Here is a 70419-nt window from a genome sequence, read left to right on the forward strand (position 1 = left end):
TTTTGATTATAATTTGTCAGTACTCTTTTTTTATTTAATTTGGTCTTTCTAATGGAATCAATAATTGAAATTATAAAAAAATATATTTTTATTTTTTAAGTTAAAATTTAAATAGATATAATTTAAATTAAAAAATTAATTAAAATTTTTAATTTAAAATTTAAATAGATATAATTTAATTAAATTTAAAATTTAAATTATCTCTATCTAAATTTTAACTTAAAAAATAAAAATATACCTTTTTTATAATTTCAATTATTGATCCTATTAGGAAGACCTTTTTATTTCTATTATTTTTATTTATACAAATTTTTTATAAAAAAAATTTGTTATTTTTTATTTGACTTTGTATATTTTTACGGTATATTCTTGAATTATTTTTATTTAATTTGATATTCTTAATGCCCATTCTCCCACTGCTGTATGCCAGATGCGGTCACTCAATGCCTCTTTCTAATCGCTGCGGGCTCTCTTTCTCTCCAACCTTATCACTGAATGCTTAGATATGGTGAAAATGGAGGTTTTTGTATGTTTTTGTGTGTAATGTTAAGAGTTGTGGGTAACTCATGGTTAAGTCTTAGGTGTGATATTCAAACATAAATCATGGCAGGATGTTGGGGATTATAGCTGACAAATAAATCGTGGTAGGGTGCTGGAGTTATAACTTACACATAAATCGTGGCAGAGTCTTGTGTTTTTGCCTGAAACCACGTAAATCCTCCTAATCTGGAACGATTTACATACAATTAATAAAGTTGGCAACCTTAAGACGATTTATGTGTTATTGCTCAGAAATCATTCATGCATAAATCGTTCCAAGGTGTAATGGTTAACATATTATATAAATCACATTCCCCTAGCACGATTTATATAATATTAGGATTAGGGTATTTACGTATCAAAAATTGATTTAGGGGATTTGAGTAATTTTAGAACTTGGTTTAATTTATTTAAGTAAAAAAGCCATAAATAAATTACTCTTAATAAGACTTTTTTGTGTTATTCAATTATCTTTTTTTAAAAAATAATTAATTATTAAAATAATTAAATTTTTCACAACAAAAATAATAAAAAATTATGAATGAAAAAAATTAACCATCTTGATACTTTTTTGTATTTTTATTCATATTTTAATTATAAACATAAATATAATTTAATTATATTATTTATGAAATGTGACTATAGAAGTAGATAAAATTTAGTTATATTACTTATATATAGTTTCATTGTATTGTATTGCTTATAAAGTTAGATTATAATTATGATAATAGAATTGTTCTTGTATTTTTATATGTGTGACTAATTGGTGGTGTTAAAACATTACTATTAATTATAAATAAGGTTTATAATTTAAAAAATCAAAGACTCAATTAAAAAGATAAGAAAAAAATGATGTTAAAATATTCTAACTCTTTAAAATAAAAATATTTGAAATTTAATTAAAAATTATTTAAAATTTAAACTCAATAAAAATTTATATTCAATGTGTTTTGTATTAAATATATTTAATAACCTATTATATCATATTATATCATATTGGTTGAAATTAGTTTTTATAATGTTAATTTTTTAATAACACTTTATTAGAAAAAATCATCTTTTCAGAATTTTTTAAAAACTAATTAATATTATATATATTTTATTACAATATATCTTGTTATAAAAAAATTATTTATTTCTAATGCTTATATTAAAAATAAAAACAAAATTTAAATTAGTAAATTTTAATCTATAATATGATAATAGTATAGTAATTATTTTATATATTATACGAATAAAAATTAATTATTTTTTTATTTATAAAATTTTTTAAGAGCTTTTATATATATATATATATATATATATATATATATATATATATTGATGAATGTGATATATTTTTTTATGTAAATAATCTTTTAAAAAAAAATCTAATAGTTAATCTATTACCTTTTTTGTTTTAGTCCAAATTAAATGTTTTTTATTGTTTTTGGAAAGAAAATCTTTTGAGGAATTTAATAATATGTGATGAGGAACACCGAATAAATTATACCAAAACCAATTAAAACACAACATAAAGACATCTTTAAAAAAAGACGTTTTAGGCATGTTTATCTGAGTGGCCTCCTTCTTTTAAATACTACCTTATTGATCTTTTATTATTATTCCTTAATTAATTATTCGAGGTAGAAATAATTTATGTAGCTTCATATCTACACAAAAAGAAATAACAACATATAAGACGAAGAGTAGTATGTTGTAAACTTGTAATCATCTATGTATATTATTTCAAACTAAAATAACTATATTAATTAGCTAATATATTATTGATACTTTGGCACTTTATTATTATTTGATTTGGCCGAAAGGAAAATATATTACTTGAATATGTAGCATGTATAATTATTTTATTCTTCTTCTCCTTCTTCTACTATACTCCCCAATCAAAATCAATGATTGCTGCCTGCATATATATGTGACTCACATGCCTGCAACCAACATAACTTCCAAATATATATAGTTTTTTTGCATATATATGATTACGTAATATCTTATAGAGTTCATATTCAATGTATATATGGCGAATGGCGAATGTGAACGTTTTTATATATTGTTATTATCATTAAAATAAAATTCTCTTAACATTTCGGCAACATATATGATTGGACGATGTTATCATATAGTATTAAGCTACAAGCTAGGTAATAATAAGCTTTGCTACTAAGTAGAGTATATATATACATGTAGTAACATTTTTTTTCATTATTTAATTATTTTTTCACGATAATTTAATTATACATTTATTATTCGAGAAATAATTAATTTGATTGCTAACTCCTGTATGTGAAAATGCTGTGAAATAAAACCAAAAGAACCTATCAATATTTCCGGTTATATAATTGGAAGAGTTTCAAATGTACGGAAAACACCGGTATTCCAGTTGTTTTAACCGTTGATCTGAATTATAAACAATATATATAATATATATAAATTAAAAATCAACGGTTAAAACAACTGAAACACCGATATTTTCGGTACACTTAAAATTTTTCCTAAAGAAATGGTGTTCCATTTTTATGATCCACATCTTTAGCCGCTGCAGATAATTAATTGGATAAAAAAATATAACAAAATAATATATCAAATTTTTTTGGTGACTGAACATAACACAAAGAAAAAACACCTAAGAGAAAGAGTAGTACTCCTCTCTAATAATAATGTCTAAATTATTAGGAGGTTGTAACCACTCTAGGTACACCTGCTTGTTTAAAGCAGCAGTCTTAGCCATTAAATCAGCCGCTCTGTTTGCTGTACGCTGGATGAGCACTAAAGTAGCTGTCCAATTGCGCTGAAGCATCTCTTTGATTTTGCCAAGCAGATCAGAGTCATTCGTAATCATGCTGGTTGTGCCTCGCGAAACAAGAAGAAATGCATCAAGATTATCAGTTTCACATATGACCTCTTTATACTCGCAATCCCAAGCCATAACAAGCCCTCTCCAAATAGCATGAAGCTCACAAGAGAGAACACTAGAAAGAGGTATACTGGCAGAACAACCTTTCATCCAAATTCCCATGCTGTCTCTAATAATACATCCAAAGCCCGCTAATTGCCCATTTTCAAAAACGCTTGCATCGCAGTTCACTTTACAGACATTCATTGGAGGTGGTTCCCAGTTATATTGCAAAGAGGAAGGAATAATATGTTTTTGGTTAGTAACAACCTTAGAGAAATCGCGAGCAGCATGTTGAACTAAGTGAACAATTTTCTCCTTACTCCATGGATCATCTTGATGGAAGATGTCATTGTTCCTATCCCTCCAAATCCACCAAAAGGCCGCTGCAAAGAGAAACTCATTTTTGTTGAGGTTAGAACGAATCCAAGACACAAAATCCAAACTAGAGTCCTCAGCGGTCATTCCCAAATTTAAGCTAATCCAAATCTGACGAACTTTTTGGCAAGTCCTAAAGCAGTGGTTAATATCCTCTAGAGCAAGATAACATCGCTGACAAAAATCAGAAGTAGCAAGACCTCTTTGAAACCGGTAACTAGCTGTGGGAACTCCGTTGTTGAGACAAAGCCAGAGCAGACACTTTATCTTCTCCGGTATTCTCAAGCGCCAAAGCCAAAGCCAATTTTCATTATCGTTCCAGCCAAATTTCTTCTTCAATAGCCATTCATACCCGCTTTTAGTCGAGTAGGTGAGAGTATTTGAGTTTGTCCAAAACCAACCTGTTTTATCTCCTGCCTGCTTGATAGGATCAAAGAGCATCAAATCAAGTTTAACTTCTTCCGGAATCATTGTGCAAAGAATATCCCACCGCCAATGTCCATGGTACCAGACATCTTCTAGCTTCAAGTGAGAATCAGAGATGTGCACAAAAGGAACCAAAGGAGCTAGCGTTCCACATGGTCGCCAAGCATGATACCAAAAGGATTGAGACATCCTGCCTGTACACCAATCAAAACCATCACGAAGCTTTTCTATTGTCTTATAAATCGCTCGCCAAGTGCTTGAAACATTATTAGAAAAACTGGATGAAAAGCAAGACCTCCCAGATAAATATTTTGCCAACATAATTCTTACCCAAAGCTTATCATTATTATGCAGTAATTGCCAAACAAGCTTTCCTAATAAAGTGAAATTTACACACTGGGTATCTCTAATTCCCAAGCCTCCATATTTTCTTGGAGTGACAACTTTGCTCCACTTGACATAATTTAAGCATCGCTCCCCCACCTTTCCCTTCCACAAGAATTGTCTAAGCACAGAATCAATCTTTTGACAAATTGAAGTAGGAAAAAGAGTCACTTGCATCTGATAAATAGGAAGAGAAGAAGCAACAGATTTAATTAAGCAAAGCCTGCCTGCTCTGTTAAGGAGCCGACCTTTCCAACTAGCCATCCTATTCTTGATCTTCTCTAAAGAATCCGCAAAAATAGACCTAGCAGCTCGAGGATGATTAAGGTTCACCCCAAGTATTTGCCTAGGTCACTAGTAAAAGGAATATGAGAAACACCAGACAACATTTCCTTCCTTCTATTAGAGATATTTCTAGAACAAATAGCTTTAGATTTTTCAATGTTAACCTTCATACCTGAAGCTTTGCAGAACAACTCCAAGGTGTGCACAACATTCCGAACTTGATTTTTCTTTGCTTTACAAAAAAGGAGGAGGTCATCTGCAAACATCAAGTGAGAAACTCTAGGTCCTCCTCTAGAAACAGCCACACCATCCCAAATACCCTCGTCAACTTGTTTGGAAATGAAGCACGCCAATCTTTCCATGCACAAAACAAATAAATAAGGAGAAATTGGATCTCCTTGCCTGAGCCCTCTGCGAGGTTGGAAGCTGTCCAATCTATTCCCATTCCAAAGGATGGAAAGATTTGAAGCCTGAACACAATTCATTACAAGCCGAATAATTAGAGAAGGAAAGCCAAAAGATTCAAGAGTGTGCTCAAGAAAATTCCAATCAACTCTATCATAAGCCTTTTCTAAATCAATCTTAAAAGCCATAGCTCCTTTTCTAGACTTTGTCCGCTTAAGAAAGTGAAGAACTTCTTGGGCCACAATAATATTATCAGGCGCTCCTCTACCATGTATAAACCCTCCCTGAGTTGGGCTAACAATCTCATCCAAAAAAGGTCGTAATCTATTAACCAGCACTTTAGTCACTAGCTTATAAATTACATTACAAAGGCTTATTGGCCGAAAATCCTTCAATCTAGTTGGAGGGTCGCATTTAGGGATAAGAACAATCAAAGTTTCTAACAAAGAATGGCTTAAAGTCTCCCCTAAGAATGCTTTCTGAACAGTACGCCACACCTCATGACCCACCACATCCCAATATTCCTTGAAGAAAAAAACTTGAAAACCATCCGGCCTAGGAGCTTTGAACGAGCTCATATTATCCAGAGCTTCTTTAACCTCCAACATTGTTACTGGTTTAGACAAATTATCACAAGCATCCTGGCTAAGAGATGGCATAGGAATTTCTCCCATGCAATTAACCTCAACAGGCTCAGTAGAGCAAAAAATATTTTTGAAAAAATGAACGACCTCTCTTTGCAAAACTTCCGGATCATCAGACCAGGACCCATCACTGACCAGCAACCCATGAACCTTGTTAGATTTTCTTCTAATGATGGTTTGCATATGGAAAAAGCTAGTATTTCTATCACCATACCGAACCCATTGATCTCTTGACTTCTGGTACCAAAGCAATTCTTCCTGGGCCAAAACTAGATTATACTCAGCTCTCAATTCTTCTTCTTTGTGCTTCAAAATCGGATCATCGTCAGCCTCCATTTTTTGTTGAATACAATTCAAATAAGCCTCCAAAAACAATATATCAAATTATTAATGTTAATTTAATAATTTCTCTTTTACTCGTCAATAAATAAAATATTTCTGTTTTTGGTCTTTGGGTCAAATATTACTGCTATCCCAAAAAAAAATACACCCCACATATAATAGGACCATATATCAAATGTATATCAACTCTAATATAAGCCCATAGATTTAGCAAACCAGCCATATCCAACAAAAGATCCCAATTTTTGTAGGCAGACCAAATTTTTAAACAATAATAATCATCAATATGCAATTTGCATGGTTATATATTGCTTATATATTTAATTTTTTTTTTTTTTTGAAATAATCCAAGATACAATTTGCAATTTTGCATTGGTAATATAATTAAATTCTGTATGTGATGACTCTATATCTATTTATTGGAAGTTTGTCAGATTTAATATGGATCGGAAGATACATATAGACAAAAATCTTTACATGATAAATTATCAAATTGGTCCCCCATGCCTCTACTCTCACTATAGTAGTGTGTGAACTTCACCAACTAGATATGGTTTGATATATATTTAATTTAATTTCTTAGCTAACAACTTAAATTTTTGGAGGAAATACATTGTACCATGCAATAGTAGTGTGTAATATATTCAATTTCATTATTGTTAGCTTGACATTAGGATGAGACAGAAGCAATAATTTCAAAAAGAAAATGATATGATTGCAAACTTTGTTTGCTTCTCATTTGAATAAGGATGAAAAAAAACATAAAGATGTTGTTAGTTGTTATTAATTATATCTTCTCTTAATTTGTTTTCTTCCACTATAAAAAACATAGTGATTATAAAAAAAATATCTTTATTAGTATTTGTGTATATTTTAGGTAGGCCTGCATTTGGTTTAATTTGATTTCGTTTTGTATATCCACAAAAAAGAAAAGAAAAAAAAAATCTGGCCAAACCTGAAATTTTCAAGAAAGTGAATACCAAAAAAAAAAAAAATGATATATATAGTTGTATGCGTAGCTCAAATAATAATCGGTAATATTATGAAGACAAAAAAAAATAGTCAGAATTTGTCTTATTTAATATTTATTAATTGTCACAATAATTAATAAATATTAAATAAGATAAATTACGAGTATTTTTTGCTAACTTTTTTTCTTCCTAAATATTTCCGTTAAATTTAATACATCGATTCATATTATATATCTTTGGATTTATCTGAGATAATAGATACTCCATTTTTATTGCGTGGTCCTTAATTAATTAGCTTGATAATAAGATATGGAACTATATTGTTAATTTGTTTGTGGCATGTAAAAATGAATGATTAGATATCAAATTAAGGATAATACAGCTAAAGGACGATGTTAATTAATTAAATCAAACTCATGGTATAACTACTTTGAGAGGCATGCATGATTGTGTTGGTTCTCTCAAATTAAACCACGCTCCTAGTTACGTACGTATCCACATGACCACATGTGTTCCCTTCTTTTTGCTCCACATGCTCACATGCAGTGTCTTTTATTAATTCAATGAAAAAAAATAGAATCAACAATAAAATCCAATAAAAACCAGAGAAAGTTTAGTTCAGTATTCTATCTCTATCTAACTTTTGGAGAGATAAAAATAAAAAATAAAAAATAAATATTGTGACGGGAAAAGAGAGGAGTATATACTATAGACATCATCAGTTACTTTGGTTTCTTCAATTCCTTCCTTATATTAATAATAGAAAAAGTCTAAGAGTAGCAATTTTTGTATTTTTTGGTCAGCATTTAATTATTAAAATAAAAGTGAGTAATTTTTTACTATTAAATATAATCTCACACTATTAAAAATACTATTAATAGCCAATTGATAGTTACAAAATACCAAAATTACTGCCCCCTAACATTCCTCTTAATAATAACTTTCATTAATCATCATATTTGGCCGTCGGCAACCTGGATTATTATTATTGGAGTAACCGAAAAAAAATCTCCAAATATAAAGTTTAAATACTAATAAAAATAAAATCTATCTATTTTGTGTTTTAAAAATATATATTAAAATTATAAATTAAAAAAATTTATTGAAAATACAAAAAAAAAAAATTTTAATATATTTATTTTGTATTTATTAAATAACAAATTTAATAATAAATGTATCACCTATTTTTAAGATACATATTAATTAATTTACTAAACTCAATAAAAATATTCTTAAAAAATTAAAACGAAAAAAAAATTAAAAAATTTAAAGACAACAAAAATAAAGTATAAAATAAGTCTTTTCAAACAAAGTCTTTTCATATATTCCTTCTATATTTCACTTATAAATTTTAAAAAGTATAAAATAATAAGAGATCACTTGAAGATAAGCACTATTACCGATGGGAAAAAAAAATTTAAGAGAATCCACTTTGGGAAGGGGTACAGGACGCATTATGGTACATGCCGTATAATAATTACTTAAAATTAACATTGGTTCCTGTAAGAATAATAATGTCCCTCCTCAGCATCTTTTCAATCTCTTGCCATATCAAGTGACCACATGTCCACATGCATCATCTGTTTGATCTTTGGCTTTTTTCAGTGGACAAATTCAATTTTTATTAAAAGTGACACAAACAAGAAAAATGTTTCAAGATAATTTTAAAGAGGTTGAAATAATAAAAGCACTTCTCTATTATTATTATTTTACATTATTTAATAGATAATAATTTTAAAGTTAATTGTGCTGTGAGGTTTTTTTTTTTTTTTAAGTTTGAGTGTGTTATTAGAAATTTAAATAGTTGTTGAATTTTGAGTTGTTCTAGTACCTCTTTCTAACATATTGTGAGATATGAGATTTTTGTTTTTTTGGAAGAGACTCATTTTAGCTTAGAATTGTGGTTTTTTTTTTTATTGAACATAACATAAAAAAAAGATCCAAGAGAAAAAGTAGCACTTTTTTCTAATAATAATATCTAAATTATTAGGGGACAGTAACTATTATAGGTACACCTGTTTGTTTAAAGCAACAGTTTTAGTCATTAAATTAGCTGTTTTGTTTGCTGTGCGCTGGATGAGCACTAAAGTAGCTATCTAATTGCGCTGGAACATCTCTTTGATTTTGTCAAGCAGATCAGAGTAATTCCTAATCATGCTGGTTGTGCCTCACGAAATAAGAAGAAACGCATCAAGATTATCAGTTTCACATACCTTTTTGCACTCGTAATCCCAAGTCATAACAAGCCCTCTCCAAATAGCATAAAACTCACACCAAAGAACACTACTAAAAAGAGCTATACTGACAGAACAACTTTTTATTCAAATTTCCATGATATCTCTAATAATATATCCAAATCCAGCTAATTGCTCATTTTCAAAAACGCTTGTATCGCAGTTTACTTTACAGACATTTATAGAAGGTGGTTCCAGTTATATTGCAAAGAGGAAGGAGTAATATGTTTTTGGGTGGTAACAACATTAGAGAAATATCGAGCACCATGTTTAACTAAGTAAACAATTTTTTCCTTACTCTATAGATCATCTTGATGGAAGATGTCATTGTTCTTATCCCTCCAAATTCACCAAAAGACTGCTGCAAAGAGAAACTCATTTTTATTGAAGTTAGAACGAATCCAAAACATAAAATCTTAGAATTGTGGTTTAAGAACATTGTGTGTGAAGCAGATTATTCAAATATTTTACATTTTTTTTATGATTCTATTAGTGAATATAATTCTAAAATTATTGATATTCTTAATAAAATTTAGGAGCTTTTGTCAAGATTTTAGTTTGCATAATTTAAGTAAATAGTCTAAAAAATCAATAAAATCGCAGATTAGTGAACGAGATATGGAGTTAGGATCAACTCTATGCATGTTATTTAGTTTGCGCCTGGTAATAACCTCCGATAATTCATCCATTCTAATCTAGGATAGGTGTTTTACTTCTTTTTTTTTTTTTTTTCTTGCTTGTTTTGACACCAAAAAATATTTCACATTATCTAACACCAATCAAATTACCACATGGCTTTGTTGTGGGACAATAACAATGCGTTTTGATAGCCTCATGCATGTCGTGTGTTGTGCACAATATATAATTACTACAATTATTGTTGGAGTGTAACAGAGCTGGAAGAGGATAAACTAGGACGGTTTTCAAGTTGTAACAAAGCCCCATGTGATTGTGAATACTCTTGATGAGTGAAGTGGGACCCACCCTATGTACCTTAATTGGCATCATTATTGAACTTACACGGTCACAACACCAATGTGCTCAACCCTTATGTTCTGGATATCTCATATACTTATCCTATAAATATAACACCGCTCAACTTCCCTTCCCATCTCATCACATCTATAAACTACAATCACATAAACAAAATCTCTTACATTTATCTATTCTCAAGTTTGAAGTACAGGGTGAAGTGAATCATCATCATATAGAATCATGGGTATTCGTATGCCGTTTATGGTGCACCAAGCAAAGCAGGTATTCAAGTCAACATCACAGCATCTACAAGGTGGAAACCAGACAAGTGTTGTTCCAAAGGGACACATAGCAGTGTATGTTGGAGAGTTGCAGAAGAAGCGGTTTGTGGTTCCGATATCATACTTGAGTCATCCTTTGTTTGTTGACTTGCTTCACAGAGCAGAGGAAGAGTTTGGATTCAACCATCCAATGGGAGGACTCACAATTCCATGCAAAGAAGATGCATTTATCAACCTTACCTCTCAACTGGGTGCTTTGTGAATCAAACATATATTGATAACATCTCCTACTGACTTCATTTTTTTAGAACCTTACAAGATATATAGATCTCTTTTTCTTTCTCTAACTTCTGTCTTTTAGACAAATAATGTATTTTAATTTGTTGTATAAAATTTTGTTAAATCTGTCTCCTGTTTGGAGATGCAAAATCGTCAATTACGTCCTCTACTTGCCCCTCTGTATCAGCCTTTGAAACATTTGATTCGTACAATTTATAGCTTAAAAACCACAATTGCCGGCGGTATATTTAAGATATATTTTTTTAATTTTATCATTTTGCTATTTTTTTCAATACAAATTCATCCTCCCTAAAATGAACGGATTCATTCATAACCTGTCCCCTCGGTGCAAGAGTTTAAGGATGTTTTTAGATGGTTGAACAATTAATCAATTATTAGTTACTGCTCTACCATTTTGTTTTTTCCCTCTTTATTTTTTCAAATAAGTCAAAGACAAGAGGGAGGGGGTTCAAAAGTTCAAAACGGTAATAATAACAGTGAGGCATCTAAAGGGCCAATTGTCCTAATAATTTTCAATTTGAATGATAGAACACAAAAGGAAGAACTACTACCAAAAAATCATAGTGGTATTGTTTTTTCATGTTGTATATGCTTTTGTTACATATATAAAGTTCTGGTAAAACAAAATAAATACAAGTACCAGAATCATATAGATCAGATATTTCTGCATCTCTATCATCGTACATTAATTTAGATAATCCGCGTGGCAGAGGCCATGACATAGCTGCAGGTAAAGGACAAAAGAATTGGACCAGTGCCATCTTTGATTTTGATGGTGGCTTCATCAAAATGAATTTGCTGAGATGTCATTTCTCAGGCCAGCACTCAAGAAAGCATATGCTTTCTTAGGTCTAAATCACTCTTCTATTTATTCCATTTGGATGAAGGAGTGCTTTCAACTTTCTATTGAGAAAATACATTAAGATGGAAAGCTAATATTAGGCAAAATGCAGATGCTTGATTTCTGCTGGGAATCACAAATATACACTTAGTCCAAAGATAAATTGCCGGTTCGAATCCTTCGCTGCTGATGGCTAATGCGTTTGCCCAGTCTTGATGGGGATGAGCTCCAGTCACCTGGTTTCCCACTGAATGATGCAAGTTTCGGCTGAAACCATTTCTTCAGAGCTAGACCATTAATTCTAAGCTTCCCACTCGATTCGTGACCCTGGTAAGGAATCTTAAGTCTCCTGAATAAAGCTGCAACTGCCTGGCCAACTCTGAAGCCAAAGACAGTGCATTTCTGTCAGTAATATGTATTGAGCAATATCATCCAAGCGACAGAATAGAAGATAAATATTGGAGTAAAAAGAGAAAAAGAGGGGGGGGGGGTTGCATCAGAATGAAACTTAAGAAACTTACTAATGTCTTGGCCACTGAATCTTTCACAAGATATTCTTTGTATACATACACATTTGAACTAAGATGTGTACATTTCGAAAAACAAAAGTAAATTACTAAAATGATTATATATAATAGTGTCATAGATTTACATATTTGATTTACCATCCAAGATACACACTTCGTGCATTTAAAGTGTGGGTATTCTACTATTGCAGCTGAGAAAATTTTTCTACAAGCACAAAATGTATTTTTGAATGAAATGTAATGCTGCAAATACTTGAGGCAACAATATGGTTGAAAGAATGTTTGACAATGGTACCAGTTTTTATTTGGCTATTCTAACCTGTTAGCCAAGTTGATCATCTTTTCCCCCTTTTGAGTTGAAACTTTTGTTTTCTCTACCGGCAGTAAAATTATTATATTGGATAATCTTGCACCTGCAACGACGATTTTCACAAGGACAAAGAGCAAAGCAGTTAGTCAGTTGGGCTATAATGTCGACGATATAATCAGCTACTACACCCTACCCTTCTATTGTACTAGAAAACTCGCAAATAAATATTGGAAAAGTATACAATTAAGTTTATTTAAAGATTGGTAAAGGGAAAACAGAAAATGTCAAGGTATTATGTAAAGGAAAACTGCAACATGTAAAATTATCATCTAGGAGGAGAGAACAAATGATTACATGTACCCCTTTTCTCTGGAAATAATTTTCCAAAAAAGAAACGGCATTCAAGACCTTAAAAGGAGTAATTGGTACTAACAATTAAAGTAATCAGGAAATGAGTTCCATTTGGAAATATAGCCAGTTCCACCAATTAGGACATTACTAGGTTTTGTTAAAAAATTTATTGAAGGTTTACCAGTTAAAAGTCCAATATTGTTGGCATAATCACTGGAGAAAAGGAAAGAAAAAGCAGAAAGACAAATATACTTGGTAAACATCCTTATTAGCTGTTACTTTCAGTATATGATTAATCGAAAGGAATTATTATTCTCTTTATGGAAAAAATTAAATAAAAAGAGAGACTGCAACCTGCAACTCAACTTCACTCATTTGACCTTTCTTCATATAAATGTCATAATCAAGTAAAAAAAAATGAATGTATCATTGAAATTCTTCAATCTTCAAAAATATAAAATTTTCAACAATATATGTGGTGCAAAAATCATAAATTAAAATAGATAATGTTAAACTAAATCTTGCATGACAATACATTTCAAACGCAGCACTAATGTTAAAATAAATCATGTTACCTGCTGCCAGTCGATGCTTGAGACCTTTCAGAACAGTTAAGAGATAAACCTGGAAACATTTTGATGGATTTTATCAATTTAATATTTGCACTAGCATAAATATCTGTCCTCAATACGTGTTTGCATGAACAAATTTGTGAATGTCTTTGTGTTTGTGAATATGGTGTGAACTTATACATGATATATGAAAGTGGCAACAGTTGACAAAGAGAGAAACAAGAGGCTACTGCCTCCATAATCCAACTATGAAGCAATTTTGCACGTTGGCATCATACTAGGAAGCACAAGTGCATCAAAATAGCATGTGCATCTTCTTTCCTCACAAAAAATGGTAGAATAAAAATCTCTCAAAAATGAAGTGGTTAAGAAGTAGTTTGACGTGTGTAAATGTATTTTCCATTTGTGCATCTTCTTTCCTCATAATTCATAATAATTATATGTAGGTTTGACAGTCTTGGACATTTTAGACACACTAGACTTTACAGCAAAGTGTGAACCTTTCATGTAACAGAAGTCATGAGAGTGGAGGGGAGACTTAGACAAACACACCTCAGCAGTAGACGTATGCATGTCCTTAGCATCAACAACAATAGGACTCACTTTGAATGATACTGATGAAACAACTCCATATGAAGCAGCTTCCTACACAATTATTACAGCATCATTTGATGATCCAGATTCCTCAATAAGACCTAAGATCCAAATAAACTTGGTTTTGGCTCCATTCTCACCTCTAGTATTGAAAAAGCACGAACATCATATTCCCCAAAACCATCTACTAATGCGCGAAGGTTTGAGTTTCTTGAAGATTCAGTGCTTACTCCCAGGTTGTCAACTAGTCTATTCTTGACAGATGCATCATAAGGGAGTTGTAAGCATCCCAGAAGTCGTGACAGTATTTCACTTGTAGGTTTTTCACCAGCTCCAAGTGTTTCACGATACACTGCTAAAGCCAGTGATGTCCTAAGAGCAAAAAACAGTAAAAACTTTCACACACAAAATCATCAAGGAAAGAATTGTCCCCTTATTCATGATTACAAAGAATCATGTTCTAAGAATACTAGAAATATTAAAGAACAAATACCATTTATTATTGACTTGGGCCCGTCCTGAGTTGAAAGATAAAACAGGTTCACCAACAAAGCAATCCCTCTCATATCTTTGCAGGCACATTCCTTTCAAAGACACAAGTACCATCAGGAATTCTAATCATTGAACTCTCAAGGCTAAAATATATGAACATTTTGGGCCAATAAATAAGCAGAGTCCATGATATTTTTGCTTTAAATGCGCAGAAAATCAAGACAGAAACTCATGAGTAAAAAGATATGCCAATCATAAGTTGGTACTCACAAGAATACTTCCTCCTAATCCCTCCTCCCAAAGAAGAGAAAGAAAGCGTTGAGTAACAAAGCCAGATTCCAGATGTTGTTTTTGAAGAAGTGTGAAATTTTTAAGTGGAAGAAATACATGATCAGAATTAAAAACTACCAACTCGCAATGACTCACCAATTATGCATCGACACATGTTGACATTAAGGGCAACACCCTCCATTTTGGCTTGAGAAAGAAGCATTTGAGCTGCTTCCATATCATCGTTTCTAGAAGAGGTGAGCAACATAGAAAACCGATCAAGAAAGGGCCTAAACTAATCATTTATTGGGCCCAAAAGTCGTTTTAGATCACTTACTTCTCGCTTGCTGTTAACAGTACTGAGAATGTGATACTGTTTGGGCACAATCCCAATCCTTTCATTTCAGATAAAACTTCCAAAGCCCTCTGAAATTGATTTCCATCACCTGTCCAGAATTCTTACAACGTTTTAAAATCCATTTGTTTGAATTAAACAGCAAAATAATGCAACTGCAGAAATAAGAGGAAAGCAAAAACAACTGAGGCTTGTCAGCGCTAACTTTAACAGTATATGTTTTCAGAAACCCCTTAATAAATGTTAAATTATTTTTAGTACTTCCCTTAATTCAAATTTGTCCATCTTAATTTTTCAAAACTCATCTGTTGACATAATAACACTGCATTGGCTTATAGTTTATGTTAGCAAGTTGCAAGATTCAGTTATAATTTTGTTAATAGTGGATTTGGTCAATGTTCTAACCATCTTGTCTTAATATTTCTCAATTAAATGTTTAGTTAGTGTGCCAATTATTTAAAGTTACCATTTTGCAAATCATATTTTCAGTTAGTTTTCATAGGAACTACTCTTCAAATATCCTTAATCAATGCTGGATCAAAGAAGCTTAAACTTACAAAGCGCAGTGAGCAAAGCATTAACTGTTGAAACTGTTCGCACCAATTTATGTGCCTTGAGATATTCATATAGCTCCAATGCCTTTTCCCAATTTCTTGCCTGTAAGTATTTGCCGGTAGTTAATAACACAATAATAAGTACTCAAGCTCATCAAGGGGCTATTACTACACTAAGTCTGGCACAAAATCTACTCAACCAGACACAATCAGACATACATTGCTACAGGCACCCATTAGCGAGCTATATGACATCATTCCAATATGTATTCCTCCTTTACGAGCTTCTTTGAGGACATCAAAGGCAGCATCCAGCTTTTTCGCATGTCCAGCAACATCTATCAGTGCACTCAGAAACATCTGCATATTGAGTCAGTAACTTTTGTAGCTCTTAATAAATGAAAAAAACTACAGCCGGAAAACAAAACTAAAGAGGTAAAAAGTTTTTTAAAAAAAATAGGTACCTCATCAGGGAGAACCCCTTTCTGGGTCATGTCATTGTAAACACTACATGCAAATTCCCAATCTCCAGTTTGGCTGCAAGAATTAATGGCAATCGTGTAAACTTCTGGAGTTCCCTTTAAATTATATTTTTGTAACATCTTATACACTTCTAGTGCCCGTTCAACCTGTAGAAAGCACATAATTGTAAATAATAAACATATTTTAAGTAAAAACAACTAAAAGAGACAGAAAACATATAAGAAACAGATGAAGATTATGTTGTATTCTAAAGCGAAAATCCGAGAAGAAAGAGCTATACCTGACCAGCATTTGCACAAGCCTTCATCAATGCACCAATAGTTATGTGATCTGGGTCAATGGGTTGTATTTCAGCTGCCATTTCTGCTAAAACATCAAAAGCACGATCCACCGCTCCTGACTGAGCACATGCAGCTATAAGTGCATTGAATACAACACGATCTGGCTTCACATTCTACTGCATACAAACATCACATCAGCATGCACAAATAAGCATTTCGGGAGCAACTCAAGTAGTATCAGTTGTCGAGAGATAGAAGTTGCAACTTTTGTACCTTGGACCTCAATATTCCATAAGCACCAAATGCTTTTGCTATTTGCCCAGCTCTAGCACAACCATCAATGAGTGCCCCATAGGTATGAACATTGGGTTCCACTCCAGAATTAACCATCTTGTGAAACATCTTAAGGACACAGAGTAACAATGTTACCAGATATGGGATTCAGAGAAAGACATTTTACATAAAATGACATGATGCTATGCTAAATTGATTGAAATGAAAGAAGGAGGATGTTATACTTCAAACATTGTATCAACTTTTCCACTCTTAGCACAAGTGGAAATCAGAGTGGTATAAAGTTTGCAATCAGGTTCTAGTCGAGCCTCTTTCAGTAGCTTCAACACTTCGAAAGCCCCTGAATAAATAACACAAATGTCATGACCTGAAAAGGTTACAAAGAAAAATATAGAGGGGAGTAATCAGGTATTGAGTGGAGTGATGATTAAAAATCAACTTACTTTCTGAATCTTGGGAGCTTGTACACACTGACATAAGCATGTTAAATGTACTCAAAGTTGGATTTGGAATTAGCCTAATGTAATCAAAAGCTTCTTTAACTGCCCTTTTCCTCTTGCAGATGTTAAAAAACTTTGCATGATAAATCTATAGTCAATAAATACACCATGTTAGAGAAACCCCAAAATTGAAGAGCGGAATATCAAATAACAGCCAGAATGATGCATGTACCTTGGTCATATCTAATAAACCCTTTGTTTCCATATCTTTAAGCAATTCTAAACTTTCATGTAACCTAACAAAATCAATGCACTTCGGGGTAAGCTCATCAAGCTTAAAAGTAATAGCAAAATTAAGTCTGCAACAATCTTGGTCATGATATGGTTAACACTCAACAGAAATGAGGGGACGAGGAGTTTGACCACATTGCTATATTTAGAGAATCTGTCACTTGTATAGGACTCACAACAAGTACTGTGTTCTCAGAGACAACTTTATGTTCTCTATTGTTTGTTGGAGGTGGATAGAACAGAATATTACCTCGCAGCTTTTAACAGCTTATTATATCTGCTCAGATAATCTGAATGGTCATTCTTCTGATCATCCTCCACCCTTGTTTGATCACTTTTCTGATCAAATTGCATGTTGATTGAGTGGCCATTGTTGGGAAAAACTTTGGCAGGCAGAGCTCTGCCACCTTTCCTCGAGTGTTTACTTCCATTTTGTGGAGTGTAGCCTTCTGTGTGACTGGAAATTGGTACCACTCCTTCAATATATTCTGAATAAATAAACACGGCTTACTTACAAATTTCCTTGGAACTTTGAATTCCTCATCATGATACTTGTAAATATTGAACAATCATATCATATATGAAATTACATTACAGTGCATTTCTTTATAAAATTACCTGCACCTTGTGGAGAAATTTCTGTTGAGATATCTGATCCTTTTAGTGTGGTATTTCTCATTGTTGAGGGCAATCCTTTAACATTATTAGTTGAAGCATGAAGAGATAACGACTTTAGACTACTAAGTGGTGACATGGACCCAACTGTAGACTTGTTATCCTCATAAAACATGTACAGCTCTTGCCTCGCTGATTCACCGAAAAGGACATCAAAGCTGATGGCATCAATGTTTTCTTTAGTTTGTTCATCGATTGTTGTGAGTTCATTGTTTATACCAACAGAAGAAGTGGTATGCTCAGATTTAACTATAGTCAAAGGTGACTCAGGATCAGAGTCAACTTGATCTTGATTTTCTTCTACTTGTAAAGCCATTTCTTCAGCAAAAGCTAGAGGTTGCAACACAGTTGATTGGAAAGCATCTGGCAAAATAGACTCTTCTAAAACCCTCGAACTACTATTATTGAAACTGGAGTCAAGAACAGGAGTAGATGACTCTGATATGTTGGTCATGAAGGATGCTTCGTGAACCAATGAAGATTTCAATAACGGAAGCTGAGACTCTTTGTCCTCGAGAATATGGTTATCTTCTGCATTGTGATCTGTTAAATTTCCAATTTCACTCAACGGGTTATCCCTTTGAAATTCTGGAAAACCGAGAATCTGGCTTTCAATGACCTGGTTCCCCACATTACTTCCTTGTCGCGATAATGCAAATTTTGCATGTCCACGTGTCTACATGAGTGAAAGTGTTAGAAAGGCGACAATTATATAAACAGAACAGATTCAACAAACAAATAACTCAATAATTTCATACATTCTAACTTTCCTCCGACTATTTGGTACAGTTCCATCTGAACCAACTAATTATCACAAAAATTTAATGACACGAAAAATTTTGTAACAAACATTACATCATGATAGGTTAACAAATGACAGTTAGATAGTTAGTTAGTTATAACTGTTATTAACAGCTAGTAGGAAGTCAATTCGTTTGTAGTCAACACTACTAGTCTACTACTCTAACAACTCAGGTTTCTCATTTATCAACTAACGTTACATCTTTATATTGACACGCACACCACACACCGGAATATCCGAATTGTTAACATAGTCTCAATCCAAACACCGTTTACTGTTAGATAAACACGGAATGAACATTTAAGTATTGAAAAAAAATGAAGGTTAAACACAGAACATCACAATCTAAGAACTAAAAACCAACTTCAAGTTACAACTAAACAAGCTGAAATTCAATTGTCCGATCAGGAGAACACTAGACCAAAAATCAGAACAAGAACGCAGCAGGAAAAACACAAAACAAAAGAAATGCTGCAAGTCTGTAACTGTACAGTTTGGAATCGAGCTCAATTATGGAGGAATGAGTGGATGAAGCTTGAGAGTACCTGATTGCGAGACTTCTTTCGGTTATTGAGAGTGAATCGGAGGATAGAAACGGCGGATAAGGTGACGAGGACGACAACGACGATGAGAGAGTGAGATTGCAAAGAAGCCTTGAAGACGAAGCGCGGTGAGTGGAGGCGGAGAAGCCCCAACCTGTTGCATTTCTTGCGAGATTGAAGAGGCGGTAGTGGAGGACGGAGAGTGTGGGCGGAACCGAGGAAGTGAGTGCGGACGGAACGGAGAGTGGAGAGAGAGAAGGCGGAAGGAGAAGTGAATCTGAAAGCGTGACGGTTATGGTAGTTCACGCAGAGGTTGAGTTCCATGGATGAAGAGAGAGAAGGAGCATGAGATGAAGCGTTAGCAGGAAGGAGAGGAGGAGGGAGTAGCTCTTGCACCTGAACCAGAGGATGAAATATACGTCTTGCTAGCTCAATGCTAATCCGAATCCTTTGCTTACGTGGCGCATTTTTGTTTTTCCGTTGCTGGCTGGGACCCACTGCTACTTGCTACTGTTACTTAATTCCCTCCATATCAGAGTGAAGCTAAAAAGTAAAAAGTAACTAAAAACACGAAGAGGTTAAGGAAAATCAAGGATAAATTTGGAGTTAATTATCATTTCCTTACTCTCGAAATATTCAGACATGGATAATTTTTTTTTTAAAAAGATGTCATCAATAAAATAATTTTTAAATAAATTAAAAATACGATAAAAAATAATTAATAAATAATAAAAAAACTTACGTTTAGTAAATGATTTATTATTTGATCTGAATTTTTATAATAATATTTGAATAAATATTTTTAAAAATATAAAAATTCAAAACAAATTTTAAATTTTAAATTTTTACTTTTAAAAAAAAATATAATCATTCATAATAAAAAATAAAAAAATTATTTGACATAAAATTATTAAATTTTAAAAATAAAAAAATTTATTTTTCTAATAATAATTATAAAAATTTACATTAAAATTTTATCTTTAAATTTTCTTTTTAGAATATATATTTTAATATTTAATTTTTTTATTGCATTTTTAAGTTTTTTGCGAATTTATTTGTCATTAGCAATTTTTAGATTTTTTTTTTTAGCGAAGTAAACTTTTGAATATCATTTTAATAATTTACTCGATGAATTTATAATTTTTACTAGTTTAATTTTAGGATAATTAGATTTTAATTTTTTTTATTTTAGAAATATTTAATTTAAGTAAAACACGGTAAAATAGCTTCTTATTTTGTAACTTCACTCACTTGTGTTAAAACAAACAAAAATATGCTTAAAAAGATGAATTTTTAAATTGTTCAAGAAATATCACACGAAATTATATATTCTGTTTTTCAATATTCGAAATGGTTTTACACTTTTACTTGTATGACAAATTTTTTATTTATATTGTAGATAAAAATACCTTTTTTGGATAAATTTATTCTTCAAATTAATTTTTGAGTATATTGAGTAATTTTTTTATTTTTTTGTTTTTCATGGGTAACATTGTCAACACATCATTCCTTTAAACTCATTTAAAGTTTGGCATTTTTTTAGGCTTTTTTTGCTTTTTAAAAATCAGTTTATAGTGTTCTTTTTGTTCAATTTTTTTTCTTTCTAAAATTGCCTACAACTTAATCAATATCAAACCAATATTAGTTAATGTAAAAGTATTTGTGTTTAATAAATACTTCTCTTCAAAGTTAGGCCCATTATTCTTTTGTAGAATGGGTGAATTTAGTAATTCGCTTTAGTTGAATAACAATTTAGATGAAACCTTCAAAATAATTTCCTATAATTAATGTTCATTTTGATCAATTTTTTATGGTTTCTGGGTTCATTTTGATGAATATAAATACACATATAAGCTAGTTTAGCGAATTCGAATAAGATAAAACGATATATATAATAAGTGTAAAAATTTCCGAAGAAACTAAATGAATTCACATTATAAAAATAATTTGAACCACCTTATATAGGGCTAAATACATACTCACTTTTAAGAAACAATTGAGTATTATCTTATTTTTTATTAAATAATAAAAAATTGATTGGTCTATTTATCGATTTATAAAACTTACAAAATTATTTTCGATTGCTCAAAAATAGGGTGATAAATTAATTTTTAAAGAGAGAAGTAATTTCTCGTCATTAAAATTTAATCATATTTCACATAGATTCATCTATTAATAAAATAGATCATAATAAAAAATTTTTTAATATTTTGTATAATTAAGTGAATTATTTAGTACTGATCTGTCACCTTATAACTCGATTTTTATTGTGCATTATGAGTTTTAATAACCATTATTTTGACTTAATGACCAAAGATCATAACATCAACTCTACGCCTATAAAGATACCATATGATAAATTCTATTTTATGTTTACCATTCTATAATTGTAGAATTCTTATACCTCTTCAATACTTACTGACTTAAACATCAGAGTGTCTTTTGCAGGTATCCATTCACTTTGTTTTTTAACGTCTGAGTTATTTTCACTCCATTAAAGAAAATGCGTATTACAACAGCACAAGAGACGAGCTATACCACAGAAGTTCATCCACACAAGAACAATTAGCGCCGTCTGCGGGGACAAGTAAAACAATTCCTACTTCCTCAGGTTCATAAAACTTTATTTACATTCAAATTTTTGAACTAATTTTAACAATATTGTTTAAGATTTTATTTAATATCTTTTATTAAATTTTAATTTATCATAACTTTTTATAAAGTATGTACTTTATACATTTGAATTGCTTCACTTTTACGTATTATAATATTTCACATGTCATAATCGATTAATGAATCAATATGAGAACAAACTCGACTTTCAACCAATCCGAGAATAAATACAACTTTCAACCAATCCGAGAACAAATTCGACTTTCAATCAATCTGAGAAAAGTCTCAGGTTTCAAGCAATCCGAGAACAAACTCGGCTTTCAACCAATTCGAGAACAAACTCGACTTTTAACCAATACGAAACAAATTCGGCTTTTAATCAATTTGAGAAAAGACTCAATTTTTAACCAATCTGAGAACAAACTCAACTTTTAACTAATTCGAAAAACAAACTTGGCTTTCAATCAATTTGAGAACAAATTCATCTGTTAACTAATCCAAAATAAATTTGGCTTTCAATCAATTTGAGAAAAGATTCAGTTTTCAACACCAATCCGATAACAAACTAAGCTTTTAACCAATCTGAGAGCAAACTCGGGTATTCAATCAATCCGAGAACAAACTCGACTTTCAATCAATTCGAAAACAAACTCGACTTTTAACCAATCCAAAACAAATTCGGTTTTTAATCAATTCAAGAACAAACTCGGCTTTCAATTAATTCAATAACACTCAATGGACTTTTAACCAACCCAAAATAAATTTGGCTTTCAATCAATTCGAGAACAAACTCGGCTTTCAATCAATCCAATAACACTCGATTTTTAATCAATTCGATTTTCATTCAATCTGACAACAAACTCTACTTTCAACCAATCCGAAAACAACTTGACTTTTAACCAATCCGAAATAAATTCGGCTTTCAATCAATCTAAGAAAATACTCGATTTTCAATCAATCAAACAACAAGCTTAGCTACCTTATCAAGCACACTTGGCTATATTATCTAAAGGGTTAAGTACTGAAATCGTCCCTAAAGTCTGGAGCGAAAATCAAAATCGTCCCCAACCTTTTTTTCTTATTAAAATCATCCTCAACGTTACAAAACTTTATAAAATTGTCATTTTCTACTTCAATTTTATTTTTTTTTTACCAAATTACCCTTATTAAATAATAAAAATAATTAAAAAATTAAAACAAAACCTAACACCTTCCCCCCACTCCTTCACCGTAACCCCCACCCCTCACCCCACTCCCTCACCCCTCACCCCCTTCTTCATCACCATTAATCCAGTAACCCCCAATTCCCTTCTTCATCATCAAACCTCTTACCCCCTTCTTCATCACCAAGTCTCTTTCTCTCTCCCTCCCTCCCCAAGACTCTTACTCTCCCTCATCATTTACCCCTAACCACAAAATAAATAAAAAATTCAGCAATAACATCAATCACAAAATTAGCAACAATCCATCATCAATCATGTATATATTCTCCAAAAATTAAAAAAAGAAAAAAGAAAAATAGGAAGAACGAAGAACAGAGAAAGAGAAGGAAGCCTTGGCCAATCTTCTTCTACTCTTCACCATCACCTCTTTCCCTTCGCACCTCCTCACTCTCCCTTTCTTCACCACCATCACCACTGTCACCATAGCCAAATCATCATCATGCAATTACTAATAATAAGAAGCAATTACTAATTTACTATAATCAGAATCAGTATCACCAATAATAAATTAACAACAACAATTGTGAAGGGTGAATCAACAATGGTGAAGCAACAACACAAATAAAAATAGAAGCAGAAGTAGAAGCAGAAGGCAGAAAGCAAAAGCAGAAAAGCAGAATTGCAGGGGCAAGTGGCGGCTTCGGAAAGAGACAGGAAGAACTCGAACAGCGAACAGCGGAGGGTCGGGAGCTGGACGGCAGCGGCAGTGCCTCCATGCAAGCTTGCGACAGCTGGTGGCTGCGGGTTGGACGCAGGAGCGGCGGCGGGTGCACCTCCGAGGCAGCCTAAACGACAGCATGAGGGGGTGGGGTGACGGAGTGGGGTGAGGGGTGGGGGTTACGGTGAGGGAGTTGGGGGGTTAGGTTTTGTGTTAATTTTTTAATTATTTTTATTATTTAATAAGCACACGATTTTATAACGTTTTGTAACATTGAGGATGATTTTAATAACAAAAAAAGGTCGGGGACGATTTTAATTTTCACCCCAGACCTTAGAGACGATTTTAGTACTTAACCCTTATCTAAACAAGGACAAACTCTCTCACAATTACTATCTTATACATACTACATCTTAACATTTAAGTTCGGTTGAAAAATATTGATCTTGAGCTATATATGCTCTACCCATAATTCTTTTATGAGTAAAGTGTCGCTTTTGTCCCTAATGTTTGGAGTAAGTCCTACTTTGTGTCCATAACTTTTAAATCGTTCTGTTTGTATCTACAACATTTATAAAAATGATTCAGTGTTATCATGCCATCAATTAAACTAACAAATTAGATTGTATTTTTCAATTATTCACACTTAGATATATTCATTCTCAATTAGGTCTTACTTGGATGTATTTGATTTCAATATTGTATCCACTATTTGTGTTTATGTTTACTTATGTCTCTAGAAAAATGAATTATGTAAATATTGTAGGGATTAATTTCAACTTTTGATGAGCTATTTTTCGGAGTATATCATCGGTTCTGTCTCAGGCATTTATATTCTAATTTCAAGAAGAGATTTTCAAAACTCAAACTAAAGCTCATGATGTGTAATTGACAGCAGGATAACATTAAATCACTTTTACAAAAGTTAAGGATACAAATATGATGATTTAAACGTTAATGATACAAAAGGACTTACCTCAAACATTAGGGACAAAATGATATTTTACTCTTCTTTTTATGCATTTTCTATCCTCCATGATACCATGACTAACTATTTCTTTCTTCTTACTATATCAATTCCTAGAACCTACTATTCCTAGCAAAGCTCCTATTTGAGAAGAATAGGAGCAAAAGTCAATAAATATAGTAGCTTGTAACCACTATATTTCAATGCATTTTTATTCAATTAATGTCATTCTATTTCTCTGTCATAGTATTTGAAATTACATGCTAAAAAAGTAAGGTGTTGAATTTAAGTCATCCATCTACAATAACACTTGCATTTATTAAATATTGAATCTTATTATAACAATTTCATGAATTTACATGTAAAATTTTTAACATTGAAATCATAAATTCAAATTCAAATTTGCCAATACAAAATAGTTCTAACCTCAAATTAATCCTTTAAAATTTCATAATTCAAAATATCACTATTAAGCATATGAGTAACTAGTTTATTTATTTTATTCTATAATTTATGTATATTTATTATCATATTCATATAATTTATTTCACAACATCTTTTGGTCAAGTCAATACTCATAAATTAAAGATGAGCGAGAAATGATCATTAGTCTCTTATTATATGTTCATGAAATATCTATCTCACAGTTAATTCGAGCAGATAAAACTCATTACAGAATTATTTTTTTAATAAATGCCGATATAATATAATCCAACTAAATTTGGGACTCACTATATCATTATTCATTTGTCTTTTAACTGAATTATAACTTATTTTATTTTCTGAGTTTAGCATGGATCATATGATCGGCAGACAAAATTTAAAACTGTGATTCATCATCTTATGGCTCGGTTTTTATTGTGCACTATGAGTCATAACTCAACTTTATTTATCTTCATTCTAAGTTTATAACGGACGATCTTAATAATCATTATTATGACTTAATGACCAACAGTTATAACATCAACTCTATTTATCAACTTTATGCCTATAAAAATACCACATAATAAATTCTATTTGATATTTAATATTCTATAATCATAGAATTTTTATACCTCAACTTAAACGTTGAAGTATCTTTTGCATATACTTATTTTATTAAAAAAAATTCATTATAACCACACAAAAATTGAGTTATACTTCAAAAGTTCATCCACTAGAACATATACATATAAAAAATATTCTTTAAAAAAAAAGGGTAAGTGAGAAATTTATCGTCATTTTTTTACACATAATGTGCTTTTGTAAAAGGACAAGATTCGAGCAACAAGCAATTAAGTTAAGCATCACTCTTTTCTCCTTTTCTTTTTCTTTTTATTTATTTATAGAAATAATTACAACCTTTTTTAATTGAATATTAATAATTTTATTCGTATGACTTAAATAAAACTTAAATTAAATGTACATTTGCGCGCATATTAATCGGAAGAATAATCTGCGTTGCTCACTTCCCCCGTTTGCCAATCTAACCGTCGTTGCTCCGTACGGCTTCGCCTCGTTCTTCCGCCGTACACTCCCCGGTATACTATTTTTATCACTCTTCCTTTTCCATCTTCTATTCCTCTCAACTACTTGGTTCCTTTTGCTCTGTTTTCCATTCGCGTTTAGAAATAGAGTTTGAGTTCTCTTGAATCTCTTGCAGTTTTCAGTTTCGTGTATCGTAGAAAAGGAATCGTAGGGCACTTCACGTGTTTTGCATTTATTTCTGATTTTTCTGTCGCAAAATCTTCGACAACTGGCAAGTTTGAGCTAATAATTATTACTTTATTAGAAGCTTCGATTTGGTTTTTGAGATTTTTGGAGATAATAAACTGACAAAGTTCAATTGTTCTTTCTTTTTTTGAATAGGATTTGAGAAAGTTCATTATGTGATATATTTACGTGTTTGGTCTATGAAATGATTTTGTTTCCCTTTTTCAATATTTGTCTTGGATGAACAGCTATGTTCTGAGATGGTTGACATGTACATCATGTTCATGTATATATGCAGATAAATATCTGATTTTGCCAATCCTATACTCCATTCAATTTGCCAATACAAAGGAGCTTCAATGGCCAAGAAACCTGGCCCGAAACCTGGATCAAAACCTAGTAAATTGTCTGTGTACCTTTACATTCCTAATATCATAGGTTGGTATTTGATTATTCTATTGTTACCATTTTTTTATCTCTCTCATGCATTGAATGCTTATTGAGTTTATTAAAATTATGGGAGTCATTCAACTTCGATAAAGGACTCACCAGTAGAGTAGTGCGGAAAATCTACACCGACCAGGTTTGTCTCATTTGGTTTTGGAAAACATGAATCCATGAAAACCATCCTTGGGGGCTGAGGCTATTAGTTGGATTATACCATGTGTTTGCATCTGAATTTTCAAGCAAAAGGGTGTTACTCAAGGGCAATAGAGTTAAACACTGTCCATATTAGATTCCTATAGAAATATCTCTCATGTCTAGATTCTGCTTTTTGTAATTCATCATGGGTAATTGGGTACACTATATTTACCATGTGTGTGATGATGCAGGATATACCCGGGTTCTTTTAAACTGCTATGCTTTCCATGTATGTTTTACAAACAAAATATTGTTCTCTATTCTCTATTTTTTCAGGTGGGATACAATTTTTATGCACTTTTTTCTATTTTTGAACTTTCTCTTCTTTAATGATATGGGATCTGGAGCATAATCTAGCTATTTTCTGTTACCAGCTTCGTATGTGATGCTGTGGATGGTTGGGCCGCTCGCAAATTCAATCAAGGTATAAGCTTTTTTGTAGAGGTCATACCAATTTTATTCTATCTGTTTATATAATTTTTTGACGAGTGTTATGTACACATTATCTCTTTCTAGTAAAGTTTTGCTGAACTGGTATGATTAGACGTTGTTTTAAAAATATATTGGGTTCAGACTTAGGGGCTTTGTGGCATGTCTTGACCACAGAGTGGGACAGCATTTCCTCTATACTAACTTGTTTAGTTAAAAAGGTAACTAGTCTATTTGATAAATAAATATTAACCTGGTTTTCTTGATTCAGTGTCGACCTTCGGAGCTGTTCTGGACATGGTTACAGACAGGTTATCTCTATCTCTTTCTGTTTCTGCAAGCCAAAGAATGCGTTGTTAAACTTATAGTTCTTTACATTGTTTGATTTTTGTGTTCTTTGAATTAATGTGGCTTTCTTAATATCAGAATTAGCACTGCTTGTCTACTTGTTGTTCTTTCCCAAGTTTACAAGTAAGATTTTTTCTCCTTTTTAATTCATAATTTGCTGTCATTTAAGCATGGGCATGTAAACCTGACTTTTGTGCTGAATTTGTGTAAAGGCCTGGCTTAATCTTCTTGTCCTTGCTAGCATTAGATATTGCTAGCCACTGGCTGCAAATGTACAGGTAATTCATGTCAACTTTGTCTTTTTGTTCTTCCGTAACTCAAATTTTATGATTCTGCATTTGCTGGTTTGGGGATGATGTTCTTTAGCTGTGTTTTCACTTTAAATGCAGCACTTTCTTGATGGGCAAGACTAGTCATAAAGATGTAAAAGACAGTAGTAACTGGCTTTTCAAGTTATACTATGGCAATAGGATGTTTATGGCTTACTGTTGCGTCTCATGCGAGGTAACTGTAATATCATCTTGATTTAAAAAACTGTGAAAATGTCTTTAATATATAGTTTTTGTTCTTATCCTTTATATTCTGCAGGTTCTTTACTTAATCCTTTTTTATCTTTCGGAGAATCATACAGAGACATTGATGGACGTAAGTGCACTTAGTGACTTATAAATGCTATTAGACCATCTTAAGGTGACTGGAAGGTTTTGTTAGATCATCTGATCTTCTCAACTGTCTTTTATTTCAGGTTTTAGCAACAAATCTGCAAAAGATATCAATAGTCTCTTTTCTAATTGCAACAAGTTTTGTTGGATGCACAATCAAGCAGCTTACAAATGTGATTCAGGTTCGTATGTGGTACATTTATGCAAAGATACTCTCATAGGATGGATATTGTTTGATTTGGAATATTCTTTTAAGTATCACAATAACGGAAGATTTGGAGGTTTAAAAGGTTTTCAAAATTTCTTTCTACCATCACATCTTGTGGTTTGCTAGTACAAAACTTTCAAAATGGACTCCAATCAAGTATTAGTTATGTATCATGTAGCCAATATTGACATTGGTTCAGTTTGCAGTAGAACTGAAGTCATATCTAGTATTGACAATCAGTCTTACTGCAATTTGGATGCAGCATATATTTAGTTACTAGAAATTAATTAGAAGTTTGGATATATGAACATGACTGAATAACTCTTTTAAGTAATGTTTTAATAGTTAGTAGTTGACCTATATAGTTTAGATTTTATCATTCTAGTGATAAACAGAAAGTTCTGGAATTGATTTATTCTTTAGCTTGCACTTATTTCCAATTCCTTCTCTTGGGTTGTTTTAGTTGTCAATTAGTTTAAATCCTGAAATCTTCCCTAAGACCTTTTTTGGTTTCAGCTGAAGACAGCAGCAGATGCATGTGTGCTTTATGACATCAACAAAAAACAGAAGCAATGATGTTTCATCCATGGACATGAATCTCTTGTCTTTTCCATTTATCAAGTTTTTAACTCTTGATGGTAGTATAAATTATTATCTTAAAGGGCAATTTTGTTTAAATTGCCCAGTTTTTTTTTTTTTTTTTAATTTACAGAAATAGAGAAGGGATAAACTAGAGAAGCTGTCAGGCTGTAGGCAATTCTCATAACACGTGTTCATTTCATTTTTTTTTTATAACACTTGTTTTTGTGTCATGGTTTGGATACTGTTTTCTTCAAGCCTCTCTCACAATTTCCTATTACAGCGTGATGCAATGCAAGGCTCTCAGGTTTGATAAATAAATAAAAAAATTGGGACCCTTAATATCAAGCACTAGTGGTGTGGATAAGTATAGAATATAGATACATTATAGTACAGCTATAATTTACCAAAGTTTTGCCAAGTATAGACGAGACAAACACAAAGGGGTAGTAGCTGTTTACTTGATTGATAGGACAATTTGTAAACAGCATTTTATTGGTTACTAGCATGTGTTCAGCGGTCGAATAGGAATAATGTAATCTATACTTTTAGTATTGGCACTTGGCAGTAGCTATTTGACTATAGAAGTATGAACTATGCATTAGATATTTCAACTAAACTTCAGTTTGATTTAGGGTTTGTTTGAGCCTCATTTTTGAAAAAAAAAATTTAATGATATTTTTTAAAAGATTTTTTATAAAAGTAAAAGTAATTTTATATTTGAATATTTTATATAATTTTTTTATTTATTAATTATATTTAAGTAAAATAAGATAAAAATATTTTTTGTTCATTTATTATATAAAAAATATATTTTTTTAAAAAAATTTAAAAAAATATAAACTATAATTTCGTAAAACAAATAATTTTTATTTTTTTAATGTTTTTATTTTTATTATTAAAAATTTATTAAATACATTAAAATTTTTTTATTAAAATAATGCACCCAAACAAACACTTACTTTAAGCTGTGAACTTGCTGCGCCTAAAACTAGTCAGTTACAAACCTTACACTGCATCTAATATCTGTGTCTTATTCTTTAAGTTGCGCCTTCCCCCACACACGTACAAATTGACAACCATTATGTTGCTTAGTCGTAGCTTTAATTTGTGATTGTGACTAGAATTCTAATCAAGATTTGAATGCTGTTTTATTAAATTATGAACTCATGAGTTTAATTACCTCTGATTTAATGTTATGTTAAATTTGAAGTTTATTATTGTGATTTGCTACACAAGTTTTTAAATAGACTTAGAGACAAATCAAAATTTTAAACAAAAAAGTCTATGATGGACAATCCCAGACTTGAACCACAAATTTGTAATACGATTTAGATTTTAGACTCGTTTGAGTTAAAATCATTTTGACTAGCCTCGACGCCTTCTTTTAATTTTAACTATAAATGAAATTTTTCCTCCATATAGATAGATATGTACAACTAACTGCTAAGCTTTTTAAATAAATTTAGTATATTATGTTTTTAAGGAGTTTAACTTTAATACACTCATCATATTATCGTTACAAAAAATATTTATTTTTTAATTTATAATAATATATAATTAAATGCATACGTACAACTTCTTTTAAATAAATGAATTTATTTGATTAAGATTTTTATAAAATAGAAAAAAAATTGGTAAAATAGGAAAAAAATAAGTGCTAGGGATTAGGGAAGGCATAGTTAGATAATTATTTGGTAATTGAAGTTTGTGTGCTTAGACTTTATCCACCAAGTCCATTGTTGGTTTTTCTCTCCATAACCACCACCACCTCATACCACTGCCTTATTAGTTATTACTTTACCTCTTTTCATTCCGCATTCAACCAAACAAAGAAGCCGTATCCATGGATAGGCTTCTATCTTCTTCCCCTTCTGTCCCTTCCCTTCACACCAATCTCAGACCTTCCACTCTCCTCCCAAGAACCCTACGATTTGATTCTTCCAAAAGATTCAATTTTTCCCCTTCACCGCGCTGCCAATTCAAGTGGGTCTCCTCCATTTCCTCCAATCATGAAAACCCTTCTTCTCTATTATTCTCTTCTTCTTCTGCACCCTTCTCGGATCATTTACCCGATAGATCCATCCCCGAATCTCGAATCCTCGCTCAGAACACTCCGGATGATTCCAAAAAGCCAAAGGTGCGTGCTTTATGCTGCCACGTTTGATTTTTTTTTAATGGAAGAATATTCCTCTGACGAAATTAAGGTCCTTTGAATTTTATTTTTCAAATGCTTTCGGTTTGGATTTGCGAAGTTTGTGGTAAGTTGTTGTAGCTGGTTTCAAATTACAAACAAACTTGGCTTTTTAATCTAAAGTTACTTGCTTGCTTATGAATCCACATTTTTATGCTCGATATAATATTGAAAGATTAATTAAAGTTTAGAAGTTCTGAAATTATGTGTTGTTTTTATTTAGTTATTGTGGCAGTGTGGTAGGTTGAAATGCTGATGAGGTGAAGAGAATTAAAATGGGTCAGAAATTAGATAATAGTTTCTTAGTTTGGATGGGTTAGTAGAGATGGTGGGGCAACCTTATAACTGCTCAATCCTATATTAGTGTATAGTTAATATGTTAGTATTAACATAGTTCTGGATCTGAAAAAAAGTAAATTATTGGTGAAGACAAAACGGTTATAAAACTCACTCCAATTCTCTCTTTATAATGGTATAGATTATATGTACTCAATGTACAATTGTAGACACTAGATTTTATACATACAATTGTACAATTCCTGTTATTTAAAATAGGTTAAAAATATATAATCTTTTTATACTTTATTCTCAGGCAATAACATCCCGGACATTTGTGATACTATCTGCTCTGGTTTTGTTCTTAATCCAACCAGCTTTGGCACCAGCTGCTTTTGCAACCTTTCAAGGCGCTGCCAAAACTGGTGGTCCTGCCGCTGCTGCGGTTGGTGGAAAACTAATGCGCACTGAGCTCTTAACTAGTGCTTGGGCTGGTTTCTTTGCTGGTTGCTTGCACACTCTATCAGGGCCTGATCATCTTGCCGCATTGGCTCCGTTGTCAATTGGCCGTACCCGAATGGAGAGTGCTGCTGTTGGAGCACTTTGGGGGTGTGGCCATGATGCTGGTCAGGTTATCTTCGGCTTGCTATTTTTGCTACTAAAGGATCGACTTCACATAGAAATTATTCGAACTTGGGGCACCAGGGTTGTCGGAATAACACTGCTAGTGATTGGTGCTATGGGAATCAGGGAAGCTTCGGAAGTGCCTACCCCTTGTGTTGCCTTAGAGAATGGTGAATGTGATGTCAGTGCCTACGAATCACTTGATACTCCTACGGTTGGAAAGAAGAAGATTGGTTTTGCCACTTTTGCCACTGGAATAGTTCATGGACTGCAACCAGATGCATTGATGATGGTGTTGCCTGCTCTTGCTTTGCCGTCGCGTGTGGCCGGCGCTGCATTTCTCATCATGTTCTTAGTTGGAACTGTAGTAGCAATGGGTAGCTACACGGTATTTATAGGTTCATGTAGCCAAGCACTAAAAGATAGAATACCTAGAATAACTGAGAAGCTCACTTGGGCTTCTTCCCTTGTAGCTATAGGCCTTGGGTGTGCCATTATCATTAGCCAGTTTTTCGGGTTCAGCCTGTACTAATACATCACTTAGCACTTAGCAGCAAGGAACCTTTTGATTATTATGAACATTGTTTTGTGGTGTCAAGATAAAATTAGGGTGTCTTCTGGAGCAAGATAATTATCCACGCATCAAGTGATATTTGAGTTTGATTGTTTTAAATGTTATTTTCTAAGCTTCTGAGTATTGGATGTACATGTATAGTCTAATTTTGTAGTTTCAGTTACTCTGCATCTTAGAACTACTACCTGGTTGTGATTTGTTGAGTTCAAGTTAAATTCACAAAAAGGGTGTTCACTGAGGTTATTATGATTGTTGCTTGAACATCAGGATGAAAATTTGATCAGTTTTTCACAACTTGCAAGATCATTGCATCAATCACTATTGATTTTTGTGGCCAGACCCTATATTTTGTAGTTTTATTTAGTGTAATCTTTAAGCATTATAAAAGGGAGGTGTTTCAACCGGTTAAGTGGTTAGCTCATTTGTCCGCTTAAACAAGTGACGGACAAATCATTGGTCAATCACAAATCCTTAAATGGAGCTCAAATTTTGCAGCAAATCATTCCAAACCGAAGGATACTGAAAAAAAAAAAAAGAAAAAAAAAAGGAGGCGTTTCTCTTCCAAGAGAAAATAATCAAATTTTAAAGCTTCTTTGTGTTCCTTCATTCATATTAGATCACTGAACAGGGAATAAGAAAGTCAACACTTTGTTGTATTATCTGAAACCACAAGGATGAATGGTGATGAACGACTTCAATTTAATGAACTGTTAACTAAATACTAGCTAGTCAAAAAAGGCGTCGCCAATTTTGATGAACAGAATTTGGAATCTGCATTTCCATTTTGTTTTTATTCTCTTTTTTTTGTGAGGTCAGGTGTTTTTATTCTCTTTTTTTTTTTTTGGTTATGGGGTGTTTTTATTCTCTTTGTCTTCTATTTTAGGGTTGTTAAAATAATATATGTGGGTTTCACTCGACGGCCCAATAGGCCCAAATCCTACCCAAGACAAAAACGACACCGTATCGCGTCCAAAGACGAAACACCGTTCTTCGTCGTCTTCATCCGCGATTGCAAACTAAACAGAATCATATTGGCACAGCTCACACTCTACACAATTCAATTAAATTCCACTGCCGAAGCAACCAATTTTGCAGGTTTAACAGCGGGAATCGAAAACTGGAACGAATATGAGGAAACGCACCGTTTTGGCATGGGTAGTAGCAGTTGTTTGCTTCGTAGTGCTGATGATCGTTACCCCAGCCATTCCTCAATCACAAGAATACCATGATTTCGCAGACCAGCGCACCTTCTTTGGTAACCCGCTCTTCGCTTTTTCTACCTCACTTCTTAATTTCTTATTCAACTCCATAATTTATCTGTTTACTTTTAACCCTTTGAGCTCAATCTAAGTTCAAACTTTTAAATTTGAACTTGGCTGGAGGATCTTTCATATTTTTATACTTTCTCTTAATTTGCAGGCATTCCTAATGCACTTAATGTGATATCAAATTTCCCATTTATGATTATTGGCCTTATTGGGGTTATTCTCTGTCACCATGGAAATTATTTCAAGCTCAGGTAGTGTCTTAGACTTACATAAAAGGGAATTGGTTTCTGTGTGCACTTGCTGTTAATATTGATATAAGTCTTTGTGCCACAAAGCTTGCAAGGAGAACTATGGGGTTGGACATGCTTCTATGTTGGTGTGGCCGCAGTTGCTGTTGGATCTTCATACTATCATCTCAAGCCGGATGATGCTCGCCTTGTGTGGGACAGGTTGCCTGTGAGTTCCTTTCGTTGAAGATGAATATAGACTTCCCCACATTTTTTTCACTAGTTTTATTTGTCAATTTTCATCCGGAAACACTTTGTTATTACAGATGACTATTGCTTTTACATCAATTGTGGCGATATTCATCATCGAGAGGATCGATGAGAGGAAGGGAATGATTTCAATTATACCTCTAGTTTTGATCGGTATAATAAGCATTGTGTATTGGAGGCAAGCTTACTCATTTGTTCTATTATGTACCCGTCCTTTATATTATTGGAATTTGGAAGTCCATTCCTTGATTAAGGTCATGGATTTAAGTTTGCTTCCACATATTGTTGATGGAATTCGTTCCTTTTCCCCTGAAAGTAAAGACTGATTGTAGATTATCTGCCAATTCTAAAACATATCTTCCATAAATGGTTACAAGATTCATTGTGGCAGCCAATATTATGGAGACTTTATATTATGGCAGAAGTTAGAATAGTTATTTTTTGATGATGTGATTCCTTTAAACAATTTCCAATTGAGGTTAATTGCAAAGTAATTTGATTCTGAAGTTCAACTATTGATATGATTAATCTTGTCCTCCACACAATCCAGGTTCTTTGATGACCTCCGTCCATATGCCGTAGTCCAATTTGCTCCGTGCATCGCCATTCCTCTCATGGCTATTTTGTTGCCTCCGATGTACACACATTCAACTTACTGGCTCTGGGCTGCAGGTTTGGATTCGTGAGACAGTAACACTTTGAAGTTTATTCCAACTACTGATCATGCTTAAAATTTAAATAAACTCTTTTACAGGGTTTTATCTTCTAGCGAAGGTGCTAGAGGCTGCTGATAAGGTGATCTATGAATGGACTCATCATATTGTCAGTGGTCACACACTTAAACATTTGTCTGCAGCTATGGTTCCTGTCTTTTTGACATTAATGCTTGCAAAGAGGAGTGTTGATTCAGAGAGGTATTATGCATTTCTGCTACATTAAACTTCCTACAACTAGATTACTAGTTATTTAGTTCTTTTCAAAACTTGATTTGAGTGCAAGAATACAGCCTCTAACTGTGGAAACATGTGACATAGTATTGTAGTCAACACAAAATTACTCTGCATTCAGCTTGAGCCTTTAGTTCTATCCGATGTGCTTTCTTTAATTTCTCAATATGGCTGATGAGATTTGATAGAGCTTGGAAATATGAAAGTAATGTTAGCAAACTTTAAGAAAGGAAATCTTGTTTCTGAATATACTTTTCCCCTTCTCTGTTTGACTAATAAATCTTGTAGTTATTTTATAAAATCGTTTTTTTGCCCCAATTGTTTCATTTGATTACAAATTATTTAGGCAACACATTAACTTTCACTGAATCTATGCTCTTATTGTCTTGTATCCCTCTTACTATAATTTTTCCTTCATTACATGATATTGATACAATAACTAGTGTTATATTTCATATGCTTTATCTTGCATTACTAATTTATTAGCCAAAACTTATGCAAATCTCAGTTGCATGTTTGGCTGCATCACTGTGACTACTCATGTCAGAAAGGGCTATAAGGACTAGGCATCCATCTAGTTTAGCAACCCTAATTATTCGACAAAGCAAACTGTTCTGTGCCTTTTCACCCGTGGTTTTCGCGTGAACAAAGGAGTTGCAATTTCTTTTTCAGTTGTATATGTTGATTCTTTTTATTGTTGTGATGTTGATGCAGGCAAAGTTTACTTAAAACCTGGAGAGTTTCATGGACCAAGTACAGAGAGGGTAACTCCAATGTTGAGAGCTACACTATATCTTACTCAAATGTGCCTGTTGAGGAGCCCCAATAGCATCTCTTTTCTTTCTTACTGAGAAGAACAGCTTAATTTTGATGTATCAAGTTTTTTTTTTTTCTTTTTACTTGCTTCCATTAGGGTGTGAAGTGTGAACAAATCATTGGATGCAAGTATAATTTGTTTTACAAAACATCAAAATTATTCACTACCAAATAATGTTCCATAGGATAACATTACTTGTAATTAACAATTTAGCTTATAGTTTGTAATATGTATAGTTCATGATATTTGTCACATAAAAGAACTATTGAAAATCTGTGATAGTCAAGTGTTGTCTATTTCTAATTGTATTAGTGTTCAGCATTTGATAATGAAATGTTACTGAAATTACGAGCTCTAGTTGATAAGGTATACACTATAGTCCAATAGAGTTTATCACCTTATAATAAAATCTTTTCAAAGAAAATGTCAAATTATGTTAGATATGGTTGAAAATACATTAATATTTAGCCCCCTTAATGACTAAGAAATTGATTTGTTAAAGGTGACTTTTCTTTATAGTTATGATAGAATCTGGAATTGTTATTATACTATTATCTATCGGAGAAAATATTTTTTTATATATTTTGATATTATTCTAAATATTTGCTTGATATTTGCATCTTATTTAATTAAAACACTTATATCATTCTAAATATTTGCTTGATACTTGCATCTTATTAATACAATTTTCCGTTAGGAATCAGTATACATTTCAAAAGACTTGTCCTTAAATAGTCTTTTTAAGGAGTGTTGTATTTTTTATTAATTAAAAAAATTATAACTTTTTAATTTTATTTATATAAATAGTTGACATTTATAAGAATAACACTTTAATCATCACTAATTTTTTAAATCAATCATATTTTTTTATGAAAAAATTAAATAAAATTCATATTCTACTACTATATTTATTATCTCTAAATCTCTGCTAACAAAGTAAATTTTTAAAAAATAGTGTAACAATATAATTTTAAAATACATCCAGTAAACCAAAGAGAATTCAAAAAATCAAAAAGTCTTGCTTGTAAACATCATGGATCCTAATATTTACTAGTTAATAAAAAATAAACATGAATAGTCAAATTTAAAGCCTATATTAGAAAATCAAAGTCTCTATACTACCTTTTTTTTGCATTCCACAAACAGGACAAGCTTCAAGAAATGTCTCGCATTCTTTGCATGAAGAAAGGTGCCTGCATGGAAGAAATAAATAACACGAAATCCTAGAATGACAACTTTTACATAACATCATGATATTATCATTAAGATTATCATGTTCTTCTTCAAAGTGTGCTTCATCACAACATGATTCTTCATCCTTTGTTCCCACTACCATTTTTTCTTTCATCTCTTCTAATGTTTTGTGCAAAGACAATGCCATTGCTTCGTTTTCGTGTGCTACTTTTTGCCATGCTTGGTTTTCTGCCTCTAGTCTTCTTAAATAATTTTCCAATTCTATCCTTTTCATTGAAACTTGTGCTATCTCTTCATCTTTCTCCATCAGCATAGAGAGTGATCGAGATTCAAACTTCTTCAATAATGATGCCACTTGTTGTTTATCTTGCTCTTGTAGCATAAATCTCAACTTTGCATTCTGCCCATCATACAAAAATTATGATTAGAAAAAAAATATATTATAAAAAGTTTGTTGCTTTGGAATTTCAAGTCTTATATTATTATCTACTAAACAATTTTCTTTTATATTATTAACTTTTAAGGCAAAATACAAATGCAGGTTTGATAACACATTGAAACAATACAAAGAATATAATACTTGAGAATAAATTTGAATCCTAACCTCTAATCTGATGTAATGATCAACCTGGTCTCTCTGTATATCATATTGAGCAGCAAAGGTAGGTAAAATTTTTGATGGTGTTGAATGGTGATTGTTGTTGAGTTTTGGATCATAATAAAAGAGATTAGTAAAATCATCGTAACCAACCATCTGATCTTCATTGTATGACTGTTGCAAACGTTGTTGCAATTGTAATTGTTCTTTCTGATGATGTTGTTGTTGAAGATTAAAACATGATGATGAATCAAAGAGTCCATCATCACAATAATAACCATTGTTGCAAAACGGAGATACATCATTGTTGTTACTCGAACAATAAAACTGTGCTTGTATCGCCATATCAAAGTTTGGAAAGCTTTCTTCTTGAAATCTCCTTAATTCAGCATGCCCAAATGAGATTCAGTTAATGTTGAAGCACATATATATTATAAAGTTTCAAGGATGAAAATAGTTTATTTTTTCACGGTCTCTCGGCGGTTTATAGGGTGTGCTATTATTGTGGGGATGATAGCTGTATGTGGAATGAAGTTCTAGCCAGTGATATGTGCCTCTCTATATATATTCATTGATATTTGAAGTTTGAAACTGTTGAAAGAAAAAGTTGAAAGAAAACTTGTGCAGATAACAATAAACAAATTATTTAATAGTTTAAAATATGAATTAATTTTTATGATTGTATAAATATTAAATTGTGTATTATTATATTATTAAAAATAATTAATTTTTAAATTATTTAAACATGTGAATCTAGTTAAATTATTGTGTAAAAGAGAGGATATTAAAAATAATATATATTAGTGATATGTCAACATAATGTTACATTATTAATGACACACATTTAATGGATAGATTTTGATTGAGCAGAAAGAAAAAGTAACCGATAAAAATTGAAAGTTGAAAGTTGAAAAGGAAATAAATAAAAATAAATAGAAGGAGGAGCAGGAGCCTATAAAGGAAAAATATAGCGTAGGATTAGGTTAGTGTGTGTTTGAGTTTGTTTCGCTTTCATTTTGTAACTTTAATATTCACATTTTTCATATTATAAGCAATAAATATAAAGAAGGAAAAAGAGGGTGTTATATTGTGTTGGACGCGGTAAGCTGCAACGTACCACATGCATATTTTGTGACTACACTTTCGGGTCAGAGATCTCAGAAGAAGAAGCGTTTTGAATAAATTTGAGAATTATTATCATCTCATTTTGAATTCCAAACAAGTGGTTGGCAACTGACGGATCACTCAGAAACTCACAAAAACTTGTGACTTCAATTTCATATTCAAGAGCTTGGAAAAGTAAAAATATACTCACACAAATTTTGTCGGTTTCATTTGTTACTCTTTTGAAAAAGTAATGTATGGTTGGATAGAAAACCAAATAATACGAATAATAATGCATGCATGATATTTTCTCCATAAATATTGTCGTGTTTGTAGATTTCTAATAATCCTTTGTTTACGAATTCTTAGCTGTCAATTCGAAGGCTTTGTTGGATTTTCTTCTTATTTTTTTAAAGAGCGATGCTAGGGCCAGCAAATTTTGTGATTAGTAGCTATCAAATAATCATCAATGATGATTTAATGGTGTGAGATTTCATCCAATAACTCACCTTTCTCTGCTGGTTATATGGCCAAAATTTAATAAAATTATTGCCTCCTAGACTTTTCCTTTTTTAAAATTCCATATAGAATACTTTTAAAATTAGTTTATATTTGTCCGTATTGTTGTTAATAAAGAATAATATTATCAAAATAAAAAATAATAATATCTGTTTCTTAATATTACTTAAAAAGTAAGCTTAAGATTGTTATCCAATTATCATAATGACAATAAGGAAGGAATTGGTAATTATCTACCAATAAATTGTAGGTAAATTATTATTATTATTATTATTATTATTATTATTATTATTATTATTATTATTATTATTTTGTGTTTCGGTTTTCTACAAGTTACAACCGATATAATAATTACACAAAGTCACAAACCAATTCTCAAAATAGTTTATATTATTATTTAATAAAAAATAAAAAATAAAAAGGTAAGAATTTTTAAAATTTTTAAATCATTAATTTTATATAGATAAATATATGAAATTTGATTTGTCCCATAAAATAAAAATTTAATAATTAAAATGTATTAAAATCTAAAATATTTCATTACCATTTTTTAAAAGACTAATTTGGTTGTTCCTCTTCAGATTATGGATTGATTTTTCTAAGTTGTTAAAAATAGGGTAAAGTATATTTTTTATTTCTAAAGTTTGACAAAAAATTTAGAAATATTTTAAAGTTTTATTTTGTTTTAATTTTGTTTTAAATGTTTTCGATTTACATTAAATATATCCATGATGGTTAATTTTTTAAAAAATTTAAAACTGATTCAATAATAATTTCATAAGAACAACCCTTTAACACAAGTAAATTAAGCATAATTTTCATACATTATTGTTAGATTGATCTTAAATTTTTTGAAAATTTAGCCGTCGATGGTATATTTGATACAAATAAAAAATTTTTGGGATAAAATTAAAATAAAATAAAACTTAAAAATATTTTTAAAATTTTTGCCAAACTTAAAGAACAAAAATATACTTTACCCTTAAAAATATAATCCGAATCCACAGAATACATTTTTTGTAATTAATATGATATGAATTTGAATCTTTTAAATTTTAAATTTTTATAAAATATAATGTTTTATCTTTAAATAATTTTTTTTAATATTTTTTTTAATCTAATCTATAAAATAAATGATGAGATCACACTAACAAAAATTTAAAAGATTCAAATCTATATGATATGGCTAATGACCAAAAGATAAGATTAATTCAAATAACTTGAGTAATTGATTGATCTAATGTATTAAAAAAATAACTAATTATAACAAAATAGTAACTATAGCATATATTTAGGCTACAATAGCAAATTTATCTAACTTGTATCTTAAGAATATATTTTAAATATACAATAATAATTTTTTAAAAAAAATTAATATAAAAAATATATATTTTTAATAATTTTTAGAAAATATTTTTTATCATATTTTTAATCTTTCTCCTTATCAAAACTCTAAAATAAATGATGATGACAATCTCTAGAACTTAATTTGGACGTTACGTTGGACTTATCTGCTTGGGAAGTTTAAAACTTTAAAATTTTAAACCACAAATGTAAGCATGGAGTCGTATGATATGACCCACAGTCCACAACGTTTTGATGCATATTACGGTGGAATCCCAAATCACGGAAACATTAAAGTACTACTTTATAGTATGTCAAAATTAAATGTTGCATTTCCCAAGGTGCTTGAGAAAAGTCATCATCACTTCTCTTTTTTCTTCAATTCTTTAGGCAAACATTTAATTTTGTTTTGGATTGATAGTGCCAAAGTGGGACAGATGGAGAAAGCACACACCATGAATTGATTTAGATTGAACTAACATGAATAAATAATTGGAAAAAAAAGAAGTATATAATAACAAAATAGTGTGGGGAGGTGAAGACATGAATGTTGGAGACTTTTTAAAGAGTGGTGATGGATTCATGTGCAGGTCACACATTTGACTCCATAAACTCACTCATAATTTTAGTCATCTTGGGCGGTTCTTATGCAATTACAACATAAAAAATGGTTCAATTATTCTTCAATTAACCTAATTCATTAAGTTTTATGTTATATTATATTGGCATAATCATTGTTTATCTTTTTCCTTTTCCTTTGGGTAATGGGCAATGGGTGCATGCTTTGTTCGTGTAACTTGTATATTAAAAAAATGAATTAGTTATACAATATTCCTAAACACTTGTCCCATCTCTGTTATTCAATAATGCACCAGAGTCTTTGATACATAATGGAATTGTGCAACTACTATGGTTAGTCATTCAACGTTAAAATTGTTTACTTCAAAACTTTGATTTTGCAAAATAATTAAAGATAGAGAATTGTTGTTAAATCAAGATAATGAATCTTTTTAGAACATTTTCAATTTAGAGGCTTTAGAATTAAAATTGATTTATAAAATAAAACCGGTATTATTTTAAAAATACAGTATTATTTTAATAAAAAATTAATAAAATTTTATTATTCATATAATTATATTGATGAAATAATTTAAAATAATATAAAATTTTAATTAAACTAATACGTATTATTGAAAGAGCAAATTTTATTTTTAAATTTAAATTATTATTTATGACATATAATTTCACAGATATTAATTTTTTTAAGACTCAAAATGAAATAAAATTAAAACTAATATTAAAGATGCTCTTAATATAATATGAGAATTTTACCAATCTATGTTAACTAAAATATTTTTTGAAACTGTTTTTCTTAATCATCATTATTCCAACACAATACAAGTTACAATTGGTGCTTTAATTTTATCTTAACTAGGTGGTCAACACACCATTAATAATTAAGATAAACATGCTTCCAACCACCATAGAGGCATATAGACCATAGTTAAATTATATAAAAAAAAAGTTTTAAAATGTTTGGCGGTGTCTATTTTTCTTAAGTGGATGATCCAGAAGTTATAAATACATAGTACTTGGTATAATTTTATTTTTGATGGGTCAACAATGACAATCAATATTGATGGCTTGATTCTTGAATGATAAATGGTTCTAAACATATATGACTATGAAATGGGTCCAGTAATAATCCTAGCTAAATAAAAAGCTTAGGTTGGCGTGCAGTAAAAACATAGGGTTTGAGCTAGTTACATAGCTAGTCCTAGATGCCTAAACAAAGGTATATGTATGGTCCAAAGGTTTTAATTTAATTTAATTTAATTATTTACAAAGTCTATTATACATGATACATACTGTGTATTTGTTCTGGTTTTACACTCTATGAACACGGTGCAATTAATGTGACTGTTCTTGTATACCTTAATTTCCTCATGTATAACTCGTTTAGAGGAGATCAAACTGGTTTTTTTCAAATTAATTAAAATATATTTTAAATATGAAGAATAATAATAATAATTTCATCTTATCATTTAGAAATAATCGACTGTATTGTAATTGATAAATAATAATAATAATAAAATAATTTATCATACAAACATCGAATTATATAGTAGAATCATAAGAATAAAGGTTAAGATAACACTGTGGGTCAGTTAACACTTTTAGAACGATAGGAGGCCTATGGGGAGAAGTCGTTAGATGTGCCAAAGAAACGGAAATATGTAGCTCTTTCACCGTGGGTCGTGTTCAGGTTGACACGAGCGTAATGGATGCCATCCAAGAAAGGGTCCACGTCACAGTGGATACGGGAGGCTTTGACGTCCTGGTGAAGGAGGCTGGACATGAGGCGTGTGATTTAATGTGTACCGAAAAATCTGAGGATGAAAACACAAGTATGCAAAGGAATTCTGATAGCAAAAGCAGGAGTGTCGACGTAGATATCATGCAGAATTCTGATGTAGGGTCATTGCATGAAGAGATACGGGATGAAGATCGGTTGTTGATGGTACCACGGAATGAGGAAGAAGACAAGGGCAGAATTGTAATTACAGATACAATTTTGAATGAATGGAATAATGACTATGTGCAGCATAATCTCGGGGAAATCGGAACGTATCTGGCATTAACTAAGGATAATTATGGTATGCAAGATTTGGGGGGTGGAGCCGTTATGCTATATGATGAGGATTCTGAAAAAACAATGACTGATGACCTAATTGGGCTGGAAAGGGAGCCCACAAATGTAACACCAAAAAATTCACTTGTGGAAAAAACTTGGGCCCTAACACAACATGGGGGCAGGCAGGAAAAGCTGGGCCCAGGACTCCAAGCCCACGAGAAAGCAGCTGCGGGTCAGTGGTCCAGGGAATCTGGTGCGGGTCGGTCTCCTTTGGGGGATGTGGGTCGCATTCCTCCAGATCTGATCTGCACGGGAGAAGGCTGCGGCGCCCATGGAGACCCACCGGTCGATCGAAGGCAGGCGACGACCAACGAGGACGGTCGCGGAAGGGGGCGTCTCAGCGGGAACCAGGGGGGGCAGATGCTACGTGGTGGCCCGGTCCGACTCCAAAGCCCTGGGACTGACGCTGACGATGACGCGGGAAGTGGAGTTGGTGGTGGGGAAGATGGCTCATCGGCGGCGGTTGACCGGTGTCGGTGTGGCATCCCAGATTTTCCGACAGCAAAGGGAGACCAATGCGACAAAATTCGAGAGAGCTGCAGGCAGGGAGGTGCGACGCTGGCTGATTACGCTGAGGGGAGGCACGGGAGACATAGCGCCAGGCCAGGGTGTGAAACCGGGAGTGAAAAAAAGCCACATAAGTGCTGTGCTCGAACCGGTAGGGTGCCCGGCAGGCAGATTGAGGAAGCCTTTGCAGAAACTGAAGCGGGCCAAGAGGGGAAGGGGACTGATGCGGAAGAAAGTGACAACCAACACACTGATGTGGAGGAGCAGTTAGTAGAAAATAGAAAGACCTGGGAGCTGGCACGCGAATCAGGAGCGATATTATATGATGAAGAAGACGACATCATGGCCATTCTACAAGCGCAGAACGAAGAAATAGCTCGTAAAAGAAAGGTGGCAAAGCAGAAAACGAAAATGAGACGGTGCAGACCCAAACATGCAAAGCAGGTGTGTAAAACAATTTTAAAATGATTTTCAGTTCATGGAATGTTTGGGGGTTGAGGGGAGATGGAAAGTTGAGGATAGCAAAGGACCTAAGAAATAAACATAGGTTACAAATGCTAGGGTTGATTGAAACTAAAAGGCAGATAGTGACGAAATTTGACGTTGCAAGAATATGGGGACAAGGTAGTCCAGGTTGGGAATATGTAGGGTCTGAAGGGGCGTCTGGTGGACTATTGCTAATTTGGGATGAGGAGATGTTCAAATTGAATAACTGTTATAAGGGAGAGAGGTGGTTGTGTGTTGAAGGAGTGATATTAAAAACTAGTTTCAACTGTGCGTTTGTCTTGGTCTATGGTGCACATGATAGAGACGAGAAGGTTCAGGTATGGGAAGAGCTGAGCTATATAGCGGGGTTATGTCAGGTTCCGTGCTGTTTTATGGGAGACTTTAATGAAATAGTACATATAGAGGAACGGAGAGGCAACACCGGGTTGACAAGGTCTGCGGAAGATTTTAAGTCTTGGATTCAGGACATGAACTTAGTGGATTTGCCGCTCACCGATCGGAAGTTTACATGGTTTCGCGGGCATTCTTGCAGTCATATAGATAGAGTCCTGGTTAGCTTGGAGTGGTTAGAAGAGTTTCCAGATGCACATTTGCCAGGTGGACCAAGGGGTCTGTCAGATCATTGCCCGCTAATAGTGGAGGGTAGGAAGCTGAGAGGAGGACCCAGGCCGTTCCGGAGTCTTGATTCATGGTTTACACATGAAGGCTTTCTCAGGATGGTGAAGGAGGAGTGGAGAGGGTTAGGAGAGCTACAGTTCACAGATAAATTGAAGGCGCTGACAGAACCACTGAGAAGCTGGCATAAGGCAAATTTTGGTGACATGGATAAGAAGATTACAAAGTTTGAGGAAGAGATCAAGAAGATTGATGATATGGTCAGCAATGGAGTATATGATGGAACACTGGAGGCTAGGAGAAAGGCGTTGGTTAAGTGCTGTGAGCGATGGTATGTGAGAAAAGAAGTACACTGGAAGCAGATGTCGCGATCTCGGCACATGAATGAAATGGACAGGAATACAAGATACTTCCACAATATAGCTTCAGCAAGAAGGCGGAACAATAGGATTGATAGTCTGGTTATCAACGGCAGGCTGGTTCGGAATCAGGCTAGAATAAAGGTTGCTATCAGACAGTTTTATAAGGATCTATATCATCAGGAAGACTCTCCTACTATGGGGTTCAGAGATGGTCTGGTGGTTCAAATAGGTGAGGAGGATGCTATGGCTCTAGAAGTGATACCGTCGGGCGAAGAGATCAGAGAGGCCGTGTGGGACTGTGAGTCCTCCAAGGCGCCAGGGTGTGACGGATACAACATGAACTTCATCAAGAGATGCTGGGATGAGATTGGCTCTGAATTCACGGCGGCAGTGATGGGGTTTTTCCAGACGGCCAGGTTACCGGCGGATGCCAATATCACTTGGGTGGCGCTAGCACCTAAGTTCATGGGTGCAAAGGAGATTAAAGATTTGCGACCTATCAGTATGGTGGGGTGTGTGTATAATGTTATTTCGAAGGTGCTAGTTAGGAGGATGAGATCAGTGATGCCAGCATTAGTAGGAGAGACCCAGAGTGCGTTTGTACAGGGAAGGAAAATTCACGACGGGGCGCTTATTGCGTGTGAAACAGTTAGTTGGCTCAAACTGAGGAAAAAGGAGGCTGCACTAATTAAGCTTGACTTCCAAAAGGCTTATGATAGAGTTAAGTGGAGCTTTGTGAACACTGTGCTACAGAAAATGGGATTTGGGCATAAATGGAGAGCATGGGTGATGGAGTGTGTAGCCACTGCGTCTATGTCGGTGCTGATAAATGGCTCGCCATCTAAGCCTTTCAACATGAAAAGAGGTTTGAGACAAGGTGACACACTGTCTCCATTTTTGTTTGTATTAGTGGTGGATGTGCTGCATCGAATGATAGGCGAGGCAGTGAGGAATGGTCGTATATCATCGCTGCTGGTTGGTAGAGACAGTATACCTTTGTCACACCTTCAGTTTGCTGATGACACTATCCTCTTCTGCCCACCAGAGGAGGAGACTATAAGGAATTACAAGAGGCTTCTGCGATTCTTCGAGTTGATGTCAGGCCTGAGTATCAATTTTGATAAGTCCAGCCTGATTCCAATTAATTGTGAGGAGCAATGGGTCGAGCATATGTGTAACCTGCTGGGTTGTAAGGGGGATGCCCTTCCAGTTAAATACTTTGGAATATCTCTAGGAGCTAATCCGAGGTTGGTAAAGACATGGAAGCCTATCATAGACAAGGTGGAGGAAAAACTCAGCTTGTGGAAGGCCAAGGTGCTGAACAAATCTGGGAAGTTGGTACTTATCAAATCTGTGTTGAACAGTCTGCCAGTATACTATTTGAGCTTGTTCAAGATGCCGAAAGCGGTGGCTGAGAAATTGATTTCACTACAGAGAAGATTCCTGTGGAGCTCAGAAGAGGGTAGGACTGGTATGGCATTAGTAAGGTGGGAGGTGGTGCAGGCGCCGAAGAAACTAGGTGGACTGGGAGTAGGGGACGCTATGGTTCGCAACACAGCGCTGTTATTCAAGTGGTGGTGGCGATTTGCAAAGGAAGATTGCCCCTTGTGAAAAAAAGTCGTAGCTTCTTGTCATAATTTAAACCCCAATGAGCCTCTGTGGACTCAAGAACCGCCTACTAGAGGAGGACCATGGAAGGATATTTGCCAGTTACACATCCTGAACCAACATTTAAGGGATAAGATGGTTGCAGGCCTGTCCATGGTGGTTGGGGATGGGCGTCGGACACGTTTTTGGGAGGATACATGGGTGCTTGGTGGGTCTCTGAAGAACCGATTCCCGAGGCTTTTCTCTGTTTCAAACCAGTGTGGATCCGTTATAGGGGACTGTGGTTTTTGGGATGGGCTTGAGTGGATTTGGAACTTCCAATGGAGGCGAGAGCTCTTCCGATGGGAGTTGGAACTACTGAGTGCATTACACGAGGTTTTGAGACCTGTGAACTTAATTCATAACAGAGAGGACAGAGTGGTGTGGAAATATGATAGGCGAGGTGTTTTTACAACTAACTCATTTGTGCAGGTGATGCAGGAAGAATTGATCCCAGAGGAGGTAACCAGTTACAGCTTCACCAGGACTATTTGGAAGGGGCTGGTCCCGCCTAGAGTGGAGCTGTTTGTCTGGTTTGCTCTGATAGGAAGAGTGAATACAAAGGACAGGTTGAGCCGGTTTGGAATCATCAGTCATGAAGATGTTACTTGTGTTCTCTGTAACAACGGGGTGGAGGATGTACATCACTTGTTTCTAGGATGCATATTTGCATGGCAGGTGTGGAGTGCTTGGATTTCAGCTTTTGGCCAATGGTGGTCTTACCCAAGATCGATGAAAGAACACTTTCTTAGTTGGACAGAAGAACCGAGGAGGATGGAAGAGCGTAATCACCGGTTGAGGTGCTTCTGCGCGATCGTCTGGAACTTATGGTTGGAAAGAAATAGACGAATTTTTCAGCACACAAGCAAAGGAGTTGAAGAAATCATCAACATGTCTTCGAGTAGTACTAACGAGTGGAGCGGTGGGGATCCCTTTAGTTGTTGATGGCTATACCAGAGATGACATGGGATCGGATTTGTGTTGTTATATTTGGTAGGTCCTTTTTTTTTTTTTTTAGTTTATGTAACTTGGTTGGTCACTCCACTTCTATTGTGTTGAGCTGTTTGATTTCAAAAAAAAAAAATTAAAGTTAAGATAATGTTCAATTATAAATTTATAACATAGCTAGTTATAACAGACGAATCAGAGTTATATAAATCAATTATTTGAGTTGTTTTCGTGTGTTTTTAAAAATTTCAGATTAACCAAATCATAGAATCAACTATTGTGATTATCAAAATATGTTTGTGCTGTTGTGCATATCCTCGAACTATTCTTCGCTATACAGTGACCAAATTAAATTCAATATTTCTTTAAGATTGTATTTTATAATGCTTTAATTTATCTTGTGCCTGAGTCGTATAGGCAACAAAGCATTGCAGCTAGGTTAGTCACATAGCAATTATAGTAATGGTGCATAGTGTCTTTTGGGGAAAAAGTTATGCGAATCTAATTTAGAGTTAATTTCCTTAACATTTGATTTCACGTGGCCTAGGCAGTATAGCTTTAGGATTATACTACGTGTATATTAAAATTAATTACAAAAATTATTTATAAATATAAAATAATATTAAATTATATATATTTATATATAAATATATTAATAATTAATTTTAGTAACTGATTTTAATATACGAATAATATTTTTGGTAATTTTATTATAGACATAACTACTAATAATTAAGCACAGCGAAGCTAGCTATATATATATTTGTGGGGTTGATATACGTCTTTGAAAGACTTTGTCCAACTCCATGCAGTTCCGTACGAATATATTTATGCGTGGAAATTAAAAAGAGAAGCGCATTATATTATTAATTGTATGTGTGAGTTGGATGGGTTAAAAGCATGCATATGGTTCAATGGTTTTTGGTAATCTTAGGACCACCGCCATAATGCATAATTGGAGAAGAAAAATGGGCACTACATTCCCCAACAACTAGCGTGATCTCGATCTGCTTCACAACAATCACCTAAGTTTGCGTCTACATTCACAATCACTATACTTTAATATAATTCGTTATATACTTATATATTGTTACAATTTCAATACATGTCTACTTAAAATGTTATCCATCTTATGATTGGTTTAATTCTTTAATTTAAATAAAATATTAACGCTCATTGTATTTTTTAGTATGATCTCCACAATGAGATAGTATATATGTGGAGCTGAAAATATTAATTTTTATTGAGATGTAATTGTATATCAAAATATTAGGGAGAAAATATAAAATGAGATTACACTGCATCCAACTCAAAACCTTAAGATAGTAAATGAATAAATTTTTCATCTTATAAATTTTTTATTTTTTCTTACTTTCTTTGATATAGGAACACTCCTCACACTTACAACACTAACATTGTCATGACATGCTAATTGTCATGGCATGCTAGGTGGTAGATAGATAAATTTATTATATTAGCTGGCAACATAATCAAGTGCAGGAAAGTAACTACAAATTTTGCAGCGAGTTAAGGTAGTAACTAATTTGGTTCTTAATAAATACGATCAGACGGATCCACCAAGAAGTAAACTATGCTGAAAAAGCCAAAACTGTAATCACCTTCGTACGTAGCATTTTTTAGCATTTCATTATAATACTAAGTTGGAACCGACCAAGGGAAAGCATAAAATAATGTGAATTATGAAATTGAGAGGAGCCATCTCAATCCCATGCATGCTTTGTTGACTCATTGACTGCTGGGTATGTATCCAAGCAAGAAAGAGCTCAGAAACTTGAACGAAGTTGTGGTTTGTCGTGCAACTTTGACCTTTTTGCATGCTACTTTGATTTTCTTTCAGTTAGTCAGTCAACGAAAGCGTGTGAGAAAAACTCGCAAATGGATATGGATCCCACTTCTTTTTTTATTCTTATCATGATTTATTCACATTTTAATTATTGATCTACGGAAAGTTTTGCAATCAATATGTGCAGTAGTAGTGCAACTTTATCTTTCCCATATTTCCTGAATTTGGTTGTATAAAATTAATAAAAAGTTAAAACAATATTGTTTTGTTTTGTTGTGTTTTTCACCGTTAGAAGTGAACAAGTAGAAAAAGTTTAGAGTTTTATTAGAGGCTCTCTTTTTTTTTTCAATAGGTTAGAGTTTAAATGTAAATAAAATTATTAAATTATATTGTTTTTTTTTTTTTATTTGGTCAACACACACACATCTTATACTCTCTTTTTCATCGAGAGAGATTCGAACTCATGTGGCAATTTTATATATTTTTTTTTTTTTTGGGTATATCTCGTCACAAAAGCATCTTTGTATAAACTTATTCAAACAAGGCCCAGTAATTAGACATGGGCTTCTGAAAATTAATGGTAAGAAAATGGGCCTAGTGTTATCCAAAAACTTAGTCAAGAAGAAATGGATTTTCTGACCTAAAACTGCTGCCACATCATTCTCCCATGGCAACCCAAATGTCCAAATTCTTAAAGTGCTTTCTAAAAGACCGTCCAAAATTAAGTCCCTTTTTTTTGTCGGCAAAAATAAGTGCTTTTTATAAGGTCACTTTTTGACTCATATCATCACTTTTCCAATTTCTTTTTCTTATGATTATGAGTGCTCCTTTAATTTGAGTTCATGTTCAAGTTTTTTTTTTTTTGGTATTAGTTCATGTTCAAGTTTATATGGTGAAAATGTTGAATTGTAATGCTTGTTCCCATATATTGTGGATGTTTCTGTCAATAAATAAAGTTGTTTTGGGCAAAAAAAAAAAAAAAAGAGAGAGAAGGAAGAAAAGACCTAATAAAGTATCTAACCAAGGAACTAAATTGGAGTCTAGTAGTTAGTTAATTAGTCTGCTTAAACAAGTGTTGGGAGTTTGAATTTCGCTTTGTACATGCAACAACTCATTGTCCAGCAACAAACTCTTAAATGGAGCTCAGTACCGCGATGGATTAGTCATTGGCTTGCCAGATTAAAAAATACCGTGAGAAAAAAAAAAGTATCTAAACAAGGTATACGGAAAAAAAAAAAGAGAGTATCTAATCAAGTTGGGTTAGTTTAGTAGTTAGTTCACTAATTCATTTAATAAAGTGTTAAGAATTTGAATCCAGCATTGTGCCTGCAATAACTTATTGGCTAATGAAAAACTCTTATATGAAACTTCGATCTACAATAAATTACTCATTAGTTTATCAAATTGAAAAATACTATAAAACTCCAAAAAAAACATCTAAACCCTATATAAATATTGAGATTCGAATCTCATTTTATCTACATAGCAACTCATGGACAACAGTAAACCATTATCACAACTATAAGAATGATATGTTTATGTAGGTCAATGCATGTATATGTGTCATGAGTCATCACTAGGCAGCACTCATAATTTTCATCACAAAGATTTGATATCACTACTCAACAAAACAACTGTCTAAACCTTATTGGACTTCTATAAGAGAGTTTGTCACGTAATGTAATGTAACTCATCTCAGTATTCCAACAAACATTAATTAATGATTAACTAGTGATGGAGATGAACTAACTAAATTAATTAAGGATTTGGTTAAGTCATATATAGAAATGTTTTGAAATTCTTCATGCTTAAAATATGTCTTTTTAGTAAATAGGTAGTTTTACTTAAAAAACTTAACCAATGTACTTAAGCTGTTGATTTTTTTTAAAATAATTCGATTAATTAAAATCATAGTCTTATATGCAACCTGAAACGCATCGAGTCAACCAAAGGTTTTATTAATTTTGGATCTTCAATATTTCCACCACTGATTGATTTTAGTCATTTGCATTGTTGTACACCCTAAACGAACCTTTTTTTTTTATAAATATAAATGTTTCGAATGTATTGGAATTACGCTTTGCTATTTACTATAACGCTTTGGATGAAGAAAACAATTGTATAAATTACATGGGATGTGGTTACCCAAGCATAGCTAGTTGTATGTCTTAGCAAAAGGTATTTTATTTTGTCCTCATTCTTGTGTGCGAAAGATTCGTTGGCAACATAGGAAAGGGGTGAACAACATTAAAAACCATTGCTATATGCACAACGTTCCAATTTTATATGTATATGTATTAGAAAACTGTGACACCGACTAAGTGAATTTTGTACATAGAAGGAACAAAGTTAGCAAGGCAATTGCATGTATCCCATAATCTGAATAAAGCATACATTATCATATTTTTAGTCTTAAATTAATACTAAAAAAATAATATAAATAATTTTGATTAATATTTTTAAGATACTTATTAACCAAATATATTAATGTGGTTGTGATTAAAAGCTTGGAAGGTTGAAGGTTGAAGGTTGAAAAGTAGAGGAGGTAAAAATTTGATCATCCAAGTATTTGACACTTGTATCTATATCATTTGGAAGCGGTTCTTTTAAATCCCCAAATTAAGAAACAAAGTTACTTATCCAAACTAAATAACAAATTATGAGCCACACGAAAAGAAAATGATAACAAAGATAAGAAGAGTACCACAGAGCCAGTCAAAAAAACCAAAGATAAGATCCGTGCATGACTATATATAAAGAAAAATACAAAGAGATATTTATGAATATACGCGTTAATTTGTACAATGAAGTAGCCATATATATCTATTCCGAATAGGGTCCCCCAATGGAAACAAGGCATGTGATGATGCAAGTATTGGTCTTAGCAGTTCCAAGAATGGATACAACTAACCATCCTCACTAATTAAAATAGTTATGTTCCTGGTTACTTCTTTCACATTATGTACCACCACCGCCCCTTCATCCTTATTTCGTTCCCATTCTTTTGACTTAAAGGCCCAGGGACCCACTTTTAAGAATCTTGTCTCATATACCCATCCTAGCTTGAAGCCTAGAATAGTGACAAACCAGCTTGCCCCTTACATTTAAGAAAGGAGAATGAGAGGAGAAAAAATTGAAGAAAGAGTGAAATTATTAGTATGTTGTTTAGATGAAGAAGAAATAGATGTAAAAAAAATAGAGATTTTTTTTTTGTTTAGATAAAAATAAAAGTGAAAAAAATTAGAATGACATAAAATTATATTAATATTTTTATTTATATTATATATAAATTATAATTTATTAATAATAAAAAATAAATGTATAATTTATTAATATTTGTCATATTTTTATTTATTTTCATTTCATTTTTGGGTGAAAATATTTTAGTAAATATCATTTTTTTTTTCTTTTCATTCGAACAATAAAAATTTTATTTATTTTTTTTTTCTTTTTATTTTTTTTCTTTAAATTCTCCCGACCCAAACAATAAATTAGGTTCGACCATTTAAGTATGTAAAATTAAATAAGTAATTAGAGTTTCTAAACTAGAACTAGGGGTAGAAGGTTAGAAACATATCAGGCCAGATTAATCGATTTTGATCTGATCAGTAATTTATTATAAACTTTTTTTAAGTAGTAAATTTAGTCTGTTATTTAATTTTGGTTTAATTTAAAATTAATTAAAAAGTCTGATAAATTTTATTTCATAAAGATACAAATATTTAAAAATATTATTTACAAATTTAATTTTAATAAAAATATTTATTTATAATATATCATATTTAATATTTATAAAAAATTTTAAATTTTTTTAATATATAAAAATATTTATCATAAATTTAAAATATTTAATAATTTTATTAATAATAAAAATTTATTTATTTATTTATATTTTAATAAATCCAAATAGATCTGATAGGTTAATAAAACTAATTAATAAATCTAAGTTTAATTTATTATCATATTAAAATTTTTACAAAAATTTAAATTTGTGTTTATTTTACAACATGCCAAATCAAGTCAGGCCGAATACAAGTCAGGCTGTAAGTTCTTGACAGATTGCTTTATTTATTTTTATCTCTAACTAAAAGTATTATCTATTTAAAGAAATTTCAATGAACTAATCACAAATGGATTAATCTTTTTGTTTATGAGAAATGCTATACGTATAAATTTTTTATAAACCAATTCCAACAAATTTGACAATAAAATCTAGCTGAATAAGTAAATAAAAGTGATGAGAATAATTTTTATTGATATTAGACCAATTTAATTAAATTTGATCTATAAAAACATTTATACGTATATTATTATTCTTTTTTTCTAATAAATAATTTTAATTAAATAAATCATTTTTTACATTAAAATATTAATTTATATAAAAAATTTTACTTATTTAATAGATTATTTTGTTTAAATTTAAAATATTTTAGTTAAAACTTAAAATATTTGAGCTAAATAGTTAAAAATAGGGATAAGTACTTTTTTCGTCCCCAAGGTCTAGGGTCAAAATCATCCTCAATCTTTACAAACACATTAAAATCGTCCTCCTCCCATTCACGAAAATTTTTGGACACATTTACTCCTGAGGGTCCCTAATGCTTCGTTTTTTATTCCCGCGAAAGGCATTCACTATCTCATTTGTCATTACACACTTCAAAGGTGATGTTTCATGTTCAATGATGTCCTAGCAGTGGTGTGTCGTCATCGGAGGAGTATCGGAACTGCATTTGGAGGTCGCTAGCAACGGTGAGGAAGGAGGTCGGTCCGGCATTGTCATCGACATTCAGGTATGTATGCATCATTTGTGACGGTTTCATTTCGAGTTTGAAGGTAATAATGTTTGAACAGATTCTCTTAGTATCTTATTATTGCGAGGGTTTGATTTGATTTTTTTGTGTCTTTAAGAAATGGGAAGCTTTACTCTAACTGTCTACCATGGGGTCGATTTGGATATGAAGATGGGATGTTGCGGTATATACGGGGACAAAAGACAGTTATTGAAGATGTTGATAGTGATTGATGGTCTGTATTTGAGGCATATGCAGAGTTAAGGCAGTTCGGATACACCAAAGAGAACATTTCAGCTATGTGGTATAAGGATCTAGCTAGTCAATGGTTAGAGAAGACCCTGAAATTATTTGCTACGGATAAAGATGCACTTAAGATGTGCAAAATAGCGAACTTGAGGGGTCATGTTGAGGTGTTTGTGGTGCATGTGGTTGAGGATGCAGAAGAATTTCCTGAAGCTGGGTTTATTAATGTTGGAGGCCAAACAGAGGAGATGCGCGGTAATGAGTTGGTGGTTTATGAGGGTGAAAAAGGTCAAGAGGTGAAAAATGATGATGTGCAACAAGGCAATGAAGGAGATAAGTTAGAAACAGATGTGGCTGCAGAAAATGAACGGACTGAGATAAATAGCGATGATAACAGCGATGATGACGAGTTTATTCCGTCTGATCCTGAGGTTGATAGTGCAGACAACATTCAATTTACAGATAGTGACGAGAAATATGATGATGAGAGTGGATTTGAGGAAGATACAAGTGCCAAGAATAGTAAGAGTGTTGATAAAGGAAAAAGGGTTATGAATGTCGATTTTAGTGATGAGGAAGTCTTCAATAGCGATGAAGTGGATTTGGAGTACGAGGTTGGTGTTGGTTCAGATGATGAGGAAGGAAAAGGGGAAGATAACAATGAAACAAGGAGCTATCCAATTCATAAGGATTGTAAAGATATGAGTAGTTACAAGTGGGAGGTGGGAACAGTTTTTGCTTCAAGACATGAATTTAAGGACGCTGTGACGTCGTATGCAGTACAAACGAGAAGGGGACTCAGGTATGTGAAGCTTGACTTGGTTAGAGTGATGAGCCGTTTGTCAGCCTGGCTGCCCTTTTTGGTTATATGCTGCTAAGATGAAAGAGGAAGCAACTTGGCAGCTTCGCTCCATGAACCTTAAGCATACTTGTGGCTAGTCGCATAGGGTTGGAATAATGCATACTTCGTGGCTGAGTATAGCTTTTAAGAAGAAGGTGGAACATAATCCGAAGTTTAATGGAACAATTTTACCTCGAATTAGGAAGAAGATAGAGAGAAGAGGTAGGGTAGCCGGTGAGTGGAGACCTTACTGGTCTGCTGCACAAACTTATGAGGTTGTCAATGGGTTGAGCAAATATGATGTTGATTTGTCTCTTCATGAGTGTTTATGTAGGAAATGGCAGCTAAGTGGAATTCCTTGAATACATGCCATCAGCTGTATAAACTTTAAGGGTCTTGAATTGGATTCGTTTGTGGATGACTGCTACAAGAGAGATGCCTATATCAAGTGCTATGAATCGATAATCAACTCTCTCAATGGCCTTGATCTATGGGAGCACACTAACTTCGATGATGTCATGCCACCACCTTATCGGAAGCCTAGCCACAGACCAGTGAAGAAAAGGAAAAGAGGACCTGATGAATCAGAGACTAGATGCCAGATACACTTGTCTAAGAGGGGGCAGATACAGAGGTGTTCAAAGTATGGTGCATTAGGTCACAAGAGAGGAAGGTGCAGCAATCCACCCCTCCCTGTAAGTTCAGTTCTCCACATGACTGTTAGGGTTTATTGCAATATTTTTCATATGTATGTTAGGGTTTATCTGTCTCCTCGTTGGTGTATTGCAGACCCAACCACCTAAACAAACTGCTGCCAAGAAAACTAATGGAGGAAGGAAGATATCACAACCTGCTGTGCAATCTACTACCAGAGGGAGGAAGAGGTCCAAACCACAAGAAAAGTTATCATCACAGCCCCAACCAGCCCCCAGCTCAACACCCATAACTAGGTCCAAGTCATCCCATTCCCAGCCCATCCCCAAGCCCACAACACATGCATCTAGGCCCAATTCAACACCAGCGGCTACTCCCAAGCAAAGGCCCAAGATGAAGCCCATCAGAAGCTCAACCTAACCACCACCAGCTGCCAAGGAGAAGGGTGCATCCAGCTCAAGCCAACCAGTTATGAACAAGGTCTCCTTCACTCACAACATTACACTACATGTTTTTCCAAGAAAGTTGAGGCTCATGGCAAAACTGCCTCAAATGGATTGGAAAAAACTTTAACAATGTTTAGAAACTATTTAAGTTGTTAGCTGGTTAATGTAGAGCTAGTTTGATCATACCGTATGATTGTGAGATTTCATTTTGATTGCAACTTATTACATACTCTTTATGCTTAATGTTGTGTAAAAGTGAATAGAATTACTGTTGTTTGGTTCTACCACCAACTGTCATCTGGTTTGTTGAATGGTTTAAGTTTATTACCCCTAGTTTGTTAATGAATGAAGTCACATAGTTGTGTTTTGATGTATCTGTTTCTGCTTTCATTCTGATGTTGAGCAAATATTACATACTACATGTTATGCATTACTAAACCAGACACAATTCTTCAGTCATATTTTTGGGCAACCATTTTCATTTTCATTGCCAATTTCTTGTGAAATTACAGACAGACACCATCACTTACATACACATAAACTAACCTACAAAAACCAGTTTCATTACCAAAATACTATCCAGCCACAGCAGCAGTTTTTAATTACATAAATTAGACTTCAATGCCTAAGTACAAACTAACTAAAATTGCCCTATTTTTTACCTAACTTTCATCAACCCAGTTTCAGAGGCAGCAAACATGGTAAACCCTGTTTGTGATTCAACAAAACCTGCAGCCAGCAAAATAAACAACCAACCCAGCCAACCATGCCCAACACTGTAGCAACCTTCAACTTCCACTCAGATGCCTTCAAGTCTGCCTTTAGGGCTATAACTTTTCTCTTCAACCTTCTCACATCCGGATCTTCGCTTTCAGCTTCTGGGTCTGCCCAACAGAAAAACTGACACTCATCTTTAACCTACATGAACCTACCATACTCAGTGCCCAGAAACAAAATGTTGGGGTCAGCTGAGAACAATAAAACATCAACTTACCTCATAGTACTCGCAACACTGGTCTCTCTCCATGCCCACAAAGAAGTCCCCTCTTCTGCGCAGACTCACTGGTCCGAGAAGACCTTGAGCTCTCCGACGCCATCGCTGCACTGGAACCCTAACCCTAGCAGACGCTTTATGATTCTGGTTTGGGGGTGAGGTTTTTAATTAAAATAAAACTTAATTTTCTAAACCATTATGTGGTTTAACTACCGGTAACAATTTCAGAAGTAAATGTGTCCAAAAATGTTCGTAAATAAGGAGGGGAGGACGATTTTAATGTGTTTGTAAAGATTGAGGATGATTTTAATAAAAAAAAAGATTAGAGACGAAATTGATTTCGACCTTCGACTTTGGGGACAAAAAAAGTACTTATCCCTTAAAAATATTAAAACTGGTAAAAAATTGAAAAACATTTTGACACATTAACCGATAATCTATTTAATTCACAATTTAATCAATCTAGTTCCATTAAAATTTTATTTTTACAGGTCATTTTTTAAACAAAATTTACTTATTTAAAATTGTTACCAAACTAACGAATTCGATCCATTTTGACGTGTTTAATCCATTTTTATTTTCTAAGAGAATATGATAGTACTATATATATTATTTTTAATATCAAAAGAATTATAAAAATAATAAAAATGAAAAGAACTGACTTTTAGTCTTTTATATTATAATAAAAAATATAAAAAAATACTAAAATTAGTTATTAATATAAAATATATATTAAAATATAAATATATATTAAAAATAAATTAAATTATACATATATTTATATACGAATATATTTATTATTCATTTTGATAGCTGATTTTGATATAAAATATTATTTTTAAAAATCTATATATACAAATAATATTTCTTCTAATTTTGTGTCATATAGTTAGTTCTGCTATAGTATCTGTTTGGTTTATGTGATAGCTCCATGGCTAACCGAAACAAATGTCATCGCCCTTTCCAAACAGAACATGTGGCGCATAACCACCATACTCAATACAAAAACCAACCGACAACTGTCAAGCATTGACGCTCACACTTGACACTCTTGCCATGCGATGCTACACAGAATTACTCCCTAGATTCTCTCCGTGAACCTTCCTACCCTATTGCATTTTTTAATTTAATTTAGATATGGAAGGATGAATGTGTATGATATAGTTATAGAGTGTATAGGTATTTTATGTAATTGTGATATTAGCAGTAAAAATCAAATTCTCTTATTTTTGTATTCGAATTATTTGATTTGTATTAAAAAAATTAAAAAATTTAGGGTATATAAATTAAACTTTTTAATTTATGTACTCTAAATTTTTTTAATATTTTAAACACAAATCGAAAAATCCAATTTATGTACTCTAAGTTTTTTTTTTTATTTTTTAAACACTCGATTCAATCTATGTACCTCTTACAATTTTAAAAGACATAAAAAATTACCATATTAAAATATATCATTCATCTCATTCTTATATTTAAATTTTTTAGCCACAAATATTAATTCACCTTATGAAAATTAAATATATTTAATTTATAATAAGTCTTGGTAGTCTGAATTTGACCCCACTAAGGTCGTGTATAAATAATAGATAAAAGTACTAGCATTTAACATACCTTACTTAGTAGCTAGAGTCTCACTCTCACTATATATACTTCCCTTAAACAACCGAACCAACCCAAAAGTAAAACACAATCAATCAATCTGCTAACAAGAGAAATAAAAGAAAAATGGGTGCTCTGGATCACATCTCTGATCTATTTGACTGTTCTCACAGCAGTTCCAAGCTCAAGAAGAAGCGCAAGCAGTTTCAGGTAATTAATCAAATTTAATACCTAATTAACTAACTTATATTTGATTAATCAAATCTAACTTAGTTAATATATTATGATATTTATGAATCTGTAGACGGTAGAGGTGAAAGTGAAGATGGACTGCGAAGGATGCGAGAGGAAGGTGAAGAAATCGGTGGAAGGAATGAAAGGAGTAACGAACGTAGAAGTGGAGAGGAAAGCGAACAAGGTAACTGTTCAGGGCTATGTGGAACCTTCGAAGGTGGTGGCGCGAATTGGTCACAGGACGGGAAAGAGGGCAGAGTTGTGGCCATACGTGCCGTATGACGTGGTGGCGCACCCATACGCTCAGGGGGTGTACGATAAGAAAGCACCCGCAGGGTATGTGAGGAACACGGAGTTTGTTGACCCCAACGTTTCACAGCTGGCGCGTGCCAGCTCAGCAGAGGTCAGGTACACCACCGCCTTCAGCGACGAGAATCCCGCCGCATGTGCCGTTATGTAATTACACTTTCTTATTGTTCGCTTTTTTTTTTAATTATTGCAGCAAAATCAAAAAATAGAAAAAGAAAAAAAAAAGTATAACAGGTTAGGTAGTGTTTGTTGTTTCGTGTGAAAACTAAGATAAGTTTGGTTTGTCTGTAATCATTGGTTCTTATTTCTGAATATTAATGTGATATATTATTTTCTTTTTGTTTTAGTCGTTTCGTTCTTCATATTACATGAGAAAAAAATAGATGGTATCATTAATTTGATTTTTTATTAACAAAATACTGATAAAAAATAGAGATGAAGTCATATGACAGTATTGACATAATAACATATTTGAATTGATTATGAATTTATTTACATTTGTTTTTAAGATTACAAATTCTGTATGAAAACAAATTGGAGTAAAAAAAATATTTTTTAATTTAAATATAGAAGGAAGAATAGTGTAGGACGTAGATATAAAGTATGCGACTATTTTATGTCGTTGTGGTGTTAGCAGCAAAATTTGGACCGTCTAATATTCAATCGGTATTGAAATTGAACCATCTAATTTTTTAAGTATAAAATATTAAAATCGGATTTTCTCGTTTTTTTATTCGGACTCTTTCATTTGTATTTAAAAATTAAAAAAATTTGGGTATACAAATTGGAATATTGGACTCTCCAAATTTATGTACTCTAAATTTTTTAAATTTTTTAAACACAAAATTTGATTTGTGTACCTCTAATAATTTTGAAAACGTATATCATTCATCTCACTCCTATATCTAAATTTTGTAGGCAAAAAAATGAGAAAAATTATATACTTTATAATTATATTCTTTTTAAAATTATAATAGGAATTGAAATTAAAAGATTTAATTTCTATACTTTAATTTTTTTTTAAATAGATTTTTATTTTTTTATTTTTATATCTTAAATCAAATAGTGTTATTTTATTAGGAACAATTATACTCATCCAGTGTATATCTATACCTATATCCATCTGTAAAATAAAATAGTCTCGTTCTCTTCTTTCTTCCCTTTTTCTTTAACCGACAACGAATCCGTTTCCTTTACTCTCATCTCCTTACAAACACTAGGCGCTAAATCTGGAACATAGCGTATTCCTTAAAATCATATTATTTAAATATACAATATTAACATGATATCTAACAATGATAAAAATGTTTCTGCAAAAATAAATCAACCTTAGTTAAAGAAAGTGTTATAAAGTCAATAAAATAGCTGAAATGTACTAATATTGACTGAGGAGGTGATTATTGCCGCTACACGCCTACACTTTATCACATACAAATAATTCAAACTCCAAATGTTGGAAAAAAATTAGAAATGATCATTGTGAAAAAATTTACTAATCTTTAAATATTGATTAAATAGTAGTGTATATATATTGAACTCTCTGTTTTAACTTTTAATACAATATAAAGGTTCAAAATCCATTTTGTACACTTCATATGTTTCGCCAAGCTGACGCATGATAACAAGTCCCCTATATGGCCCATGCACACTGTTATGATAAAATGAAAGTGTTTCTATTAGATTAGTTATCATTTCATCACAGAAATGATTGAACACTACATGATCGGTTTCCAATTTTTAAAGCAACTCCCTTTAATTGATTGCAATTACAAAGTTGAATGGATGAATGTGACACTTTACTGTCTGACCCTAAAAACAAAGGTTAAGATTAATTAATTATCAATCAATTCAGACAATAATAACAAAAGAAAAAAAAAATACAAAATCTGAAAATTAAAGGCCGAAGCTCGTATTGGACTTTGGGGTTCTGGCCCAGCCAATTCAGGCCCAAATGTCTCCATGGTTGGGTTAAATTGGTCGCCCAGACTGGTCTAACCGTGAACGGGAAACAATTACGGTTCGGTTCAAACGAAGCTTTTCCAGTTTTCCCCCAAATAAAAAAAAGAAACCCTATCCTAAACTCTTTCCATTGCACATTAGAGAGAGTTTTGGAGGGAAAACAGAAAGAGCGGCAAAAGCGAAAGAAAAAATGGCGGAAGAAGAGTACGATGATGATGTCGAAGAAGAGTTCTCCGTTTGGAAGAGGAACACGCCGTTGTTGTACGATCTTGTCATTTCGCACCCTCTCCCATGGCCTTCTCTCACTGTTCACTGGCTCCATTCTTCTCCACAACCCCATTCTCATCCTTCCTTCAATCTCCACAAGATCCTTTACGCAACTCACACTTCAAATTCCGAACCGAACTACCTCATCCTCGCCAATGTTGCTCTTCCTGCCAACCCATCACAGCCTGTCGCTGCTGCTGTTGACGCTGAAAACCCGGTTCTGCCCAAGGTTTAACTTTGTTAATGATTAAATAATAGAAAACTAACTAGCTTTGAGTTTTTGGCGCCATGTGTTTGATGAAATGACACAGTGAGATTTATTTATTCATTTACTTATTTCTTTGTAGGTGGAGGTTACCCAAAGGATTATGGTTGATGGGGAGGTGAATAGGGCGAGGAGTATGCCCCAGAACCCTAGTGTTGTTGCTTCCAAGACTTGTGGTTCTGAGGTTTATGTGTTTGATGTTGAGAAGCAGCATGGAAAGGAACAAGGTAGTGGTTGTGATCCTGATTTGAGGTTGAGGGGTCATGACAAAGAAGGGTATGGTTTGTCTTGGAGCCCTTTTAAGAAAGGCTATCTTTTGAGTGGCTCCCATGACTCAAAGATTTGCGTGTGGGATGTGTTAGCTGCGGATCAAGATAATGTGCTTGATGCGATCCATGTTTTTGAGGTAATGATGCTGAGATTCAATTATGCTTGTCTGATAAATGGTAATTGTTTTGTGATGTTGATGTTGGTTGTTTTGTTAATTTGTGTGCTATTTCTTGTCAGGCACATGATGGCGTGGTTGGGGATGTATCCTGGCATTCAAAGCACGAGAGTTTATTTGGCTCTGTTGGCGATGATTGCAAATTAATCATTTGGGACTTGAGGACAAATAAGGCCCAGCAATCAGTCAAGGCACATGAGAATGAGGTAATGCCTGTGATTGTTAATGCTTACAGAGTCTTCTTGTTCATCAAGCTTATTAAGTTGGTTTTATGCAATTCTTAATAGAAGTGTTCAAAGGATCAGCATATATAGTGAGTCTGATCATTCTGTAATGTGTATGTCATGTAGAAGTCCATGTTGCTTGTGCTGATCTGATCTTAGCATCTCTTATAATAACTTGTTTTAAAATCCAAAATTCCCCTAAAAGAGGAAAATATAAAGAGGAGTTCTAGTTTCATTAAGAGAACTGCCTCCATTGGGATCTTCTGTATTATGAAGTTGCGTTGAACTATTATATGTCCTTTAGTCTTTGCACATTCATTCCTTGAATTTAGGAAATAGGAACTCTCATGTTGGAACAGTGAGATTACACTGTTGTTTCTGATACAATTGGCTACCCTTGATATCGGTTTCTCTTCCTCATTCAGTTCTTCCATCTGTTTTTATTTATTTTTCGATTTTGGGTCAAATCAGGTGAACTTTATTTCTTTCAATCCATATAATGAATGGATTGTAGCTACAGCATCTTCAGACACCACCATTGCCCTCTTTGATACAAGGAAACTGGCGGAGCCACTGCATGTTTTGAGTAGCCACACGTATGTCATTTTATGTATCACGTTATGTGTTTCTTTTGTTGCTACTACGCTCATGTTGCAATCACAGTAGCAAGCTATAAGTCATATTGTATAACTATATTTGCTCACTGTTTTTGTTTGTTTCTAAATGTATGTAGCGATGAGGTGTACCAGGTGGAGTGGGATCCTAATCATGAGACCGTGTTGGCATCTTCAGGTGCTGACAGAAGGCTGAACGTTTGGGACCTTAGCAGGTAAAAGGAAAAAAGAGTCCTCCTAAGGGTGTTTCACTTTCATTTTTGACATTGGTTGTGTTGATCTCCTTTGTTATGTGTTTATTGGTTACACCTTTGCAAAGAGTTACACATTACTAAAAACGGTGGCTTATGATTTTGCATGCTTTGTGTGGTGATGATGACTCAGAGTCGGGGATGAGCAGAATGAAGGGGATGGTGATGGTGGCCCTCCTGAGCTACTCTTCTCTCATGGTGGTCACAAAGGGAAGATATCGGACTTTTCGTGGAACAAGAATCAACCATGGGTTATCTCAAGTGTGGCTGAGGACAATTCTTTCCATGTGTGGCAAATGGCTGAGAATATATACAATGAAGATGGTGATGACGAAGATATCTGGACAGCTGATGGTCAAAACTAACCAAATCATACCCAAGGCTGAGATTATTTAAATTACTTTCTGTTTCTCTTCTATTAAAATTTGGAACTTAGAATACGGTGTCATTGGAGCATGATTTATCATTTTCTATTCAGAACAAGACTTTCTTTGCGTGAAGAAATCTTAAAAGTTTAAAGTTCCTACCGTAGTTAAAATCCGTTTAAAACGTTAATCTATATAAAAGGGTCAATCCACCAATTTTGTTAAAGTGGATTCCATTAATAGTACTTCATAATTTAGGGTCAGTTAATTGGTTCTTGTAAATCTACAATCCATTCAATCTACAATATTAGCACAATGGCAAAGTATGGCGAACGAAATAACACTAGAATTAAGAGGTACAACCTTGTGAAGGTATAACGCGAGAGGGTTTTTATTATCAAAAACAAGCAAATATCTATCTTCACATGTCTCAATAAATTTTACCCCATAGAATGACAGTTGTAAGCATAGTTTTTCAAATAAATTTAAATGGTGTTAGGTTTGTATTCCAACAAAAATCTCAATTTAGATGTTAGGAACCTTGGGTGGAGGCATGCACGATTAATTTAATTATATGATTGATTATTTTCTTGGTGGTTGTTTCTTAGCATTGCTGTGTTCCCATGTGGCAAGTGATTAGTTGATGAGAATGATGCATGATGATCCCTGTGATAAAACTTCTCATTAAGTCAACTCCACCTATGTACATATGTCTCACTAGTGTTGCCAGTGTCAATTAGCAAAGCTAACAGCCACTTATATCAAACACAAAGCAAATCACAAGTCCGGCTTGATTCGGGGAAGAGGAGAGCCCATATATGACATCTTCAGTCACATTGTCAACATTTGTCCAGCAAAATGCTTAAGACAGAAATAAACCACTGATTCAGAAAAATCAAGATGAAGAAAAAATGCCACTAAGGCACTAACCCATTTTTTATTGTCTCACAAAGTAGTGTTCTTTAAAAGATTACAGTATTATACAATGATAATGGTGCCTCACCTGTACACATCCAGAGTACTAGAAGATGAAACACAACCCCATCTCCCCAAGTTCTGTAATCCAGCAATAACAAACTTATTGTACTTAGAAATCATGAATTTCTGCTTAAATATTGGATCATTAAACAGTGCAAACAACAACACAAATACTTACATGATTCAAGAATGAACCAGTAGAGAAACATTTATGATAGCAGTTTAACTAGTTCAAAGATAATCAAAAGATCGCAAATTGAATTGCATAAGCTATACCAGCTACAGATCAACTGCTAATTCTGCTAACAGAACATTGAGCTAGGACTCATCTTCCAATACTAGAACAGCCATCCCAACCCATTACACAAGCAGAGGGCCAAACAGAGAAAATTACTTTAAAAGATGACCTTCTGGATGGCTGATGTTGCGATTGGTAATGAGTTATTGGAAGTAGATATTAACATGGCTACAACAAAAAGTACCATTTTATTCTTCAGCCAGCTGTCATTGCACGAGAACCCCCTATAAATAAACAAACTTCAGTCATTTAAAGGATGGATGCAAGCATAAGTCATATAACCATTCCAGCTGTATACGTCCGTGGCATGCATGAGTGTGTGTGTGTGTGTGATAAATTACTTGTAGCTTCACTAAGATGTCCACTACAATCGTATAACTTAAATGTTTGGATTATCAATAATTCCATTAAATGTGACTTTCTCAAAGAAGTTAAAGAGCATTGATAATTCCATAATTCAGCACAACTAAGGAGAATTAAAAATTTAGATTGTGTGACTATCTTATTTCCAAAATTCTTCCTATTTATGACCATAACAGAAAACATGAAGCAGGTGAAAGTAGAGAGTAAGCTAGCCTTCAATTCCAGTGGTCTCTTTTTCAGTCTTAAATTGCAATTTTACAAGGCAAAAACTAGACAGTTAGACATAATTAACAGTGGATCGCAAAGATAAATTTCAAAGATGACAGGCATGCCATATCATGCACCCGTAACTAAAATGGGAATCAAGTATAAACATGAATTAAGTGATAAATCAAATATTTCATCCTAGGATTAGAGCAACTATAATAAGCTACTACCTTTTCTTTTGTTTGATGCAGAAGAATTCACATTAGACACTGTTTGTCCAACTCCACAAGAAGGTAGATCCTTAAGGGCCAGATTCTGGCTTGCTAGGCACTGAAGATTCTCAAATTCACAACCATTAAATCCTTCAGTAGTTAGTGATGCACCTTCGGCAATCTTTCCATCTGCTCCCGGGTGAAGGCAATAGACCCGATCATCACACTGCAAGTTACAAGGGTTCATCACATACGAGCCAGGTAAGTTCTGTGCTGGCGGGTTCACAGCAGGAGCCGCTGGCTTCTGATATGGGAATGTTCCAATTTCTCCTTCAATCCTGCCCCTAATGTCAACTAGCAAGCACTTCAACCTCGATATTTCTGCCTCCAAAGCAGCCTGGCTTTGCAACTTCCTCATCAAGTGCTGGTTCAAAGCTCTCAATTTGACAACCTCATCCTCCAAAGAAGCAGCCCGAGCCTTCTTCTTCTCGCGGTACTTGCGTACGGCTTCCCGATTACCCAATGGGCGCTTCTTTGACTTCTTTTCAGCAGACTCAGCAGTGTCGTCAGTTCCAACTTGCTCCTCAGACGGCGCAGGCACAATCTTGGTATGAACATGGTAGCAGGTATGAGTATGGGAATGATCAGGACCAGGGGGGTTACAGGTGTGGGTATGCGTGCAAGCATGGCTGTCCTTGAGGAGTTCCTCAAAGAAGCTATCCATTGATCCACTGCTTGGAAGTTCAGCCATGTTTGGACTTGAGAACACTTCCTGGTTCGAGAAATCAAGCTCCCCGTCGTCCATCAGAAGGGAACCCCTAAAGATGGCACAAAACCTAATAATATTTAATCACAAATAACAGAGAAGAATCATATACAAATCGTCAACAACAAAAAAGAGCACTTTTTTGCTAAGTTGAATTCTAAATGGGGACAAAAGGTTAATCAAATTACTGAATTGGCATTGAAAGCAGCCAAAGGAACAAATTTAAAGTGGAAAATTTAGAATACAAAGCGATGAATAGTGCGGTTAGTGCAGTTATTAGAATATGCTTGCAACAATGAAAAGCCGAGGAAATTAAACGTGATACTCATTTGATAAGAAGAGAGTAAAAAAAAAAAAGAAAAGAAAGAAGCAGCATAATTGAATAGAATTTGGGGATGAAACGGAAACCCTAATTAGATGACATCATTTTGGGAAAAAGCAGTAATGGACATACCAGGTTTCGAGATTCTGCGATTTCTTTTTGGTGGTTCTCTTTCTTCTATTTCCCTTTCTTTCCCACACACACTCTTTCTATCTCTCTCTGTCTATTTTCTGAGAGAGACACAGAATTCAATTTTGCAAATCCCTAGACCCTAATCGCTTCCAATTTATACGTATTCTCATCCCAGACGAGACACGAGCCGAATACTTCTATTATTGTTATTTCTAAATTTTTAATATATTTTATTATTTTTCCTTTTAAAATATTTGATTTTTTTTTTGTGTATTATGCGACTAATGATTTTAGAAAGTATACAAAGATACAAAAAAAAAAGTTATTACATATTACGTATTTATATTTATATTTAATTATTAGTAGTTAATTAATTTATATTTAGATTATGAATATATATTTAATTTAATTATGTTATTTATAAAATTTTATTATAAATATGGATTTATTTTAATTATGTTATTCATTAAATATAATTTAATGTAAATATAAATATAAAATAATTATATATTTCTATGCAAGTAATTTATTAATTGCGGGTTTCTTATATTCATATAAACATGAATAATTTAAAGGTAAGCAACTTTTGTCAACTATGTTCGGGTTCAGATTGTGGTTCCACAACCACCTTTGAATGAATCACTAATAATTTTAGTAGTATTTCGTATTTCAGATTGGTTTTTCAAAGGCTTATTAAATCCATTTGACTACACTAAATAATTGAGAAAATTGTCAATAGGATGGCTTCCTTTATTCTTTTTTATTTAACTTTGAAGATAACTTTTAATTTGATTTTTAAATTTATACGTTAATTTTAATTTAATTATTGAAATTTTAATTTTTTTTATTTTATCCTCAAATTTTATAAATGTAATTTATAATAGTTCTTGAGATAAATTTTAGCAATCAAATATTAATAGAATGGTGATGTAGACAATGGATTATCATATTAAACTTCTTAAAACAATGCCATTTTATTTTTGGTGTTTAAATAGTCTAAAATGATATTGTATCACTTATTTTGATGTTTATTAATTTTTTTTAAAACAAGTGATATAACATTATTTTTGGTTGTTTGAACTCCAAAGTCAAAACACATAATTTTTCACGAATTTAACATAGTATTTGTATGATTATATTAGTACTCTATTAATATTTATTTGCTACAAATTGTTCAGAAGACTAATGTGAATCATACTTATAAAATTCAAAACTAAATAGATACAATTAAAATTTTAAAGATCAAATTGAAGTTTGTATATAAATTTAGAGATCAAATTAAATATTATTTTTTAACTTTGTGTTGTATTTAAACTACTTTTCTACTTAAAAAAGTGTCGGTTAAATAAGGTTTTATTGAATGTATTATGTTTGGATCAAGATATATTAAAAAACAATAAACCTACACGGCCATTCATTTTACTAACCAAGTCATATAAGCGCACTTCTTTTAACATAGTCATTATCGTCATTTTTTTTTTTTATCATTTTACTTCTTCTTTTAGGCGTTTTTTTAACATTATCATCATTATCTTCTTCTTGTTATTTAATTTCTTCTTCTATTTTTTTACTCTTCATTCTCATTTATTATCATCATTATCATCTTTTTCTTCTCTTATGTATATTTAACAAAACACGAAGCACAAAAACATTAGTGTACAGTACAAATTTTTTTTTTAAAAACTAATTTAGAATATTGACACTCAACTAATAAAATACGCACATCTTAATACACAACACAGAAATATTAGTGCATAATACATAAATTTTAGCATATAGTACCGAAATTTTTATAGTCCACATGCCTAAATCATTGAACTCAAACAACAAAATATATTCAT

The 70419-nt window shown here is 32.9% G+C and overlaps 9 protein-coding genes across 20 annotated transcripts; 6 read left to right on the forward strand and 3 right to left on the reverse strand.

Annotated features, from left to right (window-relative positions):
- Window positions 1-10600: 10600 nt before the first annotated feature.
- Window positions 10601-11194, forward strand: LOC112736995 (auxin-responsive protein SAUR21). Its single transcript, XM_025786685.3, has one exon. It carries the CDS (start codon window positions 10718-10720, stop codon window positions 11018-11020), a length of 303 nt encoding a protein of 100 aa, XP_025642470.1. The 5' UTR covers window positions 10601-10717; the 3' UTR covers window positions 11021-11194.
- Window positions 11195-11603: 409 nt separating this feature from the next.
- LOC112736994 (pentatricopeptide repeat-containing protein MRL1, chloroplastic) lies at window positions 11604-20169 on the reverse strand. Of its 2 annotated transcripts, none has more exons than XM_025786684.3 (19): window positions 19736-20169; window positions 18338-19064; window positions 17964-18201; window positions 17655-17718; window positions 17426-17570; window positions 17207-17322; window positions 16962-17090; window positions 16688-16861; window positions 16389-16553; window positions 16144-16284; window positions 15928-16027; window positions 15353-15461; window positions 15172-15263; window positions 14747-14837; window positions 14394-14625; window positions 14212-14304; window positions 13663-13711; window positions 12746-12839; window positions 11604-12278 (listed from the first exon to the last, which is right to left on the reverse strand). In XM_025786684.3, exons 1-19 carry the CDS (start codon window positions 20054-20056, stop codon window positions 12047-12049), a joined length of 3312 nt encoding a protein of 1103 aa, XP_025642469.1. In that variant the 5' UTR covers window positions 20057-20169; the 3' UTR covers window positions 11604-12046. The 2 variants fall into 2 exon arrangements, with proteins under 2 accessions (XP_025642469.1, XP_025642468.1); XM_025786683.3 differs by having other exon boundaries at window positions 18332-19064.
- A 6220-nt stretch (window positions 20170-26389) lies between these two features.
- On the forward strand, window positions 26390-29986 carry LOC112736996 (probable CDP-diacylglycerol--inositol 3-phosphatidyltransferase 2). Of its 2 annotated transcripts, XM_072213127.1 has the most exons (12): window positions 26609-26713; window positions 26836-26931; window positions 27184-27323; window positions 27719-27803; window positions 27902-27951; window positions 28228-28267; window positions 28383-28427; window positions 28517-28582; window positions 28694-28808; window positions 28893-28949; window positions 29050-29148; window positions 29691-29986. In XM_072213127.1, the coding sequence occupies exons 3-12, from the start codon at window positions 27245-27247 to the stop codon at window positions 29748-29750; spliced, it is 696 nt and encodes a 231-aa protein (XP_072069228.1). In that variant the 5' UTR covers window positions 26609-26713; window positions 26836-26931; window positions 27184-27244; the 3' UTR covers window positions 29751-29986. The 2 variants fall into 2 exon arrangements, with proteins under 2 accessions (XP_025642472.1, XP_072069228.1); XM_025786687.3 differs by lacking the exon at window positions 26836-26931 and having other exon boundaries at window positions 26390-26713.
- A 275-nt stretch (window positions 29987-30261) lies between these two features.
- LOC112736997 (chloroplast protein FOR GROWTH AND FERTILITY 2) lies at window positions 30262-33664 on the forward strand. Its single transcript, XM_025786688.2, has 2 exons — window positions 30262-31893; window positions 32540-33664. The coding sequence occupies exons 1-2, from the start codon at window positions 31600-31602 to the stop codon at window positions 33377-33379; spliced, it is 1134 nt and encodes a 377-aa protein (XP_025642473.1). The 5' UTR covers window positions 30262-31599; the 3' UTR covers window positions 33380-33664.
- Window positions 33665-34161: 497 nt separating this feature from the next.
- Window positions 34162-37236, forward strand: LOC112736998 (uncharacterized). Its single transcript, XM_025786689.3, has 7 exons — window positions 34162-34676; window positions 34841-34940; window positions 35025-35145; window positions 35243-35364; window positions 35737-35858; window positions 35941-36100; window positions 36848-37236. The coding sequence occupies exons 1-7, from the start codon at window positions 34550-34552 to the stop codon at window positions 36960-36962; spliced, it is 867 nt and encodes a 288-aa protein (XP_025642474.1). The 5' UTR covers window positions 34162-34549; the 3' UTR covers window positions 36963-37236.
- A 651-nt stretch (window positions 37237-37887) lies between these two features.
- Window positions 37888-39279, reverse strand: LOC112736999 (probable BOI-related E3 ubiquitin-protein ligase 3). The gene is made up of 2 exons (XM_025786690.3): window positions 38749-39279; window positions 37888-38544 (listed from the first exon to the last, which is right to left on the reverse strand). The coding sequence occupies exons 1-2, from the start codon at window positions 39085-39087 to the stop codon at window positions 38047-38049; spliced, it is 837 nt and encodes a 278-aa protein (XP_025642475.1). The 5' UTR covers window positions 39088-39279; the 3' UTR covers window positions 37888-38046.
- Window positions 39280-59678: 20399 nt separating this feature from the next.
- On the forward strand, window positions 59679-61256 carry LOC112737000 (heavy metal-associated isoprenylated plant protein 26). Its single transcript, XM_025786691.3, has 2 exons — window positions 59679-60577; window positions 60672-61256. The coding sequence occupies exons 1-2, from the start codon at window positions 60494-60496 to the stop codon at window positions 61059-61061; spliced, it is 474 nt and encodes a 157-aa protein (XP_025642476.1). The 5' UTR covers window positions 59679-60493; the 3' UTR covers window positions 61062-61256.
- A 755-nt stretch (window positions 61257-62011) lies between these two features.
- On the forward strand, window positions 62012-65439 carry LOC112737001 (WD-40 repeat-containing protein MSI2). The gene is made up of 6 exons (XM_025786692.3): window positions 62012-63365; window positions 63484-63807; window positions 63909-64052; window positions 64542-64666; window positions 64804-64899; window positions 65069-65439. Exons 1-6 carry the CDS (start codon window positions 63060-63062, stop codon window positions 65298-65300), a joined length of 1227 nt encoding a protein of 408 aa, XP_025642477.1. The 5' UTR covers window positions 62012-63059; the 3' UTR covers window positions 65301-65439.
- A 501-nt stretch (window positions 65440-65940) lies between these two features.
- LOC112737002 (basic leucine zipper 23) lies at window positions 65941-68899 on the reverse strand. Of its 10 annotated transcripts, none has more exons than XR_011870200.1 (5): window positions 68579-68899; window positions 67377-68176; window positions 66761-66800; window positions 66304-66356; window positions 65941-66161 (listed from the first exon to the last, which is right to left on the reverse strand). XR_011870200.1 is itself a non-coding variant. In XM_025786694.3 (4 exons), the coding sequence occupies exons 2-3, from the start codon at window positions 68161-68163 to the stop codon at window positions 66322-66324; spliced, it is 822 nt and encodes a 273-aa protein (XP_025642479.1). In that variant the 5' UTR covers window positions 68164-68176; window positions 68579-68899; the 3' UTR covers window positions 65941-66161; window positions 66304-66321. The 10 variants fall into 10 exon arrangements, 4 of the variants coding, with proteins under 4 accessions (XP_025642479.1, XP_025642478.1, XP_072069230.1 ...); XR_011870199.1 differs by having other exon boundaries at window positions 66457-66800; XR_003168853.3 differs by having other exon boundaries at window positions 67377-68194; window positions 68579-68889.
- Window positions 68900-70419: the final 1520 nt, after the last annotated feature.

This window comes from Arachis hypogaea, chromosome 13 (assembly GCF_003086295.3).
Source record: "Arachis hypogaea cultivar Tifrunner chromosome 13, arahy.Tifrunner.gnm2.J5K5, whole genome shotgun sequence".
Taxonomy (NCBI): domain Eukaryota; kingdom Viridiplantae; phylum Streptophyta; class Magnoliopsida; order Fabales; family Fabaceae; genus Arachis; species Arachis hypogaea.

Coding starts and splice junctions, on each gene's coding strand:
- LOC112736995 (XM_025786685.3), top strand. CDS start 10,718: ATGGGTATTCGTATGCCGTTTATGGTGCACCAAGCAAAGCAGGTATTC.
- LOC112736994 (XM_025786683.3), bottom strand. CDS start 20,056: ATGGAACTCAACCTCTGCGTGAACTACCATAACCGTCACGCTTTCAGA. Junction 17,719..17,963: donor AAGCTGTTAAAAGCTGCGAG/GTAATATTCTGT, acceptor TGATTTTGTTAG/GTTACATGAAAGTTTAGAAT. Junction 16,862..16,961: donor ATGGAATATTGAGGTCCAAG/GTACAAAAGTTG, acceptor TGTATGCAGTAG/AATGTGAAGCCAGATCGTGT.
- LOC112736996 (XM_025786687.3), top strand. CDS start 27,245: ATGGCCAAGAAACCTGGCCCGAAACCTGGATCAAAACCTAGTAAATTG. Junction 27,324..27,718: donor TTACATTCCTAATATCATAG/GTTGGTATTTGA, acceptor GTGATGATGCAG/GATATACCCGGGTTCTTTTA. Junction 28,583..28,693: donor CACTGGCTGCAAATGTACAG/GTAATTCATGTC, acceptor CTTTAAATGCAG/CACTTTCTTGATGGGCAAGA.
- LOC112736997 (XM_025786688.2), top strand. CDS start 31,600: ATGGATAGGCTTCTATCTTCTTCCCCTTCTGTCCCTTCCCTTCACACC. Junction 31,894..32,539: donor ATGATTCCAAAAAGCCAAAG/GTGCGTGCTTTA, acceptor CTTTATTCTCAG/GCAATAACATCCCGGACATT.
- LOC112736998 (XM_025786689.3), top strand. CDS start 34,550: ATGAGGAAACGCACCGTTTTGGCATGGGTAGTAGCAGTTGTTTGCTTC. Junction 35,859..35,940: donor TTACTGGCTCTGGGCTGCAG/GTTTGGATTCGT, acceptor ACTCTTTTACAG/GGTTTTATCTTCTAGCGAAG. Junction 36,101..36,847: donor AGGAGTGTTGATTCAGAGAG/GTATTATGCATT, acceptor ATGTTGATGCAG/GCAAAGTTTACTTAAAACCT.
- LOC112736999 (XM_025786690.3), bottom strand. CDS start 39,087: ATGGCGATACAAGCACAGTTTTATTGTTCGAGTAACAACAATGATGTA. Junction 38,545..38,748: donor ATCATTACATCAGATTAGAG/GTTAGGATTCAA, acceptor TATGATGGGCAG/AATGCAAAGTTGAGATTTAT.
- LOC112737000 (XM_025786691.3), top strand. CDS start 60,494: ATGGGTGCTCTGGATCACATCTCTGATCTATTTGACTGTTCTCACAGC. Junction 60,578..60,671: donor AGAAGCGCAAGCAGTTTCAG/GTAATTAATCAA, acceptor ATGAATCTGTAG/ACGGTAGAGGTGAAAGTGAA.
- LOC112737001 (XM_025786692.3), top strand. CDS start 63,060: ATGGCGGAAGAAGAGTACGATGATGATGTCGAAGAAGAGTTCTCCGTT. Junction 64,053..64,541: donor TCAAGGCACATGAGAATGAG/GTAATGCCTGTG, acceptor GGGTCAAATCAG/GTGAACTTTATTTCTTTCAA. Junction 64,667..64,803: donor CATGTTTTGAGTAGCCACAC/GTATGTCATTTT, acceptor AAATGTATGTAG/CGATGAGGTGTACCAGGTGG.
- LOC112737002 (XM_025786694.3), bottom strand. CDS start 68,163: ATGGACGACGGGGAGCTTGATTTCTCGAACCAGGAAGTGTTCTCAAGT. Junction 66,357..67,376: donor TGCATCAAACAAAAGAAAAG/GTAGTAGCTTAT, acceptor GCTGGATTACAG/AACTTGGGGAGATGGGGTTG.